The sequence below is a fragment of the Oreochromis aureus genome, linkage group 1 (genome assembly GCF_013358895.1).
Source record: "Oreochromis aureus strain Israel breed Guangdong linkage group 1, ZZ_aureus, whole genome shotgun sequence".
NCBI lineage: Eukaryota > Metazoa > Chordata > Actinopteri > Cichliformes > Cichlidae > Oreochromis > Oreochromis aureus.
The window spans coordinates 529738-600482 of record NC_052942.1 but is presented as its reverse complement, the minus strand read 5'-3'; the positions used below and the strand labels follow the sequence as shown (position 1 = coordinate 600482).

Genomic DNA, 70745 nt, shown 5'->3' with positions numbered 1-70745 from the left:
AGGGCCAGCAGACACTAGCAGCCTGAGGCGCATTATTTTATAATTACAGATGAAGGGAGCTCATAGCAGTCGTGTCTGCTTTTTGATTAGAAAATAATTGAAGGTTCAGCCTGAAGATGGAAGAAAATGTTGGCATTAGCCTGCGATGTGCTGAGAATGGCTAAAACGAAGCACTGCCATACTGATGCACTTTGAATGCATGGCCCAAACATCCCCTTTAAGCACACAAACATCTTATTCTAGTGTCATGCAGTGCAAACGTGTAATCCTGCTGCTCTGCTCTCACAGCAAATGGAGAACGCCGAGGCAGAGAGGGACATCTATGATGAGCTTCTTACCCAGGCAGAAATCCAAGGCAATGTCAATAAGGTCAACGGTAAGCTACATCAGCACACACACACACCTGAGTTATTTACCGGATTCTGTGGTGCACTCGTGGAAATGTCGACCTCTCTCCAACAGTGAACAATGCTTTGAGTGAAGCTGAACAGGCCTTGCTGAGTGGAGATGAGGATAAGTTGTATGAGGCGCTGAAGGCCATGGGCATTCAGAACCTGCAGCCCCAGAACAAAGCCTGGTACCTGAAACAGCTGCAGGGTGACCGAGAGAACAAAGAGCAGGTAGGGTCAACAGTCTAACAGCCACCACTGTAGCAAGCCGGCGCTCCTCTTTCCACATTGACCTGGTTTCTCCTTCTTAGACGTCTCCAGGAGAAGCCCTGACTAAGGACGAACTGCAGAGCGGCGTGGACGTGGCCAACGGGATAGCAGAGAGCTACCTAAAGAGTACGACTGTAACACCTGTGTTATAACAAAGTTATCTGTGTGTTTGTAACTCGGTTCCTGTCTCTGTGCAGTGCTGAAAGCAGTGGAACGGATCAATAATGCAATCAGAGAAGGTGTGCCAGAAAAGACGGTGGAGGAGCTCATGAACCCTGACGCACAGCTGCCTGAGGTCTACCCGAGCGCTGCAGACCTCTACCAGAGAGAGCTAGCCAGCCTGCAGCAGCAGAGCCAAGAGGTACCGGGAACCAAAGCTCAGTGAATAATGTGGAACGCTCACTGACACAGTTCTCAGCATAGAAACATGTTCATGTGGCTTTTAATGCCAAATTACACCAGCAGCTGACCGTCTTCCAGTTTATATCACAACAGACGCTCTATTGTAATCTAGCCTGCTCTGATGATAGCACAGTTTATTTTAGCTTTCACTGAGACGTACACAAAACAGAAAGGACACTAAAGTCTGCACAGACTGAGGTAGGAAGTACTCCTAACCCAAGTTCTCGTCTATGTTAGACTTTTTCTTTCCCCAAAAAAGTTTTTTCGTGTGTTTTCCACGACAGACATTGGCATAGAATAGCTCTTTTATAGCACAGCATGTGCTCACCGTGATGGCAGCCATTGGGTTGTGAACTTGTTTGTACCGTTGCCGTGTCTCCTTTGGCGCCAATAGTGACCTCATTGTGTGAGAGCATCAACCACTGACCTATTAGCTAGTGCTAGCGAGCTTGGTTAGCAAAGATAAAATGTGCAGGTGCAGTGTTGTTGTATGTTGGCTCAAACTCACCTTACCTGTTTCTATATCGCAAAAAGACATAACTAAGAAAGATTTTATTGATTTCCACATGGAATACTTTGGTCGTATTTTCCATGCTCCATGTTTGAATTCCCATATCCTACCAGAGCATAGAGCCATGCGTGGTGCATATTTATTATATACCGGACTGGAAGTGGTGAGTATTTTATGAGCTCCTTCATGATCGAGTAAACAGTGTAGTTGATTATTTTAGTGGGAATCATCGTGGAACAACAGTCATTTGACTTTTAATAATTTGCCTCTTGTGATTTTTTTTTTTTTTTTTAATGGCAGATTTACATATGAAGTGCTTTATGTTTCTGTCCCGCAGGGCAACCTTACCCACCCCGAGCTGCTCGTTGCCGTGGAGATGCTGTCATCGGTGGTGCTAATGAACGAGGCGCTGGACGTCGGAGACCGAGCTGCTCTCTGGAAGCAACTGTCCAGCACCGTAACTGGACTCAGCAACGTTGAGGATGAGTATGCTCAGAGGTGAGCGCCTACGTCTGGAGTCATCGACACGTCTTTTGTCAAGTCTTGAGTCTGTGAACCGAGGCAGACGTGTAAACTCTTTACTCGTGTGCTCCTTAGATACATGGATGAACTGATGCGTCTCAAAGCAGCAGCCAGAGAGGAAGGGTCCGACTATCTGACCTGGAATGACATTCAGGCCTGCATCGACCAGGTCAACCTGGCTGTGCAGGAGGAGCATGAACGTAAGAGGCCACACGATCGCATCCCTTTACGTCTTTGACAGAAACCTCTGGCTGCCCGCTTGTTCACAGGTGTCTCACCTGGTAGATCGGTGTGTTTGATGATCTCGTGTGTCCTCCCAGGATCAAACCAGGGTCAAACCACTACACTATGGAGCCATGATATTTCAGCAAAGTTTGAGATGATGTTTCTGATGCCATCCAAAAAATGCTGAACATCCTTGTTTTCTAAGGAGTTTCTGTCATTGATGACAGTCTTCCTAATTAAAAGTGTGATTGAGTGCCACGGTCTCAGACGTGCTCGTGTACTAGCAAACATAAACGCCTGGCGCTGCTAGGTCATCGATATGACACTTTGATATAAAGTTACACACTTTTAACCGATATCACCGTGGATGGCTCTGCTGAACTGCCAATTATTGCACTTCCTCAAATGGCAGTCTAACAAACCCAGCCACTCCCCACAAACTCGCTGGTTAAAATGCTGCAGACATAAACATGAAAAAGCTTTGTTCCAATTTCCTCATCCATGGTAACAACACGACATATGGAGCCAGATCGAGCCAGGTAGAGCGAGCTGGAAACTTGGCACTCGTGTCTCTCACCCGGTGTGATCACTACTGCTGCCTCCCCCTATTTATTAAAAAAATTGATGGCTATGGGCTCGTAGACACCAGTCCACAAACAAATGAACAGAGTTTCTGGGTAAAACACAAACATACTCATGAATAGAACAGTATTTATATAATAAATGCTTTCTTACTTGTTGGATGCAGATTCATAAGTTTAAAAACAAACCAGCACCTTTATCAGTCATATTCCTTAGCTTTAGTTTGGTTATAGTGCACCTGTTTGCCAAATACTGCCACATCTTGAGTGATATCAAAGGCCTTTTCCGTCGTGGTCCTATGAGAGTCACACGTTTACAGACAGCCCAATACTTTCTGTGTGTCTGCTTCTGTAATTTGTAGGAATTGCTGCCATTGGGTTGATCAATGAAGCCCTGGATGAGGGAGATCCTACGAAGACGCTGTCCATGCTCCAGAGTCCGTCAGCCAAGCTCACAGACGTGGACCCGTCGATTGCTCAGCACTACCATGACAAACTGCTGGAGGCCCGCAGAGAGAAGGCTCATGTAAGGACCTCGTGTTCCTGATTTCTGCTGTGCAAAACTGAATAATGTGTTAGGCTGCATCTGCTCACAAGTATGGGCTTTGGATGGCAATTACTGTGTCACTGAGCCTTTATTTGCTTTTTGTGTGTATCGTGTATTCCTGTGAACATTATGCAAACAGTGCATGCAAACAGGCTACAGTTACATTTTTTAACTGCAGCTTAGACAGTTAAAGCTTGGTTTTGGTTTTATTTGACGTGACATGTGACGCATGTAGAAGATTTTAGTCAATTGAGTCTTATTCAGGTGGGATGGACTTGCTACTCTTGGCTCGACTGATGACCCTGGGCTATACGAGGAGTGTTTGATCATTCATACATCGTATTGTGTCATTAAAACACAGCTGTTGCAAATATTGTGTGATTTAGGGTTCAGATTGAAATGTTGTGATGGTGTGTGTCAGGGACTCACCATGTGACTCTGTCCTCGGAGCGGTGCATGATTCCAGTGGACACTGATGCCATGGTATACCCCCCCCCCCCACACACACACACACACACACACACACACACACACACACACTTCCTGTCACACGTCTGTGTGGGACGTGTGTGCTTGTCTCCTCGCTCTCACTCTTTCCTGAGGCCTGAAACGTGGTTTCTGTTGCTCCTCTTTGGTTGATCATTGATGGAGAGGCACCCGTGCTCTCTTTCACTCATTTGCCTGTGTTATCGTTACTTGATGGATGATGAGTCTGTGGAGGTTCTTGTGTGTTTGTGCGCGCTTGTGGTGAGACAGTCGGTTTGCATATGATGTCACAAGCAGAACACTTGTGCTGTTTTCCTGTTGAAGCTGAAGCTCAGCTGCAGGGCAGAGTGCAGGAGCTGGGTATAGCTTTACTGCCGTGCACAAAGGAAGTCCGCACTGACCAAAGGTCCCCTCCAGATTTCTCAAGCGTGGACTCGTTGCATTGCTTTTAGAAAGAAGTCTATTTTTGGTCCAGTGTAAACGCTGATAAGGGAAATGTTCTTATCAAGTCACTGCCCACAATGTTTTCAAAGTCAACATCATCAGGTTCATTTTAAATCTTTAAAAACATCATATGGGAACTCACTTTGAGTACAGCCACCAAAAAAAGAGAGGTTGGGGAGGAAAAAACCTGGATAGGAAAAGCAGCCAGCTATTTTCCTGCTGATTTCACAGGCATAGGAAATAACAAGCCAGTCCCAGTCGTTTGCTTCCATAAAAGGGCAGAAAGTTGACCGCTGTATTACAGACCCGCGGGCACTCTGACCATGCTCGTCGTGCCAGCGGGCGAGTGCGGCTGATTGAAGTAACGAGCTGAAGACAGGAAGCGGTTAAAGCTTCCTGTTGGGTTTCAATGGGTCGAAGTCAATGAGGTATTTCCCCGCCGCTGATATCTCCAAGAGGCTGAGAATAGCGGGAATGTAAGGTGGCTGTTTCCAGGTAACGTGAGGTCAGGGCTTACTTTGTTTGGTTTCTGCTGGATGTTCAGTTTGCGACTAGCTTCTTAGTGTCGCTCCTTTAACTCTGCAGAACAGTTAGTGAGAAGATATTTGGGCAGAGGCTGGCGTCTGTTGTGGGCAGAGGGCTGTGCCTAGATAAACAGCAGGAAGTCCTGCCCAGACTCCACTGACTAACAAGCTAAATATTCTCTCCTCATCCTCTTCATGTGATTATGGCCTCACTTTGTAGCTGCAGTATTTACAGTGTGCAGACTGTACTGTAGTTCTGCATGTGTGTTTCTCACGCTAAGAGATTCATGTTTTCTAAGGAAGTACAGAAGAAAAGTCTAGATAGATGAATTATGACCCCCCCCTCCACACCACCCAGCTTTCACTTCCTCCCTTTCCACAGTGTGCCTGTATTGTGTGACGAACTTCATAAAGCTTTCACCCAAGTCCTCCTCCTCCTCCACCCACTGCCCACTCTGCCACCACACCCTGTCTAGCGCCTCCTGCTAACTGCAGTGACTCATCGCCTGCAAATACCAGTTACAGCGCCAAAATGCAAACATACAAACAGTAATCGGCACCATCCCAGCTACGACTTTATTTACTATAACGCCGGGGCTGGTTCGACTCCACACATGTGCGTGCTGCACAAGATGCGGGATCAGATTTTATCCGCCCTCTTCTTTCACACCTCCTTTTAATGCGTGGCACTAAATGTGAAGAGGCGGGGCGCACCAAGGAGGTGGGGGTGTTGTTGCCAAATGAGCTGCCTGCTTTTACTGGGCTCTGAAAAGCAGCGGGAACAAGCAGCAGCCAGCACCTGCACTCTTTATACAGAGGCAGAGAGCGCCATCTGGATGCTGCTGTGCGCCACTGCATCTCACAACATTGTAGAAGTCGAGGTCTTGGAGTGGTTTGGTGAACAAATGGCATGCTGAGTGCAGCTGGGCTACAGCTGTGAATGAATGCACTATGTAAATGTTCCATAAAGTAAAAATAAGCACGGCAGGATTTACATAAGATAAAAATATCACAGATAAACGACAGCGGCTTTCTGGGATTAACAAAGCATCTCTACAGAATCTTTCCTAAGACGTTACCAGGTGTTGTCCAGCTGTTATGAAAATAATCTGTTTTTCTGAAAATGTATCTTTTAAATACAATATTTAACCATTTTTGTGTCTCGTTTACCTCTGAACATGCTGATATATGAAGACAATTCTTTAATGGTTGAGCTCAACCTACAAAGGTACTTTATTTTTTGTCATGTATGCTGGATTAGAATATTTCTCATAATCAGGTCAGCATATGTAGAATAAATCCCTGTGAGCCAAAAGCTCAGGCTTTTTTTGTATTCTTGGCTCTTTGTGATGTCATAGATCGGGGATGTCCCTAATATGGCCGTCATCTCAGATCTAAGCATGCACTTCCTGCTGTTAGCACTCTTCATCCTTATGTTGTGAGCAGCTCAGAGAGAGGTGACGGGAGCTAAAAATAGCGTGTTTATGATTTGATTTGCTGTGTTTGTCTCAAAACATATTTTTCTGTGTTCATCCAGGAGACACAGGATCCTTCTGCTGTGCTGTGGCTGGATGAGATCCAGGATGCCATTCTGAAAGCCAACCAGGACACAAAAGAGGCTTTGCAGTGTAAGAATACATACATTTATGCCACACTTGTCTTCAGTAGTCTAAAGAGAGCTAAAGCCTGGCATTTGTATCTGCAGTCTCTCAGGCCATCCAGGCTGTTAACGAGGCGGTGGACAGCGGAGATGCAGCTCAGACGCTGGCTGCTCTGCGTAGTCCCGGAGCAGGACTGTATGGCGTCACGTCTGAGTGTGCGCAGACCTATCAGGACGACCTGGCCAAGATCAAACAGGAGAAAAAGAAAGAAGGTGAGGAGCCTGAGACGGATTAGTGATGTGGCGTTTTGATGAAACTCGCAACACTTGAAATAAGTAACACAGACTGTATATAAAAGATGGAGACACCGTGTTGTGCATAGTGAGGTTTTAGTGTTAGGAGGGTGGAGTACAAAGGTATCAGCTGTACAGGTGCATGGACTTACCTGCTGATTATTTCTAAGACACAAATATAGTGATAGAATTACTGATGGGTAGGTAGGTATTACTGTATCAGTGCCCTTAATATCTATTAAATATCTATTAAAAGGGGAACAGGGAGTTCGGGCTCAAGTGACTATTAGAGGACCTGCAGCTTTCTGCACGAGCATTTCGTGTGGCTTTTCACGAACTCTCTTTCTGTATGTGTCAGGATGTATTTGGATAGAAATGGTTTGTTCCAGTCAGGCAATTGAATTTATGCAAGGAAACACAAAAACCAAAAGAAATGACTTCAGTGTAACCTTTATGCTCGCAAAAGACACAAACCTGTTGGCCTTCATATAAAGTGCATACAGTTGAAGGCTCAGGCTGTGATAAGAACTGTGTTAGGGCTAGTAAATAAAGTGCTAGCACATTACTACACTTCGTAGCACAACTAAGTGAGGAAACTTGCTTTCATCTTGCTTCCGTCCCTCCTGTGTCCAGGTGATAATGGCAGTGAGTGGGTGAAACACTGGGTCAAGGGAGGACACAACTATTACTACAACCTGCAAACCAAGGAGGGCACCTGGGTGGAGCCAGAGAACTTCATTCAGAACAACACTCAGCTCAACAAGGAGGACATCCAGGTCGGTGTCTCTCCCAGGGAAGCTCTGCGGGTTCCCGGCTGTTTAACACACCTTTTAACTCTTTGTTTTCTTCTGCCTGTCAGGGCGTGGTCTCCGGGGTAACCACGGCCTACAATCGAGAGCAGCTGTGGCTGGCCAATGAAACTCTAATAACCAAGTTACAAGCCCGCTGCCGTGGCTATCTGGTCCGAAAAGGCCAAAAGGAGAGGATGGAGTTCCTGAAATCCCAAGACCCTGCTGTTACCTGTATACAGGTGATATAGCTATGTTTACTGCCATCACGTTTGTGTGTAGATGGAAACATGAGCCTGATGGAAGAAGTCATCATTTTTGGTCTCACTCGTTCTCAGGCTCACTGGAAAGGCTACAAACAGAGGAAGGCGTTCAAAGACCGTAAGGAGTACCTGAAAGACCACACTGCTGAGGCCGTCAAGGTAAACTTGGTCTGCAGTTCCATTCGTCTGTGTGAGATTAAATACGTGTGAAACTAACGCATTCCTTTTGTCTCTCTCAGATCCAGTCCATGGTTCGGATGCATCAAGCTCGTAAGAAGTATAAGGATCGTCTGAAGTACTTTGAAGATCACGTTAGTATTATTTGTTTCAGCCTCTGTCAAATGAGCTGCCGTGGGACGTTCCACAGAAGTCATTGTTCATTCTCTGCCACAATTTACATTGACATAAACAGATTACTTGTTATTTAATGAAAGCTTTTTTACTGGGACATAAATCTCCTCTGACATTTCCTCTGGCTCCTGTGGCGTTCCAGGCGTTTGGCTCATTTAGCACTTTGACACATGCGACCCTCTGCGGGTCCCTTTGGAGCTGTTTGTAATGATCAAGCGAGCGATTGCTGTTTTCACTTACAGATCGATGATGTGGTGAAGATTCAGGCTTTCATCAGAGCCAACAAGGCCAGGGACGACTACAAGACTTTGAGTAAGCAGGACCTGAGCTGTCACACCAACTTTTCACGATTTAGGGGGTCACCTGACATGTTCCTTATTTGTCTCCAGTCAGCGCTGACAATCCTCCGATGGGGGTGGTGAGGAAGTTCGTCCACCTGCTGGACCACAGTGACCAGGACTTCCAGGAGGAGTTGGAACTGATGCGGCTTCGTGAGGAGGTGGTCACCAACATCCGTTCCAACCAGCAGCTGGAGAACGACCTGAACCTGATGGACATCAAGATTGGCCTGCTGGTGAAGAACAAGATCACGTTGCAGGAGGTGGTGTCCCACAGTAAAAAGCTGACCAAGAAGAACAAGGGCCAGCTGTCGGACATGATGATGATGACCAAGCAGAAGGGAGGCCTGAAGGCTCTAAGCAAAGAAAAGCGGCTTAAACTGGAAGCCTACCAGTACCTCTTCTACCTGTTACAGGTAAGAACCCAGGACATCGCTGTGCTTTGATGTCTTTGCTACAGAGCAAATCCACCTATGTGCTTCACTTTTGGATCTGCTGACACTAATGCACAGAGGGAGCAGAAGTTTCCACCAGTTTGACTCTCAGAGTCGCGTCTTTAGATGAATGAGAGTAATGTGAACAGATCTGACATGCATATAGAAGTCTTGCTTTTTTCCTTCTCTTAGAGATGCTGTAATCATTGTCATACAAACCACTGAGCATCACAGTATCCTCACAGCGTGTTACCGTGGATACATACTGTAAGGTTGTTGAATTTTCTGCGTCCTTTCAGACCAACCCCACGTATCTCGCCAAGCTGATCTTCCAGATGCCACAGAATAAATCCACCAAGTTCATGGACTCTGTAATCTTCACTCTGTATAACTATGCATCAAACCAGAGAGAGGAGTACCTGCTACTCAAGCTCTTCAAGACTGCCCTGCAGGAGGAGATCAAGTGAGAAACCCGATGACCTTTCTAATTCACAAAGAAATGTCTTAAATTCAATAAAAGACTTGTCATCAACAACTGTGTGCAGGTCAAAAGTGGACCAGATGAAGGAGATCGTCACTGGAAATCCTACCGTAATCAAGATGGTAGTGAGCTTCCACAGAGGTGCAAGGGGGCAGAATGCACTGCGGCAGATCCTGGCGCCAGTTGTCAAGGAGATCATGGATGACAAAACGCTAAACATCAAGACCGACCCAGTGGACATCTACAAGGGTTGGGTGAACCAGATGGAGTCTCAGACTGGAGAGGCCAGGTGAGGTGGAGGTGTCCTCCAGCATCTTGTTCTCTGAAAACTCAGAGACACCACCTGCAGCTGCACAATAACAACATTTTAAAGAACACTACCTTACACATTTAACTACATTAACCTTATTCTATGCATCCTCCCTCATACTGCTGTTTACAGTAAGCTGCCTTATGACGTCACTCCGGAGCAGGCCATGAGCCACGAGGAGGTGAGGACCAGACTGGAAGCCTCCATCAAGAACATGAAGACAATCACTGACAAATTCCTGTCTGCCATAATCGTCTCTGTGGAAAAGATTCCGTACGTTGCTCCCAACGTCACTGTTTGGATCACATTTTTTAGTTTGTTTGTTTTTTCAGTGTCCACCCCTGGCTTGTGTCACAGCATCTGTGTGTTTTATTTCAGATACGGGATGCGGTTCATCTCCAAAGTGCTGAAGGACACTCTGCATGAAAAGTTCCCAGATGCTACGGAGGACGAGCTGCTCAAGGTTTGCATCTGTCATTTGCAAGCTTAATGCTCTTGTTTATCCGTGAGGGGCAGCCAATCAGGAGAACGTTATCTCACACGGTGGGAGGAGCAGCTTAAATGTGTTTCAGACAGGACGAAGCATGTTAGCATTATGCTAACACCCAGCAGGTGTTATTTTGAAGCGTGAATCATGCAGACTACTTTAGTCGTGTCTGTCTGTGCCTGTGCCGTCTGTGCCTGTGCCGTCTGTGCCCCTGCCGTCTGTTCCTGTGCCGGCTGTGCCTGTGCTGTGCCCGTGCTGTGCCGTCTGTGCCTGTGCTGTGCCGTCTGTGCCCGTGCCGTCTGTGCCCATGCCGTCTGTGCCAATGCTGTGCCGTCTGTGCCCGTGCCGTCTGTCCCTGTGCCGTCTGTCCCTGTGCCGTCTGTGCCTGTGCCGTCTGTGCCTGTGCTGTGCCCGTGCTGTGCCGTCTGTGCCTGTGCCGTCTGTGCCTGTGCCGTCTGTGCTAGTGCTGTGCCGTCTGTGCCTGTGCCGTCTGTGCCAATGCTGTGCCGTCTGTGCCCGTGCCGTCTGTGCCCGTGCCGTCTGTGCCCGTGCCGTCTGTGACCCTGCTGTCTGTGCCCCTGCCGTCTGTTCCTGTGCCGTCTGTTCCTGTGCCGTCTGTGCCTGTGCCTGTGCCCGTGCTGTGCCGTCTGTTCCTGTGCCGTCTGTGCCAGTGCTGTGCCCTGTGCCGTCTGTCCCTGTGCCGTCTGTGCCTGTGCCGTCTGTGCCTGTGCTGTGCCCGTGCTGTGCCGCCTGTTCCTGTGCCGTCTGTGCCCGTGCCGCCTCTGTCCCTGTGCCGCCTGTCCCTGTGCCGTCTGTCCCTGTGCCGTCTGTGCCTGTGCCGTCTGTGCCTGTGCTGTGCCCGTGCTGTGCCGTCTGTTCCTGTGCCGTCTGTGCCTGTGCCGTCTGTGCCAGTGCTGTGCCGTCTGTGCCTGTGCCGTCTGTGCCAATGCTGTGCCGTCTGTGCCCGTGCCGTCTGTGCCCCTGCCGTCTGTTCCTGTGCCGTCTGTTCCTGTGCCGTCTGTGCCTGTGCCGTCTGTTCCTGTGCCGTCTGTGCCAGTGCTGTGCGTTCCTGTGCCGTCTGTGCTAGTGCTGTGCCGTCTGTGCCCATGCCGTCTGTGCCAATGCTGTGCCGTCTGTGCCCGTGCCGTCTGTTCCTGTGCTGTCTGTCCCTGTGCTGTCTGTCCCTGTGCTGTCTGTCCCTGTGCCGTCTGTGCCAGTGCCGTCTGTCCCTGTGCCGTCTGTGCCTGTGCCGTCTGTGCCTGTGCTGTGCCCGTGCTGTGCCGTCTGTTCCTGTGCCGTCTGTTCCTGTGCCATCTGTGCCTGTGCCGTCTGTGCCAGTGCTGTGCCGTCTGTGCCCGTGCCGTCTGTTCCTGTGCCGTCTGTGCCCGTGCCGTCTGTGCCCGTGCCGTCTGTGCCAGTGCCGTCTGTGCCCATGCCGTCTGTTCCTGTGCTGTCTGTGCCCATGCTCTCAGTGTAAAACTGACAGTGCTGCTGACAGAGATGTGTGGCCCTAAGAACATTACATGTTCAACCATGCTACACAGAAAGCACTCTGCATAGAGCTCACTCTTTCACACTCTGACCTTTGACCTGGATCTTTCATAAGCTTCTCTTCTCCAGCCTTCTTCACCAATCATTTGCTTGGCTCTATTTTCACTGTTTGTTTTACTCTCTTTCCTTTTTTTTTCTCCGTACTCTGCTGTTGCTCTTCTCTCCCCGCCTCACCAACCAGCTCCATCCTTTCTTTCCACGTTACGGCCAACTGCTGACACGAAGGTGAGCCGTGCCACTCTTCTGGCTCTCCTTCTCTTACTGCTCCACTTGTTCCTTACACTTTTAAGCGCTCTTCTGCATGACACACTAGCACTTATCCTGGGAGTCTGTTCATTACCCTCATGACTAATGATCTTAAAGTGGAGGGGTTCCAACCACAACAGCATATACAGTCTTGGGTTAATGCCTCCTTTCTATGTAATTAACATTAAATCTGATGAAGTCATACCTGTTGATACCTGTTGTTGCTCAGTTAGTGTTTTCCAGTCTTTGAGGTTTTAGATCCCAAACTTTCTTTGTCTAATAGTTTTCTTCATAATTAAGACAAAGCTTTGAAATGCTGCTGATTTTCTGCTGGTGATCATCAAGTTTACTTTGAAACTTTCAGATTGTGGGCAACCTTTTGTATTACCGCTACATGAACCCGGCCATCGTGGCACCCGATGCCTTTGACATCATCGAGATGTCTGCTGGTGGTCAGCTGACCACCGAGCAGCGACGGAACCTGGGCTCTGTGGCCAAGATGCTGCAGCACGCCGCCTCCAACAAGATGTTCCTGGGAGATAACGCCCACCTCAATCCCATCAACGAATACCTTAGCACCTCCTACCAGAAGTTCAGGTCTGATACGATTATGAATGTGTGCACGTAGATCAGATAAATAACAACCAAAGCTGTTACTTTGTTGCCGTTTCTGTTCCTCGTGACGTTCTCCTTCTGTCTTCTGTCACAGGCGCTTCTTTCTGGCAGCGTGCGATGTCCCCTCACTTGAAGACAAGTTCAACGTGGATCAGTACTCAGACTTGGTCACAGTCACCAAACCTGTCATCTACATCTCCATTGGAGAGATTATTAACACTCACACAGTGAGTTTGAATCACCTCATTCATCCATTTATCTCTCAGGATTAAGTCACTGACTGAGACTGACGTGCCAAAGCGCTCGCTTTAAGGTGGTTTTGAAAAGTTTCGCCTGTACAGTACGAACACTGATTGGGTACTTGAATTTGTATCCTTAGCTGCTGCTGGACCATCAGGATGCCATCGCCCCAGAGCACAATGACTCCATCCACGAGCTGCTTGAGGACCTAGGCGAGGTTCCCACTGTGGAGTCCCTCATTGGTGAGCTTTGTCATTTTTTTGTAATATTAAGAATTAACAGTAATAAGAAAAACCAAAATGAACAAAACCACTGGAAGTGGCAAACTGCTGTATATGTATATATAATATAATATATATAACTGGTGAACAGCAAATATTTAAAAGAACAACAAAAAACTTCATTTTTTACCAAAAACAGCTGTTTTTACAGACTAAGGTTCATTAATGTTTGCTCATTTTTATTGTGGGTTGTAAGCTTGATGCCAAACACACCACATGCCTCTGTACACTAAGAAGACATACGGTATGTTTTTATTATTTAACATGAATTGCGTATGCTCACATTAACTAGCTATAGTGTGATAGTGTGAGGTGTGTATTCACACTCTGGGTGGCAGAGCAGACAGGCTGATTGAAGATCATGTTTTCAGTCTTGTTCCAAAGGACGATCACAGGGAGGGTGAAATCACAAGAGCGAGTATGTGAGGTTGGCTAGAAGGTTGTAGCACTTATCATTTCAAAACTACAAGAAACCCCTGGGTTGCAAAACCCAGTGAAACATATTTGTGACTAAGACCCTGTCAGGAAGCAAGCGTCTGTCTGGGTCAAGCTTTCAAGGCCAACTAAAGGTTTCAGTTTACGGGACCTTAGATTCCACTCTACCAACATTTATCTGTAAACGACTTCAAATGTGCCGCTGAGCGTGGCTCCACCTTAAAACGTAACCACAGAAGGTTTTCCTCCAACATGGCTCTTTGGTTTTCCATATCCCAGCTTTTGGACGTCCTCTGGCCTAAAATATGCTGGCAGGGAACATTTGTGTGGAAACAACAGTTCTGTCTGAAACGGTGGATGTCTAAACCCAGGACATCCACCGGTCTGGAACTCGTCGGTAGTTTACGATGCCTTGCTTTCTGTTGCACTCAGGTGAAAATCCTCTCCCCGCTGACGACCCCAACAAAGAGCTGATGGGCAAGACCGAAGTGTCGCTCACTCTCACGAATAAATTCGATGTCCCCGGTGAGGCCAATGCTGAGATGGACGCAAAGACGCTCCTGCTAAAGTGAGTTCAGACCGCAGAGTCCAAGTCAGCAGCTTGCTGTTTGTTGGATCTCTTCGATTTCTCACATCTCCGTCTTTGTGTTTCTCTCTCCAGCACCAAGAGGCTCATTGTGGATGTGATCCGGTTCCAGCCTGGGGAGACTCTGACCGAGATCCTGGACTCAACAGCCAGCCCAGAGCAGGTGGGGACGTTGTGTGTTTCTGCTCCAGCTCTCAGTTATCTGGATGGGTGATGACTGTAACCAAGTCAACATCTCAGCAGATGGCCCTGAGACATGTCTACTCAGCATGTTTTATCTGAGCGGAAAACTACTGAGCTGCCTTATGACCCAAAACAGGAACTGACTTTTACACGTGACTCTTTGTCCTGTAGTTGATGAATTACTAACACAAAACTGCAATAGCCACATATTTGGTAACATCCTCTTTCAATCTAAAGGAGTGAAGTTTATGGGAAATTAAAAGAAAAACTGACTACTAGTAGTGTGACAGTATTACTGCTGCCACTTTTGTTAGTCACAGTTTTAAAGACTCTGAACATAATGTGCAGGAGGCAGAGTACCAGCGGGCCATGCAGAGGAGAGCAATCAGAGATGCCAACACGCCAGAGAAGATGAAGCAGGTCAAACCGGTGGTGGACGACAGCCTGACCCTGCAGGGCAAGAAGGACAAGATCAAGAGTAACCTGCAGAGGCTGGCAGAGCTGGGGAAGGTCCACCCGGAGAACCGTTATCAGGACCTCATCAATGACATCGCCAAGGTAAAATAAACCGCTCGTCCCTTCAAGTGGACAAATAAAAGAGAGGCTGCCTCACGGGTTGTCGTTTCAATGTCTGCAGGACATCAGGAATCAGAGACGGTATCGGCAGCGGAGGAAAGCCGAGCTGGTGAAGCTTCAGCAGACCAACGCCGCCCTGAATTCAAAGACCAACTTTTACAACGTGCAAATTGACTCCTACAATCAGTACATCAAGACCTGCATGGACAACCTGGCCAGCAAGGGCAAGTGAGTGACCTCCACTGTCTGCTGTTTGTCACTGTGTGCACTGCTGCTGGGGATACGGTGCAGCTCAAGTTTGTCACCTACATATTGGTAAAGTTGTGCGTTTGTCAGTGCAAACCTCAGTGGGACGTCTGAAACATCCTGTCAGCTGCATTCAAATGTCCAGTGTAAATGAGCTTCAGACGTGACCTGAAAATGTCACATCCTGTATCCTTTCCCTCCACAGACGAGCTTACAGCTCACGTCTGATTTGTCTCAAAACCAGAAATAGGAGCCAGTGTCTCACACTGGTCCTTGGACTCCTTGTTTTTGTTTTTTAATCTCTAATCAGAGAGCGTTTTATAGCTGCCAGATGTGTTTTTAACGGACCATCGTTGCCTCTGAAGGTTTGAGGCAGGTTGAGCTTCATAATCTTTTCCTGGGGGATTAAAGATGAGTTCTTGGCCTGCCCAGCATCTCCTCTTACTGTTGGTGTGGCAGAAAGACCTCTGCAGGGGGAAAACAAAGAAACAGAAACTGAACATGCTCTTGAGCTGATGTGCAACCTTCAGGCTTGTTCTCATCATCAGCTCAGTGTGAGCGTTTGTTAACACAAGCTGATGTTTGAGGCTCATGGATAAAATCTATCCGCCCATAACAGAAACACAGGCAGTGGCGTGGGCTGCTCGGTCAAATTTACATCAAGATCCTGTCTGTTCGTCTCCTTAATGCGTCTTTTGGCTGTTTGAACTCTGTGAATGTGATGTTTTACAGCTTTATGCTGTCGTTACATACAGCATAAAGGCTTTGTTCTTTTCCTCCATTTAAATGCATGTAGGCGACTTGCGATGCGTAGTCTGCTGCATGGTGACCGTGCATCATTGGCTTCAGTGTTTTTAAAGTCTGAATGTCACAGCCCAGAATACAATAGTGAGCCTTGAAGTCTGTGCTGAGAGCTGCTTTTATTGTACACTTGTGTGTCTTTCTTCTCAGGTTGTCAAAGAAACCAGGCGACAACAAGGCTAAGAAGAGCAAACAGGTTTCTCAGAAATACACAGCCGCCCGCCTGCACGAAAAGGGCGTGCTGATCTCCATAGAGGACCTGCAGCCCAACCAGTGAGTTGTGCAGCTGATCACGTATACAGTTAGCTTAATGAACACCCCAAGGTTAGAAGTCTTCATGTCTGCCGTTCCTCTGCTTTCTGCTTTAAACAGCCATCTTCTGCTCTTTCCCATCGCAGGTTCAAGAATGCCATTTTCGAGATTTCCCCATCAGAGACGGTCGGAGTGTTTGACGTGAAGGCCAAGTTCATGGGCGTCCACTTGGAGACGCTACAGTTAGAATATCAGGTAGCGTTGCCTTTCTCAGCTTCGTTGGCTCTTCTCGCAGTAGCTTGACCAGCGACGTGTTCCTGCCAAGTGTTTTGGTTGAGCTCTTTGGGTTTTTGTTTCACAGGATCTGCTCCAGCTGCAGTATGAAGGCGTGGCAGTGATGAAGCTCTTCGACCGGGCCACCATTAATGTCAACCTGCTCATTTTCCTGCTCAACAAGAAATTTTATGGGAAATAGAGGAAAAAAAGAGGAGAAAAAAGGGCTAGAGACACTGAAACCACAAACCCGCCTCTGAGGGTTGCTTTAAAGCCCTGACTGGAACCATGCTGTCTTACCTACACATTTCCTCCAGCACGTCTCCACTGTGCCTATACAAGTTTATGCATTATGTTTTATTACATGAACATGTAATGTCCTTTATTCTTAATGGAAAACCTCCGTTACCCAAGTTTTTTCCTAGTGCCTCATCTCTCATTGAGGCTCGGTCAGAGGTTTAAGATTTGTAATTTCTTTTTTTGCTCTAAATATTCTGAATATGTTGTGCATGGGCTTAGATTTATTCTAAAAAGAAAAAAAGTGTATTTTTTTTATGTAAAGAGAGTTTTACGTCTGTTAGTTCATCCGCTCACCTGACTGAGAAAAGCCCGATGAACATCATCGATGTGCATGCGTACTTATCAGCAGGGTTGTAGTACACGGCACTTTGTCCAGGAAAAACTGAAAGAAAGAAAACGATGCGCTCCTTATCTTTGATCCTGTGTTTTATATGAAAACACTGCAGCGTCTCTCTGATCATCTTCTCCTGGCTTTACTGTGACATCAGACATCAGTCACCAAAATGTCCAATTCTAACATTGAGCTGCAGGAGTGTGACGGTTACCTCTGAAATGCAGGCTGCACTGGTGCTGATCTGGCTCTGAGGCCTTTCCTGTCTACAGACGGGTCAGTGGTTTTGAGTGGACTGAGCTGGCCATGACTGCAGCCCTGCTGCTTCTCAGAACTGACCCGCCATGCATTTGTGCTTCTGGCTCCCGCAAGAGAAGCAAGCGAAACGTGGAATCACACAAAACTGGGCAGACGTGCAGCTTTGCTGGCTTTCTCAGATGACTTACTGGAAATCATTCTTTTCTCTTTCATTTTCTCTTTATGGTGCAGAACGATTTATTGTTACGTTATAAAAAGGGTAAGCACAACATGATGCCTGATGAATTGTAAGACACAAGATAGGATTTGGACTTGTAAGCTAAGCAGATGTTAAATACTGAGAATTTTTCTAGCGTTGAAAATAACTGGTCGCCCTTATTTATATTTTATATGTTTTCAGTCTGCTGGAGCTGATGGTTGCACCATCACCCAGCGAGCTCCAGTGTGCGTGCAGTGTTACAGCACCTTGTGGGCCCACTAGATGTCACTCTGCGCTGTCACGTCGTGGCATTTGAGCGGTCCTTGAAGCGATTGTTTCAGCCAGGCTGAGAATCTGTGCAGACTTGGTGAAATCGATTTTCCTTCCCACGCAGAGGTGGCCACCTTGCGCTCTCTTCATTATTTGTTCTTCATTTGATGAAATGTGCTTGTTCCAGTTTCAGAATAAAGCTCTACCAATGCACTGCCTTTTTCCTAATCTTACAGTTTTCGTGCAGGAAGAGAAGGCGTTTTCCCAAATGAGCCTCTCCATTTTATGTTACAACCACCTGTAAACCCACCTCCACTACACACACACAACCAGAAGGAATGTTTAGTAAAATTACAACCCCACTTCCCATAAAGTTTGGATGTTGTGTAAAATGTTAATAAAATGGTGATTTTCAAATCTCTGAAAGCTAGATTTGATTGACAGTTAAGTAGAAAACAACAAACAGAGAAAATGTAACACTTTCAGAAAACTATCAGTCCATTCTGACTACGGCAGCAGCGACATGCCTCAACAAAGCCCTGGAAAAGTACCATGAATGAGTATAAAAGGAGCATCTTAGAGCGGCAGAGGTTCACCACTGCAGATCGCTGTTCCTCACTGTAGAACTGCAAAGACCGATGATTTCATCATCTGTCCTATGTAGTAATATCTACATATGTGTGCAAGGTACAGGGATGAAAGTCAGTGTTGGGCGTCTGTGATCTCTAGGCCCTCAGGCGGCACTTCATTAAAAACCGATATGAATCTGTGAGGGAAACTTCCAGCTATCATCGTGTCGTCCACTAATGCAGGTGCAAGCCCTGCGATGTGCAGACAAAGCCATAAGTAAACCAGAAACACTGCTGTCTTAACATGGACCGAGGAAAAGTGGAAAACTTCTGCGGCCAGACGAATAGAAAATGTGAAATTCGTTTTGGAATGCAAGGACGCTACATCCTCTGGAATAAAGAGGAGAGGGCCCTTCTGCTTATCTGCACTACGGGGCCTCATTAGTGTTTACACATGAGTGTTGAAAGGTAAAGGCAAGATTTGGAGCTCCCATACTGCATCTATTACAACAGCATGACGTCAAAATAGCAAAGTCCAGGTGCTAAACTTGCCCACCAGCATTCCAAAGCTTCCATCAGCTGAAAACATTTGACGCATCGTGGAAGGAAAGGCATGACAAAGACGAACCAGGACTGCTGTATCCTTTCCCAACATTTCAGCAGCTGGTCTCTCTGCCCAGAAGTTTACGGAGTGATTCTATTGTGCACAAGATCTGCACAACATGCATTCTGTTTTTATTTACCTGTTATACACAGTATTCCAACTTTTTGGGAATTGGATTTGTAAATGTGTCATACTACTGTGTCATACCCGCATTTTTCAGTAATTTGATGTATTGTAAATAAATGCTGAGTATTCTCAGTGTCTGCAGGCTCCAACAGCAGTGTGGAGTTTTCCTGCACAGATGTTTGTGTGTTTGAAAACTGGGTGCCGTGGATAAACCTGAGACACACACCAAACTTTGTTTTGTTTGACTGATTGGATTGTTCACATAACATTAAGATTCTGATTTACAGAACCTTTTGTTCCAACAGAACAACAGGACAGTCCAGCGCCTGAATTCTTTTACTTTCTATTATAATATATGCAAAATGTGGATTTCTAATAGGTGAATTGTAGAGCACAGTGTACTCATCATGTTTATGGTGCATTCATGCACGATGTATATTTTAAGGGTGTTTTTATGTATATTTCGGAACATGATTTGTACAGAGTTTATTCCAAGAAACACAGCGTTTTATTACATTTTGTAGAAACATGAACATTAATTTGATAAATGCAATATTTGCACATCTAAATAGAGCATTTAAGAAAATCTTGTAAGCACAGAAGTAGTTTTCTTGATCTATAGCTATAGCCAGTGATGTTCCCTGTTTTGTTTTTATTTTTTCTTGCGGCTGCGTAAGGTAAGGTAAGGTAAGGTAAGGTAAGACAGACAGGACGTGGTGACTTTGTCGCCCCCCTGTGGATACCACAGGTACACACCGCGTTTGACGAGGTAATGTTTTTCTCGCAGTAGTATGAGGATAACAAGCCAGCCGATCCGAGTTGCTGTTACTCGCTCCCTCAACCGAGGACGAATAAGCTAAAAACATTTTTTCCGAGGAGACTTCTGGTTTATCGGCGACAGGGAAACCACCGTTTTTTTTCCCCTTTCCTGTCGGCGCTGTTTGTTTATCTTCACGGAGTCGCTCGGCTGGAGTTTGTCTGCGGTCTCTCTGCTGTCCATGGATTAACACTAGAGTCGACTCCGAAGCGCTGTCATATCAGCTAAAGTGTCAAACTCTGGGTTGTGATCCTTACGTCACTTGCCAATATTCAGCGGCTGCTTTTCCCCCGGTTTGGTTGGAAACAAAGTGGAACTACAGCTAAGTCTATGCAAAACGAGCGGAAACTTGTTGAAATACAATTCGGCAAGTAAACCTTTGGCCAACTGCGGTCAGCTTTACTAGCGGTAGTGGAGAGATTTAGCTAACAAGGCTATCAACTTTCTCTGACCGCAGCTGTAAATATTTAGGTGGAAGTTTCCTTTAAAAGATACCGACAGCGGGCAGATGTCGACAAGCCGATAAAGTGCATTTGTCGGAATTAAAATGGCACTGACAGTAGCTTAGCCGACTAGCTGTCGCTGTTGCTCCCCGTTCACTTCCAACGCTATGTTAGCAGTGACAGCTAACGCCATGTTAACGTTAGATTCAAACAAGTGGTTCGCTGGAACAGTGTCAGCGTGAAGTTACAGCTTAACTTTAACCTGTTATCGCCTCGCAGTTTGCCTAGAAAGTCAGAGCAAATATATACTTTGCAAAGTCTTTATTTAGTCCGCTTTTTTGTCGCACTTAAACAACTTTTATTAAAGGGAGCTCTGACTGTTAGCCTAGCCGCGTTAGCTTGCCTGCTGCCTTGTAAAAACATTGAGACAGTGCAGCCAGCCGAGCTGCCTCTGAAGTGACTTTGGTTTAACCGATAACGCGAGGACTGCTTTTAAAATTCTCATGGGTTTGCTACAACGCTTGGTGAGAGACTTTGTAAAATAAGACCCCACCAGCACAGTCTTCCACTCCCCCCCCCCAACAATAGCTGAAGTTGTTGAACTGCGGCCCGCACCATGTCCAGCTCCCCGGGCACAGGTGGCTCGAACCCCAGGAAGTTCAGCGAAAAGATAGCGCTGCACAACCAGAAGCAAGCAGAGGAGACGCGGGCCTTTGAACAGCTGATGACGGACCTCAATGTCTCAAGGGTAAATGCGCTTCACTTTCAGCTTGTTGACATTTATTGCTCTCTTGTCTTCTACACGGATGTGGTCATGTACCTCATTCACATCGGAGCTGTCAGGCTTCGTCTGCCGGCGGAGATTTCTGGTATTCAACCAGTACTTCTCGTTTCTCTTGAGCAGCCGTAAATCACACCCGTCGATACTCGGCTTATGTAATTCTACTCAAGAGCAAAATATTAAGCAACTTGCGACTTGGGGTGCAGCGATTGACGTGCAGCCTTTTTAAACTGCAGTGGGCGGTGAGACAGGAATGGGGAAATTGGCTCCTTAATATTTGCACCAGCCGCTTAAAACCCGTCCTGTTTGTCATGGGCGTTTCCAGGAGTTTTCTTGAATGGGGTGGCACAGGGGAAGAGGGGGGGCCACAGGAAGTTCTTTTGTTTGTTTGTTTGTTTGTTTGTTTGTTTTTTTAACACAAATAAATAAAGTGTACACATTAGGCACAGAAAACATCGGCACAGTTTTCCAGCTTCTGTGTAACCCCTTGTCCTAATACAGATGCCGTTATATGAAAAGTTTTTCTTTTTAGACTTACTTTTTACTAAAGTCATAAACCTACTTTATTTTCTTATATATTGTTAATTTTAATATTATGTTATTTAAAAAACATATCTAACACAACCGTATAAAAGCTTGAGCATCAGAATAAAGTACCTAAACTAAAAGCACTCATTATGCAGAATCATATACATAATGATTTTGTCTCATAAGTATTTATGCATTTGTATATCAGGTGAGTTTGACTCCTTACTTAATGACTTTCATCTGTATTTATATAGCATCAGTCATTAGAGTTATATTTTTAAACATGCAAAATAAGACATAACTAAACGTTACAATATAAGGACAATATAAGTACAATATATTAATCTATATTATTGTGGAGTAGAAGTAGAGACATAGAAGTACTTAAAGTACCAGTGAAGTAAAAGTGGACTTCAGAAAAGTACACAAGTGTTTTTTTTCCCCAGACTGTGCTCTCGCCCGTTGGTGCCAGTGTTGTAAGAGTAACACTACCATATGCTGATGGTGTTGGCGGCCGGCCTTCCGAACACTGAAGGAGTTTCCTGTTCAGAAATGCAGAGTTTTTCTTGAAAATGCTTTCACAGGTTCAACCTGATGCTTACTGTCTCATGTAATACGAATGTGTAAAGACAAGTCCGACTGGGGCGAACTAAAGAGGCTCATGATGTCGTCACGTTAGTTACATAGTCTCAGTCTTTGTGTCAGTCAGTGCCTCACTTTACTTTCTTCATTTGTCACATTTGTATACTTGTGAACATGTGATGACCAGTGTTGGGTTACAATGTAACAATTAGAGTAACGCATTGCTGTAGTCGCATTACGTTTTTCAGTAACTCGGTAACACATTACTGTACTTAGTTCAGTAATTACATGCCTGTAACCATTATGTTGTTACTTGCATTACAGTGTTTTTTCAGTGTGCCGCCTTTTCCAGTGAACTGTCACTGATGACAGTACCTAATTCAACGTGTGAATCTAGTTTAACAAGTTGCGAGCAGCAGCAGGTTTGTAGTGGAATAGTAGTGACAAAGCAAAGTATCCAAAACATCCAGTGACATGGCACAAGTCAAAATATAAGCAGTCTGGGTCGTGTTTTCTCAGGAAATTTAAAGTAAAACTATCAAATAACTGTGTAACACGTTAGTATAACAATAACTAAAGTATCCTTGTAACTCTTCAGCAGCCTGCACAATATTTTCCACATAGTAACACTGAAAATAGACCTGGGCGATATAAGATTTTTTCATATCACGATATGTTTTTTTCATTTCAGGCGATAACGATATATATCACGATATAAGCCAAATAACTATATTTGTAAGATTTAAATGTGCCGTTGCTCACAAGTAAAATGTGAAATAATCAGCAGCTTGTTTTGATTTAAATATTTATTTCCCATAATAAGTTCAACAGGGTAGATGTACTTAAGGAACATGAGACTTCAGTTTCAGATAAATAAAGGCAAATATTGCAAACTACACAAAAGGCAGCCGCTAAAGCGTTTAAGTTTCAAAATAGAACAAACAACACAGATCACTAAATTGTCAGTTCCACTTAGAAACAAAATATTAATTCTAAAAATAAATCTTAGGTCGTTTTACAGGAGAACAGACAAAATTGACTAACTTTTGTCAATATCAAATAAACTGAGAACTAAAAGGAAATTCTCAATCTCTCCTTGTTGTATAGCTTAGCTATTACCTCAATTAGCTGCTTGAATCCTTCATTTTCGACCGTGTTTATTGGTAGCATGTCTTTAGCAAGACGGTAGGCTATGGCATTCGTTATGTCGCTATGTCTCTTAGCTTTTTTGTCATATGGTAAGACGCTGGAGAAAGCCGACTCAATTGACTGTTGCTGCTTCGCAGGGATTCTCCTGGTTGTTTTCGATGACGAATTAGCGCTTTCAGTCTACAGAACTTCTCTGGCCCTTCCTTTCGACAATCTCTCCGGCATTGGAACCGTCATCTGTGTTTTCTTCGGTAACCTGGTCACCCAAGCTCTCGGTTGATTTTTCTCTAGCGGGCAAACTCATTTTCTCCATTAACCAGCCGGCACGGCGGCTGGCTGCTTCCCAAACAAATACACATGTGCGGCTTGGCACTTGTGCTGTACGTAACAAGTCACGTGACGTGACGCTGCGGCTGTGATTGGTTCGGCTCTGCGCTACTTAATTTGGATTGGCTGTTCTTTTTTTTTTAAGACATGAAGAGAGAGAGATGAGGTCTATCGCAATAGTTTCATTTTTCTATCGAGAAAAAGTTATTTCGCAACACATATCGTTATCGTTCTATCGCCCAGCTCTAACTGAAAATGAAACAATTTTCTGCCTGGCACGTTGATGTTTGTTTGAGTGTTTTAACCTGTTGCTTACAGCTCCACTATGCAACTACGTCGGTAATTTCCATCTGTCGTTTGCGCTTCCTGTCATATGGACTGCAGCCATGGCTCCATATGACAGCCGATGCTCCAGCCATGCTCGGTTGAATCATTTGTTTACATTTGGGTTGCACATTACCTGCTGGTAGCATCTTTTCCTCCTTCGTGGTCTGGTGTGTTTTTTGTTTTGTTTTTTTGCTGCAAGTGGTGAAACATGCTTGTTATTTTGGCCCTTATTTTCCAAAGTGCTGTGCTTTGTTGGAGGTTGCTAAGTAGCGCTCTTTTAAGTTGTTGTCAGAGTCTGGCAAGCAGCTCTTGCTCTCAGACATTCCTGGGCTTGCCTTGTTATACACACTAGGGAACTCATTGTGTTGCTATAACAATGATGTTCTGATATTATACTATTTCAGTGTCACAACATTTGTCTTTAGGCCAACAGAAGTCAATAAGGCTGCTGTTGGCAGATGTCGCTGCACATCCCTAACATGACCACCTCATGTACTCTAGGAACTGTGCTCAATGACTGAAAAGATGATCAGAATGTAATTCTGAGTTGTAACTAGAGCTGGGCGATAAAACGATAACAATATGTATTGCGAAATAACTTTTTCTCGATAGAAAAATTAAACTATTGCGATAGGCCTCATCTCTCTTGTCCTCTTTAAAAAAAAAAAAGAACAGCCAATCCAAATTAAGTAGCGCAGAGCCGAACCAATCACAGCCACAGCGTCACGTCACATGACTTGTTACGTACAGCACAAGCGCCAAGGCGTACATGTGTATTTGTTTTTGCAGCCGTGCAGCCCGGGTAATGAAGGAAATGAGTTTGCCGACTACAGAAAAATCAACCGAGAGCGTGAGCGAAGGTTACCGGAGAAAAAACAGATGATGGTTCCAATGCTGGAGAGATTGTCAAACAGAAGGGCCACAGAAGTTCCGTAGTGTGAAGGTATTTCAGCTATTTCAAGTCTGACAAAAAACAGAGTAGCGCGCACTGTAAATTGTGCCGAAAGCAAGTCTGGAAATACAATAAAGCGGTGCATGCTCAATCTCTGACTGAAAGCGCTAATTCGTCATTCGGCTTTTGTCAGACTAAAGTCACTGTTAAAACTGTTTGAAAAGCTAAGCTATACAACAAGGAGAGATTGAGAATTTCCTTTTAGTTCTCAGTTTATTTGATATTGACAAAAGTTAGTCAATTTTGTCTGTTCTTCTGTAAAACAAACTAAGATTTATTTTTAGAATTAATATTTTGTTTCTAAGTGGAATTGACAATTTAGTCTGTTTGTTTGTTCTATTTTGAAACTTAAACACTTTAGCGGCTGCCTTTTGTGTAGTTTGCAATATTTGCCTTTATTTATCTGAAACTGAAGTCTCATGTTCCTTAAGTACATCTGCCCTGTTGAACTTATTATGGGAAATAAATATTTAAATCGAAACAAGCTGCTGATTATTTCACATTTTACTTGTGAGCAACGGCACATTTAAATCTTACAAATATAGTTATTTGGCTTATATCGTGATATATATCGTTATCGCCTGAAATGAAAAAAACATATCGTGATATGAAAAAGTCTTATATCGCCCAGCTCTAGATGTAACTCAAACAAAGACAGATTGATTCTCATGTGATGCCACAAAAAAAAGAAAATGATTAAAAAATAGATGAAAAAGTTTCTATTATTTCCGGACGGATGCCAAACGTCAACATTAGGAGCTGGTAATGGCTCCTGTTGTAGCTGCTCTGTTTGAGAAAAGACACACTTGTTGTTTAGTGGTTAAACATCTCTCCACACCAACACTAAAGCCTCATCCCAGCTGTGAAGCATTAGGGTTTGGAGGTGCTTTGCTACCTTAGTCCTGCATGTGTTGCAGGTACAATTACTTCAGAATTGAGATGGGAAGTTTTCTTAGTCACTGAAGACATTAAATGTACAATGTTTGTGTATTGTTTGCTAGATTTGTGACTAGGATGATATCAGACCACACATAAACCTGGAAAATTCGTTTTCCTGTGACTGTAAACCTTATGCATTCCAAGTCATAAAAATAATGTCTCCTGGGACGATATAAAGGCCTTTTCACATTATTCTCATTCCATCAAGTGACAATGGGCTCTTTCTGTGCGAGCGAGAGTCCTGAATGGCCAGTCTAAGAGGATGTGGTTTCGAGGCGACACTGAGTTAAGTTTGCCATAAGATGTGAACTGTAAGTGACCTCTGAGACAGAAAAGCCCAGTCAGCGAGGCTGAAGGTGGCCAGGCCACAGGGCCTGCTTGAAGCAAACAGCTGAAATTAGAAATAGCTGCTTCAGCATTTACACCAACCCTAAGGTCTTACTATCAACCCCCGAGAAGCTCTGCAGAACTCTGCATTGTAGCGAGTACACCAAGAGACTTAAGTCTGCATCCTTCACATCCATAAATATGTGAAGATGTTACATAAAGGCTGACACAGACACTCTAAGAGAGGGAATATTTTTTTTCCATGTGTCCTACATTAAAAATCAGTGTTACTGAAATTTGAGGCTAGAAACCGACTGACATTAAATCCCAGTTGTTGGCAGTAAAAATTTCTGAATTGGCTTGAGGAAGCACGTCTTTACCAACTTTTCAGTCGTGTATATCACAGACCCATTGGTTACTGACCAGCATCACCTCTAAACACCATACCACTGTCTGCTGTGCTGCGTGTGCTGAGTCAGAACAGTCTTTCGCCCACACTGCACAGAAACTGATACATTTTGTGCCAAAAGATAAGGTTTTTAGTCCAGTGGTCCTAGCTCGTCCCGAATTTCTTGCCAACTTCACAGTCTCTTTGTAAACTCTTATACAATACGATACAATCAAACAAGGCCAGTCTTTGAAATTAAAATTTTGTCCTTTTGGCGCTCTAAGGGAAGCTTGCCCCTCTGATTTGCCTATCCCCGATCACAGCTAAGGGCCAGCTCTATTTACCTTGGCAGAACAAGCTGCCTTCTGTTTTCTGCGAGGTAATCATTGTGGCATCTTTGCAGTAGGCTGCTAATGTGGAAGCCAAGCTGCCCATTTCCTAGAATGTGTCCCCAGTGTTCAGTGGATATGGCTGCTTTTTAATCAGAAAAACAGTTTTTTAATGCATTTATACTTTACGCCTGTCTCTCTGTTCACTTCCAAAATGCAGATGGTAAAATCAGATTGAGTAATAAGAGCACAGCTATGCTAAATCATCTGGAGTGGCTACTTGCACTATGATATTGCTTCAGAGTGATTGAAAACCATAAATCCATTTGATGACACATGCAAAGAAAAAAAATGCAATTTGAGGAGCAGTGATGGTGTATATAGTGGGCCCCAAGTGACATTTTAGACATTCACAGGATATTGCAGAATTTGAAGTACAATATAAGGTCGGGTTGCTCAAATTCATTTCTCATTCAGAACTTGTTCTCTGGACTTGTGAAGGCTACGTGCCCAGACGATCAACGCATGACTTTGTTTTTGTCGCAGGTCCAGTTTCAGAAGATCCAGCAGCTTCGCTTGTCTCAGTCAAGGGTGCAGTACTACGGAGGCTCTTTGCCCAACGTCAATCAAATCGGCAACACCAGCACTGAATTTCAGGTGGGAACTCGTCACCATCAAAATATACAGCACCCACACAGACTGCATTCAAAATGTAATAACACCTCTCTAAGACTTTAAGCAAAATGAAAAACCATTGACTTGATTAAGTCCCTATGAAATCTGTGTGGAAAAGAAGCCCAGAGATTTGACAGAAATACTCATTGTGCACTTGTGCCAATTCATGTGCAGGTATGCTGCAGTAAAGTTGAGCCAAATTCAACTCTTTCACTAGACGAGCCTTATTTCTTTCTGTCTTTCTTTATATATGTATGTTTGGTCTTGGTGGAGCTCTGCATTAGTGCTGCAGCTGCATCAGTGCAGCATTGTTGTTCAAACCTATTGAGGAGGCCTCACAGGGCTAATGTCAGTTTGAACATGGCCTCAGGACATACTGGTGCAGAAACACGGGAGGTTTTAGTCGGTTTGAAGTTAAGCTAAAGAAGATTTCTTATTAAAAGAAAAGAAAAAAGAAAAAGATGTGTGCTGCCCTCGACATTGCAGTCCATCATGTGTAAGATCTCGTTTTCATTGAGGGGTTTTTCAAGGTCAGCTGTGTTTGATGCCCACTTTTGATGTGCAGTTCAACTGCAAAAGCAGCAAAACTGTGTGCTGAATCTTTAGAAGTGCAAACAAGCTGCTCTCGAGAGCATTAAATAATTCACTCGAGTTTCTGCAGACTGGAAGAAAAACCAGAATAAAGCATCAATGCTGCAGTTCTAACACAGCTTTTCTGTCACACTGGGACGTGTATCAGTTCTCTGAGGAGTATCTGTCCTAAGATACACAAAGTCCAGGTAAAGGTGTCCCTGTTAGCTGAAAGAATAGCATTTTGAGGTGGAGCTTTCCCCTCACTGACAGATAAAGAGTCCCTCACTGATCGAGTGCATTCGTCTCTACTGGGAACAAAATGCCACAAACTAAATGGCTTCTAGCTCTCACTCGATTGTAATCATTTGTTAGCCCTAATTCAATTAAATGAGTGCAGAGTGCTTAATGTAATACTTGCTAAGGCTTTCTTAATCAGACAGAATTAACTCATTTAATCCCAACTTTTCCCAAACACCTCAATACTACGATCACGTGTTATTAATAAACCTTAACGAGAGGTGGAAATGTTCTCTGCTTGATCTCAGCTGACTGGGGTGATAATCTGTATACTGAACTGAGTTATTTCTCCACTAAAGTGAAACCTCTTAAACTCCGAAATTCCTTTTATAAGACCTGAATACTGTAAGCATACAAAACCTAACCAGTGCATTAATATAACATTACTATCGGTAGTGTGGAGAGGATGTCACACAGGCTTAGGACACCCAAACATATAGCGAGGGTCCAGGCTGAGGCCTCGGGCACTGAGGTCTTTAAATCCCACCCTCAATCAGAATGTCAGCAGTGTTCCAAGGGATCCTGGGTACAGTAAGGTCTATGTCAGGGTACTGGAGAGGGGAGTCTATCCATTAGCTGAAGTTTGGATTCTGGAAGAACGATTTGGTTTTCGTTCAGCTCTTTCTCAAGGATATTCAAGCATTTGTGGGAGTTTTCCCAGCCAATCTCCATATGTATTATGGACACACAAAACACAACTAGTAAACTTGGAGAAGGGATCCAGTTGCATTTCGGGATGTTTTGGGAAGTTGGGGAATCTGGTACACCTACCATGTCCCTGTACAGTGGGAGCTTGGTTCATGTTGCTAGCTATAAGTCAGACTTGTTCTCGGTAGGTTGGACTTTGCCAGGGCTGCCCTTCATCACTGACTCTGATGTAATCTTATAGACTCTCTAGGTGCTCTCTTTGTAGTGCAGGCATGGGATGGAAGGTGTTGAGTTCAGCTGTTTCAGGATCTCATCTCTGCTTTGGGTAAATAATGTGGTCTTGTTGACTTCATCGAGCAATGACTGCTAATTTGCACTGAGGCGGTTTGCAGCCAAGTGTGAAGCAGCTGGGATGAGAACCTCAGAGTCTGAGGCCCTGGTTCTCAGCCAGAGAAGGGTGGAGTGCCCAGTCTGAGCTGGGAACAAGTGTAGGAGTTTAGTCAAACACTGGGAACACCTGCAGCTTTTGGGTTTTGCCCTTTTATTATTAGCAGCGACGAAGGAGTGATGAGTGATGGGCATCATCATCATCGTCACTGATATTGTTGTATCTTGTTGCATTATTTCAGCTTGTTTAAAAGCCTGGATGGAAAACAAACTGTTTTCCCTTTATGCTCTATATCTGACCCATTGCTCTCACAAATCACTGAGGACAGTGGTTGTGGTTCTCTAGGTGCTCTGTTATCTGCTGCTCACTGTTAATGTCTGTAAGATGTTTAGTCATTCTATGACCACATACCTGTGGTCAGAGCTGCATATATAGACATAACTACCAGACACTTTAAAGATGACTTGTATGAAAACAGATGGTTCGATCTTTATGTTAACATAGTTGAGTAACATGTCCTTTCAGGGTTTCAGCCAGGGAATAAACAGCTCTAGACTGTTAAACATGTTTGTGTTAAACATGTGACATTACATATATTTCACTGTGGCACTTTATAATTTCAGTATGTGCTGAAAATGCATGGGTACATATTAGTCTCTGACAGTGTTTGTGGACTTTTAAAGGGGACCTATTCTGTGTTTGTCACATTTTTCAGGCTTGGCTACAGCTTTTAAATTACACACATGGCTAAAGTTTCAAATAATCAGACTGCAGACTGCTCCATATGCTTGCGGTCAGGTAGTTGTTTTTCTATGCACAGCAGCATGAGATGTCCTAGAGAAGGGATATCTTTAAGTTGGTCATCTAAGGCCCACAAACCCCATCGACCTGCTGTTTAAACCGCTGGTTTGCGAGGGGCATCCAATCAGAAGAGAGTCATCTTAACCAGAGGGGAAAGGGGAGGAGCTACTACTGAGGGCCAGTGCCTGTGGCATAACTGCTCTAATAGTGTACAAGAGTGAAAATATGGAGCACGGTGAGGTGTAAAAGGTGTTAGTGATCACATTAAGTCTGTTCTGTCTAGGTGTACAACCTTAATTAACATGATTACTAAACGGCTCATCTCAGTAATGCAGCACCTTTCATCAAGTGTCAGCAGCTCTCCCTACATTTCAGGAGACGGCTTTTTGATGTGTGTGATGTGAACAGTTCCTTTGTTGTGTCCTTTACAGGGTGGCTTCCCTTCAGGTTTGGACTCAGTGAGAGGGACCCGCCACCACGGGCTGGTCGAGAGGGTCCACAGGGACCGCAACCGTATCAACTCTCCCCATCGCCGACCCCTCGACAAGCACGGCCGGCAGATATCCTTTAAAGCCTGAACGAACGATAGTTTCTGTGCAATACGGGTGTTGTCATCATTATGAAAGGTTAATCGACGACGAGAAAGCGGGTGGTGTGGCTTCCAGGTGGTTTTTGTTTTGTTTTTTAATGGGTTTGTGTTCATAGTGTGCTTTAATGTGACGACACTTACTGGTGTAGGCAGATGTTTTGTAGCCTCAGGAGCAGAATTAGTCATTATGCTAATTTAAAGTGTGACGCAGAGACAATGTGCTTGCTTTTTCCTAATAGACACTGACAGTGGGAGATTCTCAGCATAGTCTGAGAGCACACTGAAGGTGTGTGCTTTGCATGCATGTGTCGCAGTAAATGAGACTTTCATGGTAAGGATGCAGGAGCAGAGCGGTGAGTGTTTGACTCGTAGCTGCGCCTTTCATCATGGAGTCTCATCACAGCTGGAGTGAACGAGAGAAGAGAAATCATTTAGTTTTATACGTTCTTGGAGATTTCACGGTCTGCAGTGAAATCATTCAGGATTTGTAAGATTTTACGATGCACAGTTAATTACTGTGATTGTTTTTAGCCGTCAGCAATTACATCCACGGTGTTTGTCAGGATGCATAACAGCTGCGTAGGCAGTTCACGTATGATAATTTAACTCAGGAATAATGAGCAACCATTATAAGAGATGTAACTTGGACAGACTGTCCTAAAAATGAATTTGCAGTGCAGGAGAGACGGGCCCCGATTCCTTTTTAGACTGAGCCTGTCGTGTGCTGTTATTATTATCCAAGATGCAATCGCACAAAAACAGTAGCTGCTTCTAACCGATGACTGAAACATCAGTTTCTTGATGTGGATTCATTCACACCCAGTTTTTTATATTTAAATTAAACATTTGTTCACACACGCCCTACTTTTTTCTTCTTTCCCTGCCTCTGCACAGATGTTGAAGAGAAGCTTTTTATATATAAAAGATGTATAGTTTATTTATCTTTTTTTTAAACAGTCAGAAAAGATGTAACTGACTTTAGTAAGATCAATAATATCAAAATCAATACTCAATACTATAATGAAACAAGTGTAACTTGTGGGGTGGCTGCATGCCAAATATCCTTGGGCAAGATCCCAACCAGTTGCTTTGTGATGTATCCACTGGAGTGTGAATGTTGGATAGAAAAGCACCTGCGTAGAAAACCCCCCCCAGAAAAAAGTGCTCGTATGGATGGGTGTGAAAAGGTAAATGAGACAAGTGTAGAAACTTACTTAGTTTATTAAATCTAAGTTTTAACTTGGCCCTGTGTCAGAGAGGTGACCTGTCCAGGGAGTACCCTGCCTCTCACCTGCCCCCTCTTCCCACAGCTCTGAGAACGATAAGCAGAAGACAATGCATGGTTGGACGTGTAGATGTGTCCACTGTTTCCCAGGCATCGTTTTTACTTGGACCCATTTATATTAACATCAGCTCAAGCATATTTGGTGAATTCTTTGTATCTGAGCTAGCAATGCTATCCGTAATTGATGCCCTCATTCTTCTTTGAACCTTTTAGTCAATGCTGACCAGCTCCAGTCCTTCACACCGTGTGCTTCTCTATTGGCTGACCAAGTTGCTGTTGTGGTGGTGCTTGACATCTTTTAGTGGCTTTTTCTAGAAGCTCCACAGTTATCTTCCTGCTGCTCTGGAGCAAGCTGGGCCCTCTAACCACAGCCTGCAGGCGGACTGGTTCCTGTGGGCCCAGTGAGCTCACTGAGTGCTAGCACTGCCAAAAGCAGTCCAAGAAGTTGTACTTGGACTCTGTGCACTAACTGGAGAGACAGTAAGTTTATTGTTATATTTATTGTCACTAAGTAAATATAACTACACACAATAACTCATTCAAGAAAGCATCCATGCTCTTCCTTTCACTCCCCCCCATGCACATGCAAGCTTGTAGCCTTTCCTACTGCCACAAATAGAATCTAATTCTGTGAGAAACACTGTGTGGTGTTACGTTACCCACACTGTGGGTTGCATCCACTCAACCCGATGCGTTCCGTTTTTCCCAAACCTTGCAGTAGTTGCTCACAAGTTGCTCCCATGAAGGGAAAGCCAGCTGAGGCATGGCTGTTTCTCTCTGTAGTGTTGCAGCACAGCACCGACACACAGCTATGACAGCGCAGCTCTTTCTGCTGCTGCTCTTATTGCTTTATGAGACCAGTGAGTGGCAAAAACATGTCATAAACAGGTGTTGCTAAAGACTGAAACACACCAGACCTCTTCCAAAGTTTACGACAGCGTCATTAACTGCTGTATGAACACTGCCTTCAAAATATATAGAATACATATACTCTTTATTTCAGTTAAGTTTTACACTTCCTTTTGATCACTTTTGTTTGAGATAAAACGATAAAGTTGAGCCCAGTTTGTAGACCTTTGTTCTGCTTAACAGTTAAAGAGCTGTGATTTTGGTTCACATCACCGAGCAGTAGAACAGGATGAGGGATTAGGATGGATAGCTGAACTGTATTTGTTTGTTTATTTGTTTTCTGATTTTAATGAAAGTTGAACTTTACAGTTTAATTTCATGCAGAATGCAGATCATATGTATGCTGTAATGTAACATGTAACCCGGGTGGGGCCCCCGTGTTGATGTTTGATCTCGTAGTATCAAAACAAAAGCAGTGGTGTCAGTTCTGTGCATTGGTGTGGCCTGCACAGGTCTAATGAGGTGCTCGTTGCTCAGAATGGGCCCTGTGGGACAGGAGGCCATGTATTTAAGCACATGTGGTTCATGGTCACATGGTGTCATGGCCTTCCTGTTTAATATCTGATTATTTCATTAGTAAAAATGTATATCGCAGTAGAGGAAATGAAACTTGAGTCAACAACACTGGTTAGAACTGCTGAGAGCCAAAAATACCATGGTGCAGATAAAATAAACGCTGGGGGGAGGAGACATGTCATCGTTGCCCTATTAGGGTCTAACAGTAATCTTTCTGTCAGCTAGGCTACTGATGATTGGTTGAACTTGAGCTGGAAACTCGACCTTCTACTTACTCTTTACTTATTATGTGGTGATTACAGGGGGGAGCACAGCACCTTCAAAATAAAAATGTGAAGTTCACAAATTTGATGTCAGTCTGATCCTGACTGTGAAAGTTGGAGATGCTGTTATCGGGACAATGGGACAAACTATGAGCCTGATCTGTCTGATTCAGTCATCAGCAGTGTAGCTCAGTTTGAAAGTATTCCAGCTGCTTTTGTCTTAGGCACAGTCAGGTCATGTGTGTTGATACTGCTGCACACTCTGTCTTATTCTGTTTCTTACATTAAGCAGCTTTCTCACCTTCATCGATACACACATATATACACTTCACCTTTCATGTCAGCTCAACTGTTCACATTGCATGCATGTGTTTGAGGAGGTGCACTCACACTGAGACTTGGAGCAGGGAAAGGAGAAACTAGCATGACTGTAAATGAAAGCTTAATGCAGTGGTTCCCAAACTTTTTTTGCCAGGCCCCCCTTTTTTACAAGAAAAATGTTGCCCCCCCCCACACACACACACACACACACACACACACACATCCTCCAAACACACACACCCATATTTTGCTCCATTGCAGTTTATTTCACACCTCAAACATTTAGTAAACAATTAAGCAAATACAAGTAAACGGCAATAAATTACAGGTAGTAATAAAATAAACTACTAACTCTTTTACACGTCCACACCTACACGGGTATTTTTGAAAACTCAGCTGTTTCTATGCGTTTGGGCCTTTTCGTCAACACGTAAACGGCGTTATGATTCACCGCGGAGATTATTTAAAACTCCTTTTTGCGCTTACGTGTGGACGAGGATTACAGAGTTCGTCACGCAACGACAAAGGTATGTGCCTCTTTTCACGTCACGCTGTGCGCCACGTTATTGTTTACATGAGATGAATTGCAGAATGACAGATAGAGACAAAATACTGTTAATCTGACTATCTGCAGGTTTTACACGCAGTTGCTGTCCCTGCATTTAGAAAGGCAGAGGCGTCACGGTGTGATTGTTTTACGTGTAGTTGTTTTTTCCTGTGTAATAATATTCAACATTGCTGTCAATACATTTTTCAAAAAATGTCTCTCTGTGCAAAATGGGTTTAAACACATAAACAGCTGTGGGATAATGTTTGTCCGTGATTTGAACCGGGGGAACAAATTACGGCAGGATCAGCCTGATATTATTTGTATCCCGCTGTAACTTTACTGCATAAAGAGCTAACATGTCCAAAATGTCAGGAGTAGTTAGTTATTACAAGAAGTGTTTGTGAACTAAAAATCAAGAATGTGGGATACTGTTTGTCCGTGATTTGGAGAGCCCAGCGCTGCTCCCGACGCAGGGAAACTAATTTTCCAGGGGAGACCTACCTCGGCACTTGTGCAGGTGAAGCCAAAGGGAAGATATGCTTCACCATATTTTCTAGTCTTTGGCTTGGAAGGAAGTTGGTTTGGAAACATATTTGGCGATGCTTCATCTCCTGCTTTGCGTTTATGTGGGAGCCCCGTCAAAAACCTGTCCACAGTGTCCAAGCGCTTTTTTTTTCTTTTCATACCGCGCCCCCCCTGCAATGGCTCTGCGCCCCCCCTAGGGGGCGGGCCCCACACTTTGGGAACCTCTGGCTTAATGAATGAAGACTCATTAGTTAAAAATCACAAAAACGTGTGATAAAGTGTGTTATTTATCCTATTGTCTGTATCAAAGGACACCTGAAGCCAAGACACTTGTATTGGATTGTTCTTCTGTTTTTAACAGTGGCATATCTTTAAAATGTGATGGTGGCTCCAATAGGCCAGAGAAATACAGGGTGGGGTGATTTTGAATGATTTTCCCATTTCAGGCTCACTGCTCTTACAGAAGAAGGTTGTTCTTTCATTTTTCCTCTTTGTGCACTCCGGGTTGACTCCTCCATTGTAGCTGTTGAAAGGTGTTAATCCAGTTTGACTGGATCATGACCTCTCATCTCTAGGGAAACTATAAAAGTGTGCTTTAGGGCCTGTCCTATGTTTTGTGTGAGAACCGATGAATGACACAAAGTATCTAGATTGTAAATCTGCCCCATACCAATAATAATCCATGTGATACAGATACTCCTGGTACAGCCGTCAGTCTCGCGTGGCTTTGCTTGAATTAGTTTAAACCCTCCCTCTAAGCAGCTACCCCGTATTTCCAAAACAAAAGACCTCAACTCGCTGAAAGAGTAACTGTTGGCAAGACGAAGCGCCACCCTGCCCTCTCGCAGACAAAGCCAGGAACTCTGCATCAGCATTCAGGAGTAAATCAAATAATGCTGCCATTGTTTCATGTTGTCCAGCAGTCAGGTTGTTAGACAGCATATTAGAGCAGGAGTCTCAGCTTTAAAACATCCAGGCGGGCATGGCCTCTCTACTTTACACCACAGTATGTGTCTAAAGGCACAAATGTCCTTCTTAAATGTTGTTTCATTGAGTTTTTTGGGACGGTCGGTTCTGTTGTTGCAGCTTTTCTCTGTTGTACATCACTTCAGCAGGGCTTTGTCTTGTCTTATAGACAGAACACATCTGTATATCTTTTATAATGAGGTTTAATTCTGACTGTTGTGTTATGGTATGTTATGTGTCACTCATTTCCTTGACCAAAGCCTACATAGAGAGCTCTCCGTATGGAGCGGTGTACCTGTCGCCACCTCCGGACAACAACTGGAGAAGGTGAGTAGTGCCTCCGAGCTGCTGACAGAATGCTTATCGTCTTTTCTTCTTCCTCGAACTAGATCATTTTACAACAGGAACCATTTCCTCCTGCCAGTGTATTTCCCATATCAAGTCTGTCTCTGTGCTTGCTGTTATTTTCTTTTAAAGTCCAGACCCCAGCTATCTCGATTGAACACAGATCAGTGAGTAATGGCTGAGGGAGGCGCTGGAGCAGGCTGCTGGGTGGAGTTGTTGGCCTCGACTGTTTCTGCACAAATGTTTCAAGTGTGAAAATGCTGCGTTGGCCCTGAGAAGCCTGCGCCTAGCTGAAGGTGTCTGACAGATAGCCTTTTGTTTTAAAGGTCATGCCCAGCAGCAGTCGTCCTACTGCTAAGGGATTTGTGTCGTCACCGCCCCGTGGTGCAGAATCACCAACTTAGCTGAAACTCAGTCTCGGCATCTGCTGGAAGACTGTGCTGGACTGGACGCCTGAGCGCTGATCGTGGCTGCGTAGAGCAGTCAGTGTGCTGGTAGACAGCTTTTCCTCAGTGTTTACAAGGCAGTGAATTATGGGCCTGTGATAAAAGAGCTGAGCCAAGCTCCTCCCTTCTCACTCTTTCAGTCTTGCTGTCTCCACACTTTGTGTTTTGTATGCCGTCTTGGCCGGTTGCCGGTCAGCCTGCCTCGTTTTCTTCCACAGCAGCGACGCAGACATTGGCTCTGCGTTGCAGTGTACTATAACAGCTTGCGCCGAAGAACTGAATAAGGCCCACGCCCTTGCGTCATTGTTGTTAGCACAAAACAGGTTGGCTGACAAACGTCCTCGCGGAGCAGCCAGACGTCAGCGCACTCGGAGTAGGCGTGTTTCTTACTGAGCCATGTGGCACAAAGAACTAAAAGCAGATTCGTGCATATAATTTCGGCACCGCTGCTTTTGTATCAGACCTGTTCTTGGTGAATGGTTGAGCTTGTGAATTTACAGTACGAGCAAACGTGACGATCATTTTGACGTGATTCAGTCACTGGACCTTCTGGCATGAAGGCGCACACACGTCTATGAACGATAATGTGAAGTGAACTTGTCAGTCGATTGAATGAATCTTCCCTGGGTTGTGACTTCATTTTTTTTCATAGTTTCTCTGTTTATAGGTGCAAAGTACTCAATCTAAAATCCAAATACTTTTATGTAAACTGCCAAAAAACCCTTTGTTATGCTTGTGGTCATTTTTCCTTTCGTTTTCTATTCCTGTTCCCTCTTCATGCCCCTCTGCAGCTCCGTCAAGTCTCTGCAGGCCAAATCGAGCCTCCTGCTCCAACCTGCAGCAGATTGCTGTCACAGTGTGTAACAGGGATAAGCTTCCCCCTCAGCAGTGGATTTTTGCCTACTTTACTGTCACGGGCAGAGGAACTACAAGTACCATAATGCTGGATATAAGGCGTACCAAAAGTGGAAGCACATTGGGCAAACTCTGCTGTCCAGTTTGTCTGAGCAGAGCTTGAAAGCTCAGAGAGCATCACAGTCCCCCTGCTTAATGTTCACATGTCCACCTGACAGAGGGCTTTACATGTGTTTTCATTTGCTTTTTAGTTCTAATGATGTAGTTCATTATTCTGAGATTTGTATATCTGGCTTGCTGAGCCAAGACAAACAACAACAACAAAATGCTAAGTAGCCTTCCTGAATTTTACTTATCACAGTTTCCAGATTGTGGGTTTTGAAAAGCTGATAAGAAGTGAACTATGAAGTATAGAGCGCTTTGAGTAGTCCAGGAGAGTAGAAAAGCGCTATATAAGAATCAGTCCATTTACCATTTACCAAGTCTAAACGTTGACCTAATCCATCAGTGTCCACTGTGGAATTTTACCTGAGGTACTAGCAGACATAAGAACACTTAATCCCAATGTGAAAACAAAAGGTTCAGAATATTGAATCTGGCATCGTAATAATACTCAGAAGATGCTCGTAACAGTCCATGAATAAGGTTAATACAAGAGCGTTTAACATTTACGCTACAAAGATCCAATTTCAAATCCCTTTGAGGATCAGGGGCACGATCGCTGCGGTCACATGACAGGGCCACTGCTGAAAATGAAAAACAGTAATGTAATCAGATATTTGCAATAAGTTGCTCTCAATGTTTCATATGATTCAAGATTGAAATAGATGAAGTAAAGCTGTTTCTGCTGCTTCTCTCTTTGATGAATATATGATGTTAGATCACAGTGAAGTGCTTGGGAGCCATAAATACGGACCCTAGGTGCATATTGCTCATATTTGCCCGTCCCCTCTTAGTTTTCTTTTTTCTTAATTAAAAACACATACGCACATTTGTACTTAAACAATGGAGAAATACTTCTCTTTCTTTGACTCTGCACTTCAACCACGTTTTCATAGTCATTTGTTTTCATTTGCACGTGTCTGCGTTTGAGACGCCTCGAGAAGCAACAGCGTTCATCTCCTGATGATAATGCAGCCATAGCTATTTTACAAATCAGGTCACGGTCCTTGGACCGGCTGCATTTGGCAAGTGTCCTCGTTCTGTAAGCTGTCTGTGTGGACAAAATGAATGAACACAACACAAGCTCCCCTCTGCACTGTCACTGTTATGCTTTTCCTCTCAGCCTGCTGACGGATCTTGTAGCTTGGATAAAGACATAACACGCGGTTGGAGGGGAAACAGGAAGTGTGTTTGGCCTGAACTTGTGTCACATTTGGGAAGCTCTTCTTCAACTGGTTGGCCAGGAGGTCCCATTGAAGAAATTTTGTGTGTTGCAATCCTTTGCAAGAGACTATTGTTAATTTATTTTCCATATTTAAACCCACTCACTCTCATCCAAAGACCCCATCTGTGGCTAAGGTTAATAACCATTCATGGAAATAGTCTCAGGCCCTCGTGTTGTTACAGTCAGAAGCAGATCCTCCAGCTCGACTGTCTCAGGGGAGAGTGGGGTGGTAAGTGTTTACAGCGCCAGCTACATCTGCACTACATTACTGTTAGTCAGTTGTGGAGAAGAGCCACAACACACTTTAACCGTTTCGTTGCATTACCTCAGCGGTGTGTTGGGTTTCAGTGCTTAAAATCAGACGCTCAGAAAGGACACACAGCAACCATCTGTATATTTACTCAGATCATTTCAGGAGAAATCTCATCATATTTTGCAGAGTTTTTGGTTTGGTGTCATATGCTGCACTGAGTAAAAGTTTGACAACAAGCCCAAACATGTTGGCAGAGTAATAAAGAGCAATGGTGAGGGCCACGAAGAGCAAAAAGCAAAATGATTCAGTTCACGATTCAGTCCTGAGCGTGTGATGGTAGAACATGTTCTACATGTAATGTATCTACATAGAACCTTGAGTTAGTATACGCTGTGGAGAGACCTCTGTTCGATTGTAACCCAGAACTAAGCTTCTATAAGCGTTTGAACCAAAAACAAAAGCAACAGTAAGAGGTGAGGTGCTATTACAGGGAAAAAGATCCTGCAGTTCTCCAAACACTCAGAATGATCACTGTTAAGTCAAATGTCCACATGTCAGTTTTGGGCCACTGTGTTTTTGTGATGGTATAAAACTAACACCTATAAAGCTGTGAATACTGTTGTGTTTGAAAGTGTCAGAGCTAGCTACAGTAGCTTTCTGACAGCTAACATGTAGGGCGCTAAAACAATCCTTAAGGTGTTTCAGAGCTTAGTTGCAAAGAATGGATCCAAATTTGGGAAACTTGATTTCCCGGGAATTGCGTGTACGGCACTGTCAGCCTCCGCAGAGCCCGATCTTAGAGTACTTGAAGAGACTGAAAACATCGTAAAATCTGCAGACGAACTGTGGCAGGTCTGGATAAAGTGTGTACACAGCACAGAGTACACAGTTTACCAGCTGCTGTTATAAAAAAGATGGTGTTTTAATAAAAGCTGCTTTTCACGAAGATGATTGAAAAATATATATTTGCATTCATTAGCACATCTGTCCTCTGGTAAACAGATGACTGAGGTTTACAGACTCTGTTACATAAGCTGAGGGATTGCTAGGCATGAGAGAAATGCAGGGGAACAGAGCTGTTCACATAGCCTTTAACCGCCCAGTGACCAGCAGTCTGGCCAAAGGAAAATTTTATCATCTCTCTGGATTTTCTTTTTCTCTGAGGGGAAAAAGGAGTTATATCCTAATGCGTCCATCTGTAGTGAGTCGAGCCAGGGTTTTTGATATCCACCATCTGTCCTTCCTACACACCGACACCTTTCTGAACGGTCCACTGTTAGAAAGGTGCGTTGTTTTATAATTTAAGACTGCTCTTAAAGAGGGTTAGTTCCTAAAGATGCTTGAGGCGTAAAACCCGAGTACAGCTCTGGGTCCCTTTGGAGACCATCTGCTTCAGGGTCAGAGCATCAATGCAGTCCCACGCTCTGCTTCTCTTCCATGCACCCATCTTTGGCCTGCTGTTCCTGTACCAGCCTCTCTTGGGATGAAATCTCAGCCCAGGCTCCCAGGAGACTGCAGTGCAGAGAAGAGGACTTGCATTCTTCCACCGCAGTCTCCGTTGGAGATGTTTTGTGACGATTTCTAAGGCATTGTGCCCTCTGTCTGATTGCCCTGGTTGCTGCTGCTTTTTCTATGCATTTGTTGAATGAGCTGTGGGTTTTTTGTGTATTTGTTTCAACAAAACAACTGCTGTCTCACCTGAAAACTGCGTCGTGAATTTGATGCACCTGTGCTCCGGGCTGCTGCTGATACTTAGCACAAACGCCGGTTGGCATTCACATGTACAACATGGCATAAACGTAACCAGTCTTGGATAAATTTAGACCGGTCTGCCCTTTTTAACAATCACACGTATTTGTGCAAGTTAAATATTTGTTGTGGGATGGGTGGGATGCCACAGCTAATCTGCATTCCTCTGCCTACGTCATGTCTAAATATAGCTATAGGTTGTACACCCTGCAGTAACACGTAGTGTTGTAGTTTTTTGTTGTTGTTTTTACAGTTGCATGAATGCAGTAAGTTGTCAGATAAGTCTGGAGGTTTGCAGACCTTTAGACTCACAAAGCTTAATAGTAACACTAATCGTGTTTCCAGCATGGCACTCCTGATTGTGGGTGTTGGTTTCCTGAGAGGCTTCTGTCACAGACTGTTGGAGGTCAGAGGTTTGGAGGTTTGTCTTAAAGTCTCAGCGTTGCTAACATGAGTATCTGATTTGAGAAAACATGATTCCAGCCTACATCATTGTAGAGACATCCTACGATACGATATTGTCACAATACTTCACTCACGGTGCAATATTGTTGCGATTTTTAATGTTTTGCAATATACCAAGAATTGCAATAACCACAAAACTGTGAAGTCAGTCTGCTTATCAGTCTATTAGATGAGGTCAAGTTGGCAATTACATACAATCTATGTGTGATTAAATAATTGACAATCACACATGTGTTCCTGTCTACATAGACAGAAATTCTCATTTTACTGTCACGTTTATGCTCAGTTACCTTCCTGCTCAACGGCAGCCCGTTGGCAACATGCTGGCAATCTGTGTGCGTTTATAAATGAGAAGTTATTTGCATCAACAAGCTCTGAGTGAGCGTAGTCAGTCAGACTGCAACTGTTTGCCTCGTGTCAGGTGTGATGAGCCTCTTGTTTATACAGGGAGTGCAGAATTATTAGGCAAATGAGTATTTTGTCCACATCATCCTCTTCATGCATGTTGTCTTACTCCAAGCTGTATAGGCTCGAAAGCCTACTACCAATTAAGCATATTAGGTGATGTGCATCTCTGTAATGAGAAGGGGTGTGGTCTAATGACATCAACACCCTATATCAGGTGTGTATAATTATTAGGCAACTTCCTTTCCTTTGGCAAAATGGGTCAAAAGAAGGACTTGACAGGCTCAGAAAAGTCAAAAATAGTGAGATATCTTGCAGAGGGATGCAGCAGTCTTAAAATTGCAAAGCTTCTGAAGCGTGATCATCGAACAATCAAGCGTTTCATTCAAAATAGTCAACAGGGTCGCAAGAAGCGTGTGGAAAAACCAAGGCGCAAAATAACTGCCCATGAACTGAGAAAAGTCAAGCGTGCAGCTGCCAAGATGCCACTTGCCACCAGTTTGGCCATATTTCAGAGCTGCAACATCACTGGAGTGCCCAAAAGCACAAGGTGTGCAATACTCAGAGACATGGCCAAGGTAAGAAAGGCTGAAAGACGACCACCACTGAACAAGACACACAAGCTGAAACGTCAAGACTGGCCCAAGAAATGGTAAATGGCCTGTATTTATATAGCGCCTTCTAGTCCCTAAGGACCCCAAAGCGCTTTACATATCCAGTCATTCACCCATTCACACACACATTCACACACTGGTGATGGCAAGCTACGTTGTAGCCACAGCCACCCTGGGGCGCACTGACAGAGGCGAGGCTGCCGGACACTGGCGCCACCGGGCCCTCTGACCACCACCAGTAGGCAACGGGTGAAGTGTCTTGCCCAAGGACACAACGACCGAGACTGTCCGAGCCGGGGCTCGAACCGGTAACCTTCCGATTACAAGGCAAACTCCCAACTCTTGAGCCACGATCGCCCCATCTCAATATGGGGAAATATCTCAAGACTGATTTTTCTAAGGTTTTATGGACTGATGAAATGAGAGTGAGTCTTGATGGGCCAGATGGATGGGCCCGTGGCTGGATTGGTAAAGGGCAGAGAGCTCCAGTCCCACTCAGACGCCAGCAAGGTGGAGGTGGAGTACTGGTTTGGGCTGGTATCATCAAAGATGAGCTTGTGGGGCCTTTTCGGGTTGAGGATGGAGTCAAGCTCAACTCCCAGTCCTACTGCCAGTTTCTGGAAGACACCTTCTTCAAGCAGTGGTACAGGAAGAAGTCTGCATCCTTCAAGAAAAACAGGATTTTCATGCAGGACAATGCTCCATCACACGCGTCCAAGTACTCCACAGCGTGGCTGGCAAGAAAGGGTATAAAAGAAGAAAAACTAATGACATGGCCTCCTTGTTCACCTGATCTGAACCCCATTGAGAACCTGTGGTCCATCATCAAATGTGAGATTTACAAGGAGGGAAAACAGTACACCTCTGAACAGTGTCTGGGAGGCTGTGGTTGCTGCTGCACACAATGTTGATGGTGAAGAGATCAAAACACTGACAGAATCCATGGATGGCAGGCTTTTGAGTGTCCTTGCAAAGAAAGGTGGCTATATTGGTCGCTGATTTGTTTTTGTTTTGTTTTTGAATGTCAGAAATGTATATTTGTGAATGTGGAGATGTTATATTGGTTTCACTGGTAATAATAAATCATTGAAATGGGTATATATTTGTTTTTGTTAAGTTGCCTAATAATTATGCACAGTAATAGTCACCTGCACACACAGATATCCCCTAAAATAGCTAAAACTAAAACAAACTAAAAACTACTTCCAAAAACATTCAGCTTTGATATTAATGAGTTTTTTGGGTTCATTGAGAACATGGTTGTTGTTCAATAATAACATTATTCCTCAAAAATACAACTTGCCTAATAATTCTGCACTCCCTGTAGTGTTCCCAAAGTATTTTCATGTATTTGATAAAATCGATCTTTGATGTCCCTGCATTGACATACCACTGCCACCAAAAGGTCTCACTGAACATATTGTAATGTTCACTTTGGGAGTTATTGCCCACATTAAAGTTAGAAAGAGGATGGGCAGCTTGCTAGCCAAGGAGCATGCAGTGTACTCCACTGGTTTCCAGTCAGATCCACCCTGGATTATTTTAATGTCCACTTCTAAAACACCAAGACAGTCAGATTGAGACGTCACGTAGGGAACCCAGTCAGTGTTGTCACAGGTCTGCACTGGTGCCCTTTGAGAACCAGCCCACATTTTGTCAATTCTGAGAACTGATTATTATGTAGCCACACTACCAGAGGTTGGGGGAATTCCTCAGAGAATAAAGTCACAGTGGGCTCTCAGCTATATCTGCCGACTTTCCAGCTTTGGTCCTAAAAATGTCGGCTCTGGGTTGGTCACTGGCACTGTGCAGTGGGAAAAAGACTAGTAGAGAGCCGGGCATGCTCACACGATTTAAAGTCGTCAGTAATCCTAACTTGGACAGTGAGAGGAAACGTTAGCCTTCAGAGAAAACTCAAAGTTAGAACATACGAAGTCCACTCAGAGATTAGCTGCCCAGCAGGTTCAAACCCAGGCTCACACCTCGGGCAGTTAAATTCTGTCTCCCTGTACTGAAAGTGAAGATGTGGCTAAACAGCTTGTTCACAAAGTGCCTGATGTCGTTGTGTTTCTGGTTGCTTTGATTTTTGGTTTTCCAACTATTTCTTTGATGGCAGCTGAAAAACAGGAGCATTTTGTTAATATATATAACGCTAAGAAAGCATTCCACAAACATCCCAGCCGGCATGACTGGAGAGAGGCGGTCTAGTTTATTATTTATTTATTTTTAGTTTTTAGTTCTTTCCATCACAATTTAGTATTTTTAGAAGAATAGCTGTGCCAGCTGGAGAAAAACAAACTGTAACTACGTCCTTTTAGTCCAGGGAAAAGTCAGGACCCTTTTTTGATGAGCGCTTTAGAACAAAATCCACTCGGTCAGTGTTCCCACTCCATCGTTTCAGGCTTTGACTCTCCACGTCAAGTTGTGTCCTCTGTTTCTCGTCGTTTCCTCAGAGTGCTGGTTGCACGTGTGAGAGGAGAGCTTCATAACTCAGCTGCAGGTTTATAAACCTAGCTTGCTTCTTGTTAACTCTCTTTTTGTCTTCATTTTTTCCTTCCCATCAGTCTTCACCCTGTTTTGAATTTATCCCCTCTTTCCATTTTCCTCCGAAATAAAACACTATTGTGCTGGGTCTAGAGTATTTTCCGAGGTCTTTCTTCTTTCCACACGTATGCCAATGCAAATATGTCATATTTTTTACAGGGATATTTTCTCCTCTTCCAGAACTTTAAGGCTGGAGCCAGGGGTCTCTGCTTTTACCCATTAAATGTGTCTGTCATGCTTTTCCTCTGTCTGTCTTCGAAGGGAACAGCAGCCATGGACTGAGGAAAAACGGCCGGGGTTTAGATTAATATCACAACTCAACAGGTGACCCCTTGACCCCATCCCTCTCCTTCTCAGTCTTTTTTTTCCCTCTTTCGCTCGGCCTGCTTTATCCCTCGCTTACAGTGACAAACAATTCTGTTCTTTGTCTTTTTGCAATCTCTCTTGGCTACATCACGTCCTGGTTTCTATCTGTTGTAAATCTCTGCCTGATTTGTAACATCTCAATAATCCCCTTCTTCTTTCTTCCTTTGAAGCACTGGAATAGAGGACCCGAGTCTCAGCTCCAGAGTCTTATCACTCATTTCTTTGTTTTTCTTTGTAGCTTTTCACTCCTGTTTTCAGTCTGTAACATTAATCGGTACTGACTAACCCAGCTTTAGGACTCGTGGCTTCTTTGCAGTCTAACATCAAGGTCCCTTACTCACACTTTCTGACTCTCAGCCTTTTTACATCATCCCTGAAATGTTGTATTGTCTTTGGGTTCTCTGATTTTTCTGGAGTCAGTTTGTGTTGGCGACAGTTGCAGGAAAAGGTTGAGAACATGTTGGAGTTCTGCATTGATTACTCATAAAATGTGGTCTGATCTTAATCTCTTTCACAACTCTGGACCAACACAATGTGACCAAAGAATAACAAACAGCTGCACTTTACTCGATTATTACGGGCAGCAGCGGTTTCCTTAGCACCATTCTTCTTCGCTGTTTGTCTGACTGTATTTCTTATTATAAGAGAACAGGATTAAAAACCACACAAGTGGAATATGTAGAAAAGAACAAAATGGCACACGTTGCAAAGTGCTTGAGTGCTTTCTACCAGCATTACCTCGCTGTGACCGTCGGCTTCTGTGAAACACTGAGTTGGGATATATGAAATATCTGCGCTCATACACTCGTAAAATGGAACCAGATCAATTTTATACCAACTCCAACTGTGGCGTTCTCATTTTCATTCAGCATGATTTTTTTTCCATAACTGACTTTGAGTGTCAGCCTCCAGGTCATCACCACGGAGAACAGTTTGTGTCTAAAATACACATTTTTTAAGTTTGCACCAGCGGATTATCAGAAAACAGTGTTTCTGTTACTATGGCAACAACATTAAATTGGATCAATCAGTCAATCAACTTGTTTTTCTTTGTTGTTTTTTTTGGGGGGGGCAGATTGATCACAACGTGTTGGCAATCCGTCTGCATTTGTAAATGAGAATGTAGTGCAGTTTTTTTTTGCACACCTTCACCAGTCTGAGAATAACTGTAACCAGCTGAAGCTGGATCACGATTGTTTGGAGACAGGTTGCCTCCCATTATGAGATTTGTGCGATTGCCTTGTGAATAAAAATGGTTGTCCAGACTGTGACGCACTCTCGATCTATGGGTGAACACTTGGTTGCAGTAAGTAACTGCAGTTGGCCGCCGAATGTGGACAAAATTGCAAGTATCACAATCACAGTAGCAAGAGGTTGCTGTTTGTTTTTTAATGTATAAAAAAAGGGACACTTACTCAATACTTTGATTTTATTTTAGTTTTGTAAGTAAAAGCCAGCTTCAATGAGTTAATTAACTGTAATAACGTCAGCTGTGAAAGGGTTTAAATCTGACTTCAAGACTGAACACACGACCACATTTGATGAGTACTGAGTGCAGAAGTCTGGATAGTGACAAACTCCTGCAACAGGGGAAAAATGTAAATGACATATCTGAATTTTAAATGCTTTGAAGATAATTCAATGTTTTATATTTTTTTCTAAATTTGCAGTCAAAATGTTTGTAAATGCACCTGTTTGCTATCCCAGGTGTGTGAATGGGGGCAGACGATTATATCCAATCACAGAGTCTCCTCCCTGTGCTTGTTTAACTGTTGTTTAAAGGATATTTCCTAATTTAGAATGTATTACTGCGTGTAATGTGAAATAATATTAAAAGTCATGGATCATTAGAGCTGGGCGATATGACCCAAAATTCATATCTCGATATTCTTTAGCTGGATGGCGATATAAGATATATATCTCGATATTTTCTTAAAGCCATAAAGTAAGAACAAAAAGATTTCTTAGTCACACTGTGTCCCAGATGTCACACAGGCACTTTTATTAACATACAGTGCAGATGTACATGAAGAAATTACTCAGAAATAAATTATCAGCATTTAATAATATCCATCCATCCATCCTCATCCGCTTTATCCGAAGTCGGGTCGCGGGGGCAGCAGCCTAAGCAGAGAAGCCCAGACCTCCCTCTCTCCAGCCACCTCCTCCAGCTCATCCGGGGGAACACCAAGGCGTTCCCAGGCCAGCCGAGAGATGTAATCTCTCCAGCGCATCCTGGGTCTGCCCTGGGCCTCCTCCCGTGGGACATGCCCGAACACCTCGCCCAGGAGGCGCCCAGGAGGCATCCTTGTCAGATGCCCGAACCACCTCAACTGGCTCCTTTCGATGTGGAGGAGCAGCGGCTCTACTCTGAACCCCTCCCGGATGGCCGAACCTCTCACCCTATCTCTAAGGGAGAGGCCAGCCACCCTTCGGAGGAAGCTCATTTCTGTCGCTTGTATCCGCGATCTCGTTCTTTCGGTCACTACCCACAGCTCGTGGCCATAGGTGAGGGTAGGGACGTAGATCGACCGGTAAATTGAGAGCTTCGCTTTTACACTCAGCTCCCTCTTCACCACGACGGACCGGTGCAGCGTCCGCATCACTGCAGCCGCAGCACCAATCCGCCTGTCGATCTCCGCTCCCTTCTCCCATCACTCGCGAACAAGACCCCGAGATACTTAAACTCCTCCACTTGGGGCAGGAACTCATCCCGACCCGGAGTGGGCACTCCACCCTTTTCCGGCTGAGAACCATGGCCTCAGATTTGGAGGTGCTGATCCTCATTCCCGCTGCTTCACACTCGGCTGCGAACTGCTTCCAGTGCGAGCTGGAGGCCATCACCCGATGAAGCCAACAGAACCACATCATCCGCAAAAAGCAGAGATGAGATTCTGAGGCCACCAAGTGAAAGCCCTCCGCCACTTGGCTGCGCCTAGAAATCCTGTCCATAAAAATCATGAACAGAATCGGTGATAAAGGGCAGCCCTGGCGGAGCCCATCACCCACCGGAAACGAGTCCGACTTATTGCCGGCAATGCGAACCAAGCTCTTACAACGGTTGTATAGGGATCGAATGGCCCGTAGCAATGGGCCAGACACCCCATACTCCCGCAACACCTCCCACAGGACACCCCGAGGGACACGGTCGAATGCCTTCTCCAAGTCCACAAAACATTTAATAATAAGCATTTAATAATAATGTTCCATAAATAAAATAAAACAATGTTGTTTTTGTGCATAACAAAGAGCTCACAATTGTGCAGTCAAAATGTAAACTAACAGACGCTGAGCATAATAACAAAGACAGATTTCACAGCTGCTCTGTTCCCAACTTCTACTGCGTGACTGACAGCCTGGAGTTTGAAATCCGCTTCGTAACCATGTCTCTGAACAGGAGCCATTTATGGTCCTTATACACACACAATATGGTAATATTACGTTGAAGCACAGTACGTATCACTCCGCGAGGCTCCTCGGTAGCCGTAATGCTCCGACAATCCATCAAGCGGTGCAGCTCCGTAGCTTAGCAAAGTCGAACTAAAACATTTTTGACAGATTCCTGAGCGCTGTGTAATCACATAAAATCGGTTCGCGGTCAGTAAGCACAACCGGAATTCATACATAAGGCACACTGTCGATTTTTGAGAAAATGAAAGGATTTTAGGCCGTGCAGCCCCCGTGCGTGGGGCTGCATGGCATCAACGCGTTAGCACGGTTAGCTCGTTGACACCGTCCAGCCCCACGCACGGAGCGATCCGCGGTAACTTCTTAACGGAGATTTGCAGCGTTAATGCCGTTATGGCGTTAACATCATTTTAACGAGATTACCGCTACCAGCACTAATATAGTAATCTCCAAATGTTTTGTTTTTACCGACCAGCTCCTCTTTGATAGCTGCCGTGTTGCCTGCAGCTGAAGCGATGGGGGAGGGGTATGGCGTTATTTTCGTGCCACTATTCTGAGCGCATGTAAAAAAAATTTGAGCGCATGTAAAAAAAAAAAAAAATTGCAGGTGCAAGTTTTACATTTTGAGGAGAAATGTATTTTGAGTGAAAAAAAGCTAAATTTGAGTGAACAAAATTCATTGCTGCATGCAAAAAATGTATTTCAGTGTTTGCTATTATCCATACACACACACACACTAGCAGCCCCTCTCGCTCAGTTTTTGCATTTGCGCTCGCTCTCAACATTTCTGCCGAGAACGTTAGAGCATTTATGCAAATATGTGATGACTTGATAAATCGAGCAGACATTTGAAGTTTACACAGCAACATTCTCGCATGAAAATATCTTAAAAGTTTATTTTGTGACCCAGTAAGAGTAATATTTCAAACTCCGCCACTCTGTGTTCCTCCGCCACTGCCTCGTGTGAGTTTTGGACGAAATGGATTCTGGGATATTGCATTTCGTCATTTCGAGCTGATTGGAGACCAAAACAGCCAATCAGATTTTTTTGCATCCAAGTCTGTGATTGGCTGGTTTTGTGGCACAAATATAACGGTGTACAGAAAGAGTTGAGCGCGCACGGGCAGAAATGTTGAGAGCAAGCAACACATTGTGAGCAAGCGCAAATACAAAAACTGAGCGAGAGCGGCTGCTATTGTGTGTGTGTGTGTGTGTGTGTGTGTGTGTGTGTGTGGATAATAGCAAACACTGAAATACATTTTTTGCACGCAGCAATGAATTTTGTTCACTCAAATTTAGCTTTTTTTCGCTCAAAATAAATATTTCCTCAAAATGCGACATTTGCACCTGCAAACTTTTTTTACATGCGCTCAGAATAGTGGCACAAAAATAACGCCATAGAGGGGGAGGCAGAGCAATGTTGCGTAGAGAGAAAAGTGGACGAAAGAGAGGCAAACTTGCAGCTCCACAAGTATAATTATAATGTAACATAGACTATATCGATATAAACGATATTGTCACATCTCGTTTATATCTCGTATAAAAATATATCGATATATTTAAAACTCGATGTATCGCCCAGTCCTAGTGATCATTGTAATTGGCACAGTGAAGAAAATGGTTATTTTGGTGTGTCTCTGTTATTTCATTTCAAACCACAGCACAGATTTATATTTACAGCCAAAGTGTGTAGATGCATTAGCTTCATTTAGATGTGCTCAATAATCAAACGTACTTTCCCCTCGCCTGCCTCAGCTTACAGTAATGGATGGTACAAAGCAGACTTGGAATAAAATATGGCAGCTTTAAAAGCTTCAAACTGGATCAAGCATAAGTGTGATTACAACACTTTTCTACATCGCACTTGTGATGCACAAAAGCAGCTATTTAGGCTTAATGGAGCACACTAAAGAAAGCTCTCAGCTGAAGCGCTACAAGACGAAGATGCTGTGTGTGTGGGCTGGCTCATGTGTGTATATTCTGAGAGCTTGCTTCAAGTGAAAGGTGAACATGTGTGTAAAATGTTGGATTGGGCATCTACCGCCAAGAAAAGCGCAGATTCAAATCAAATAATCAGATGAAATTGGATTGTTATCACATTCTTGTTAATCTTAACCATTGCATGGAGTTCCCTGTGTCTCATGTTCAGGGTTTAAGGTGATTATGTTATGATATCCTGCTAAAGATTGAGCCGAGTGCTGTGAGGGTGTTTATGTGTAAGGTCAGCGGGAGCCTGCAGATGAATGTGGCCCATGTGCAGCCAGAGCAGGAATGATTCACTGACCTTACAGCCCTCAGAAACCTTCTGCCTCTGTCCAGGGTGCTGGAATACACACCATAATTTCTTCCTCCTCCTCTTCCTCCTACACAGAACCAACTCAGACTCTGCTCTTCATACAAGTGCTATGAACCCAAACCCTCAGGACCCATTTGGCATGAACCAGCAGATGGGTAGAGGACCCCCACAGCGCAATGGTGAGAGTATCATACGCACACTCATTCAGAGAGGATTTTCTATGCGTCCCTTTTGACAGTGTTTAGTGTTGTAAGTTAGAGTTTGACTTAAGAAGACCTGCAATTCAGTTCCATCATTTAGACATGCCTTTAAGTTGCAAAATTAAAAAGACATTTGGAGTTTAAAGTAGGCTTATTCCTGTAAATATTACCTATGTTCACAGCGGTTTCAGTTACTCACTTTGCTCTTATTGGCCATCAAAGAACCTGACATCATCAGGCCTCAGTTTGCCTGAAGAGAGACGCAAACAAACCAGAAAATGTCTCCTCTTCACTCCGTGGGTTCTGTGCATCACCGTGAGTTTGTAACCTCTGTGCAGAGTGAGTCACCCGATTCACTTTAAGCTACATGCAAACAAGATGGTGTTGCATTTGGTTGCACGGGTGTGATATGGAAGTACAGTGCTTAACGAATTTATGAGACCGTCTGTGGTAAAAATAAGAAAACACACTTTTGGAAAATGTGTTTAAAACAAAATGATTTACTTAACTCAATACACGTGTTTAACAACGTTATATTCTTGTATTAAAAATATCATTTTGATTAAACAACTTGCACATGCAGATGGATTAACCATTACACAAACATAAAAATGGTTTTGTTAATTAGCAGTACTGTTAAATTCGGGTACCTGTGGTGTAAACCTTACACTGGGTGCTGGACTAATACATTTGTTAAACTCTCTGTTTGAACATCTTTAAACTTCCCGGCTTTGTGTCTTAAAACACCTATTCAGGCTCATTTGAAGCCACGGTCTGCCCCACCAGATAATTTTAGTTCAAGCAGAATTTGTGAATTAACTTCTAACACAGCGCTGCTAAGAAGGCCAGATTAGCATAATCCCACAACAGCTGAAAAGTGCCACAGGAAGTGGAAGGTTTTGCAGGTGATCTACAAGCAAATCACCAATTTATGAGCAAAGACGTGACCGAGTCATTTCAGTAATGATCAACACGAGCTACCACGAGCTGTGCATAACGGGGACGAAAGCAAATGACCAGGGAGAGGGGGCAGAAGGAGAGTCGCTGTGTTTTGGGGTAAAATCTTCTGTCAGCCACTGAGAAATGCTGTTCTCCAAATCCTGACAGCTGAGATGGAGTGCAGGATTCATCCAGAGTGAGGCTGCTTTATATTCCCAACCAGAGGGCGGGATGTAAACCTGGAATCTGTCTTTAACAGCTGACCTGTCGGACGTGTAGAAAACACAGAGCATTAGTCAGATTCTGACCGACTGTGTTTAAATGACTTCAGGAGAAGTACACACTGTTGACTAAACACACAGACGGAGGCTTTGGTGTGGTCTGCAGACTTAACTCTGTGCAGAAATATGGTTCAAACATGCAGCACTGAAAACCACTCTAAAAGGCAGCTTTGCCTGCCTGTATGCGTCCCCTCTCTCTGACCTTTCAAATCAGCTCGGATGCATTAAAACGGCAGTGTTGAGGAGCAGAAATATGCAGGGCTTGGTTCAGAGTGAGCACTCGTTAAAGACTGAAGGAATGGATCCTACAGCCTTGTGCTTGTTCTAACAATGATTGCTGCAGTGACGGAAACGGGGCTAAATGGTGCCACAAACAGCAGCAGTGATCTCGTCCTCCTGCAAGTCTGAGCAAGTCAGAAAGTCCAAGCTGAATTAATCAGCAGGTTCCATTGCTAACTTGTTTGGTGCCAACAGAGGTTTTTATTCTGCCCTGAGCCACTTAATCAGGTCCTAAATCTAACAGGAACCATCAGATGAAAGAATCAGAGGGAATAACAGTGTGAAACACCCCACCAACAGGCCAGGAAACAGTCCAGCGAGACTAATTACAACCCACTCGTGTATTTAGCCTCAAAAACTTAGCCAGTGTGTTACACTTGAGAGTAGAAAGCTGGATCACTGCAATACAGAGCTGATGTGTTTTAGTCATATAGAGTAAGCAGGCCGCTCCTATACTGGGCTCATTTCATTGTAATCATGCTAGTTTATGATGTTTGTGTTTCTGTTCCCCTGGTCATTTATTAACAGAGAACACAGTCCAGCCAGCCAGCTGCATTTCAGGCCAGTAAGCCACTCTAGGCTCAGTTACACAACTCACCATCAGCCCTTTGTTGGTTTAAAACGGTCTGTTTATACGTCTGTAGCTGAGCCAAAGAGAGAGATTTGACTCAAAGAGCTGATCGTCCTCCTCTCTGCACTCGTTATTCCTTCACTTTGTGCTTCTTTGTTATCTCAGTGCTGATGAAGTGTGGAACACAAGTGCTCCTGCAGTAGGTTCCTGCTCCTCCTGTTTAGACAACACATTCAAACAGGATATTGCCTCAAGATCTAACCCAAGAAAGAGCTTCATTTATGCACACAGGGTTGCTTTTGCCTCTATGTTAATTACGGCACACGTGCACTGATGGGAGCGGCTACCCGTGGATTCTAGATGGATGTAGCCACTGTGACCCATTAGTTTTTGTGTTTATAGCATATTACCCATTGATCAGTGGGTGGAGTACTGAGTTACCAACTGTTGTTAGCAAACTGCATCCATGAAGTGGACACACAGCACACTGAGTAAAATGTTGCAGCCTTATGCACCAAACCTGAAGCACAGACTTCTTGGATGGTCTGTGCTGCATCTAAGCTGTAACATTTGCCAGCTCGTCTGTTAACATGCTCCAAAATGCACAAACAGCACCCACCTTCAAGAGGTCCAGTTCAGTGACTCCAGTTAATGGAGGTGAGGCCCAGCATGCAGCTATAGGACTACAGCTGTCAGCACACCTGACAGAGCAGTCGCACCCTAAACTCTAAGGCTTAACAAAATCCAAGCAGGTGTGCTATGAAGGGAGAAATTACCTAAGAAGACCATAATAACTAAAAAAAAAAAAAAGTGGTATTTTAAAATGAAACCTTAACATTAAAGCCTCATTTGGCCATTAGAGGAGCTGCAGCTTGAGATTCCATTAGTCAGAATCCGTAAGGTTTCTTTAGTCTCCCATCATTGGAATTATTAAGATGCTCAAACCATTGAAGTAATTGTGTCTATAAACGAATGTGTAATTAGGATAATGTCGTGTCTGTTGTCAATAGTTTAAGTAGTTAAACTTTATTCGGTGCATTTATGCCAAACTGATAAATCATTAACTGTATATGCAAAGAGTTCATTCTGTTTCTCCAACATGAACTAAGAAGCCTGTGGGGGAGTATGCACAGTGCAGTCTGCGCTCACAGCCTGTTGTAAATGCAAAATACATGCTGCACATGACCCCACAGGCTCTGTGTCATTTCCTCTGAAAGAGGCCTTGAGATGGAGCAGCCTGGTGTCACGGCCTCGTGCACGAGCGCGCAGAGCTGTGAGGCTCCAGGGCCTCGTTGACACCTCTCAAGGCTACGGCGGGCTTTAAGTGGTGTTAAGCCCTGGCTGATTAAAGAAGCATCTAACTAGACATTACAGCTATGAGTCACACTGGAGGAATAGGTGGAAACACTTTGGACAGATCAGTTCAGCTGCAGTCTCTAATCGTGAGATTTTGTTTCTGTTGTTGTCAGTAGAAAAGGAGCAGTCTGTGCAGCTGATGGGGCTCTGATTGCTGCTCTGCTGTGGCAGTAGACAGTAGTATTTTTTTCTTAATCCTGAGCATTTACAACACCCATACTGAGAGCATTGCACGGCCTGATCCTAGCCAGGGAGACCAGCCAACCATTTTCCATGCCAGTTGTCCTGTTTCCGTCCTAGTTGCAGCATTGAGCTACAGGGACTCGACAACCTTTAAAGGGGAAATGTAACGATGCCAGACGGTTGTCTTGTCTCATTGCCCCATCTGAATGCTGTCTGTTATGTCTCGATTTGAATGGGCCTCAGAGAGAATGAGAGCATGGAAGGAGGCGGGCTGCATTTGTGGAGATCCTGAAAAGTCTTTGAAAACATCTGAAATGTCCTCAAAGCAAATTGCAATTATACTTTAAAGGTTTTATTGGATTTATGCTTCACACCACATACACTGATATACTCTAGATCCAATGAAACCAAAACACTTCTGACAGGTTGATTCTGGACGTTTTCAGTGGGAGAAACGTTTCGTCATCATCAGGTGACGTCTTCAGTCTCAGCTGACTGCAGGTTTCCCCAACATTATAAACAGCACATTTGCACAATGACTGAAACCAGCCCACTGAGTGAACAATGGAGGTCAGTTCCTTGATCATTAATATGCAGATTGCCACAAACACTGGTCAACAACCACAGATCAATGGCCATGAGTACCATTCACAGAGAGCTGGGCTGCAATCACAGCATTATAAGACGATGAAAGATGAGTGACAAACACTTCTCCCACTCCCACTATGTCCAGATGAACAGAATCAACCTTTAAGGATTTACTTACCTGGATGATTGAGCATGCATCAAAACACTTCTAACCTGTGGTCACAGGTTTGTGGAGCCTTTGTGTTCTGTGGATTTCAGATGCTGCCTCCATGTATTAGGCCAGTGCATCCCATTGGAACCTGGTGCAGTTTGGAGGCAAAATCAGTGCCTTGGGCTCTTGATTGTGATGCTTGAGCTCTTCCTGAGCAGTTGCTCTGGTGTAGTCGGGGGCATAAGCCTGCCGGGGCGAGCCGGCTTCAATTTGGGAAGTGTCTGTGCCAAAGTAGCGTTGACATAAATTCCAGATTTTCAGGTACAGACATTTTAGTCTCTTCCTGCCCTTAAACTTCTATAAAAGCAGTCGTTAAAAAAAAATGACCTAAACTCAAGTTTAATCAATGATGAGCTCTGAAGGAGAAAATGAGAGAAACAAAAACTATTTTCCTAATAAGCAACAGAAGTGTTTCACAGGAAGTGGTGTTGCCCACACAAGGACTTGGGCAGAGAATAGAGAAAAGCTGGGTGGAAGAGACGCAGGCATGTGGATCTGCTGCCCGGAGGAGGAGGAGAAAGCATCTTTGAGGCATGAGAAAACAGCAGTCCTCTCACAACTTTTCTTCGCCCTCTCTGATTAATAACACGATGCCAGATGCCCAGCTGTTGTTGTTGAAACTGCACAGTAATTGCAGAATGCCAGAGGGCCTGTTACTGTCAGAGAGGCGAATGAGTGCATCAGGCGTGCTGGGATTATTCAAACAGCTGGTTAATATAGAATATCCTCTAACGTTCCTCCGCCTTTGTTTTCTGTGTCTTTCTGCGTTTCTTCGTCGATCACGCCACTCGCACTCTGCTTCCTGTTTGTTTGCTTCTGATGGAGGCTGGCGTGCAGCGAGTGTAAATGAGGCCGAGGTGGACGGCTCAGGAGACGGTGAGTTACACCTTCCTTCAGTGATTATACTTGACATTAGGAAACATGTCTGAATGAACGTGCGCCTTTCTCTCTGCAGTCTTCTCCTTCCCCACCATCCCTAACGAGGAGAACCTCATGGGTGTCAGTAAGCCTCTACCCAAGCAGCTGTGGCAGGCCAAGAAGGTGAGAAGTTTGCTCTCTTTTTACATCACTGACCACAGGCTGGCTTCATCTCTGCACGTGTGGTTGCATTCTTTCTATGCTGATAATAAAAAACTTGAAAATGAGACCAACAGCATTTGTCTGTGGCAGTGTAGGTGATCGTGACACCGTGGATTCCTGCCATGGCTCGGGAGAGACTGCAGGTCAAACCAGTCCTTCCTGTCTGATCGTTAGCAGCCAGAAATGTCGAGAGGCAAATATATGGAATCGGGAATGTTGAAATTCTCAAAGGACAAACAAGGAACAAGAAATGATTTAAATACACAGAGAGTATGGTGGTCTTTCTAGGCCCTCGAGACACCAGCAGCACATTTGCACATAACGCAGTTGCATGCGTGGCATTTACTTTTGTACACTGTGTGTTTTAAACCTGGAGCTTCAGTCAGAACACTGGCTGTCTGATCACAGCATTCTGAAATGTTATGACCACCCATTGCTCAGTGATTAATGTCCCCATTCTTTTTGCTCAATTCTCGGAATTCAGGGGGATTTCTGCTCATTACTAGATGAATCCGCTGTGCTGATGCAAAGAGCCACTCTCAGCGCAGATGCTCACCATCTTAGGCTTCCGTGCTCTGAGCGGTCATTATTTTACTAATAATATGTGCACGAACAATAAGCGGTAGTAGAAAAGTGAAATAATGGTGAGCTTTTTCTGCTGCCTGGCGGTAGTGTTCATGTTTTTAACTTGTGCACATGGATGCATGTTTAAGTGGTCATCGTTTCCAAGGTGCAGTTTCTAAACAAAGTTCTTCATCGCTGCTCGTGAAGTGCAGCCTATAAATGGTTTGACGCTCCCTTTGGTTGTGCACAGTCCACAGAGTGGCTGGGAGGTAAAGAAGCCACAGTTTAGCACATCTTGACACACCTGCAGAACTTTTTCTCCTCTTCCTCTCTCTCATGGCAGTTCTGTTTCAACCTGTAATTGAAGTTGTAAATGCTGTGAACATGCTCTGACATGAATGGGAGGCTCCAACATCTCCATGTTGTGTTAACATTTTAAATGTTGCCTAATTGCTGATCTTTCATGCTCAGTCAAACGCACCACGTGCCCTAGCCCTGCCGACGGTCACTGGTTGCTGTTGCGTTGCCTTTTTTTTTAGCACACTAGGTTGTCTTTGATGCAACCTTGAAATAATTTTAGCATAAAATCAAAATGCAGAATTGTTGTTTCAAGAAGTGAAATGCATGTTCAGGGTTTTCGTTGCTTTATGTCTCAGTTATGTTTTGCGTATGTCATAGTTTTCCTGTTTCTGTTTCAGGTGCAGTCTCTGGCCTCAAGGCCTAAATCCTGTGAAGTGCCTGGAATCAAGTGAGTCTGAGCAGGGTCACTGTGTGTGCGTTTTCTGCTGTTTCCCTGTGGTTATAACTGACCTGCCCGTGTCATATCATCGCCCCGGTCCATCATTTAAAATAAGCTGCGGGTGTTTTCCATGGGCAGTAACAACTGCAGCTGATCTAAAGAAACAAAGGAATGCGAGAAATGAAATGCCACACATTCCCAGTGCTTCAAACAGGACGTCCTTTACACCTTTAACCTTTAGAAATAAGAGGAAGAGTGTTGTTACGACAATCACATGCCATTGGTATTGTTTAACCGTGTTTTGCTGACACTATTTTCCTTCCACCACGAACCACCTCCGGTGTCATGAATGGACATCTCCATTTTTGCCAGAAATGTATTAGCAGCAGCCTCGTGGTACCATGCGAGACAGATCAGACCTATAGCTTCTATTTTCATGATACAGAATGCAGTAACAGCTTCTGCAGAGCCTTCATAGACTTGCCCCAGTTGAACATGGAAATAAGAAAGGCAGAACACTGAGTACCAGGTGCCGAGCTGCTCTGTTTATGGAGGCGAGCATTTGCTTTATAGTCTGGGGACAGACGAGGCACAGTTGCTGCCCATATGCTATTATTTGGAAATAATTGAAGAAGCAGAGAGTGGGTGGGGAACAGAAGAGATGGGAACATGTAGTGAGTCAAGCTGGAATGGCAGTGCTTCTCAATTAGTCGCGTTGGTTTTGGTTTGTGGTCAGTGGCGTGGCGTTGAATCGGTGTTCTGTCTGCCTTTCCTGCAGCATATTCCCATCTCCAGAGCAGAACCCCGGGCTGTCCCACTACCAGGGCTCGTTGAGTACCGGGGGCTCCCTGCCCGACCTCAGCAACCTGCAGTTTCCCTCCCCGCTCTCCACGCCGCTGGACCCTGACGACAACAGCGGGTACCCCAACATCAGCGGGGGCAGCAGCACTGGAAACCTGCCAGCTGCAATGATGCACCTGGGCATCAGCAACACACAAGGTGTGTGTGTGTGTGTGTGTGTGTGAGACATTGAGTCTGTACTCAGTTTGAATTTTATTCCTGTTGATAATTGTTGCTGATAAAATCCAGCTCAAAGATAGAGTTCGTGTTGAATAAGGATTGTATGTTTTTAGCAAAGAACCAGAGCTTAGCTGGACGTCAGTGGTGACGTTTACTTTTGCTGTCTTCTTTAAAGCAAATTATCTGTCATTAACAGAATCACTACATACAAATCAAATATCACAATAAATTGCTTTATTTCTATTAGGCCTAAAGAATTTTTAGACATAAATCTTAAAACTCACATATTTTACCTGGTGACTACACTCAACGTGCACCAGTTGTGGAGTGGGTCACTGTGGAGCAGACGTGCCACTCTTACATCATAGCCATAGTGCTGAATCAACAGTCCACATGTGATAAAGACTCATTTTAACCACGTGGAAATGAGTAAATTACAAACAAATACTTGTTTACACACAAACACAGGACACACACACATCAGTGGAAGCCTCACAGATACCTGGGTGCCTGCCTGCCCTTCTGTTGCACTTCGAGTTTGCCTGATAGCCGAACTCAAAGTGCCCCCAAATCATCACATGACATCACCAATGTCTGGCCCAGACAACTCAAACATGTCTGGCTGTTTCAATAATATTGAGCTGCGACCGATCCAAGACCAAAGATTTGAGTCTGACTTAATTATTCATAAAACACATCATAGCAGTGATTCTGTGGGAGCTCAGTTTAACACAGCACTGCTGCAGGCGCTTGTCCTTGCAACATTTAATTGTGGCATACTTGGAGTGAGTAACAGGTGCTTTTGATGGATTTTTCTTTGACTTTTAGGACTTTACGCTGAAACAGTCTGGATAGGTGAATAACAGTGCTGATGGGAAAATACATGAATTTGGGGCTCGAACTGTCCCTTTAATTTAGGAAGCCCAGCTCCAGCGCTTTGAGCGCGCTCCAGCTCGATGGCTCTGCCAGCCATACGTTGTTAGTAACTCATTAAAGGCTCTCTCTGTCTCAGAGCTCCCACTGTGAACTCTGCTGCCTGGTCACGCCCACTGCTGCTCTCGCCCATAAATGTCTGTGTATGTTGCGTGTGTGCACGCGCACGTGTGGGTTTGGGCTCCCACGTCGGATACAGTTCAGCTTGGCAGAACACCAAAGTGACAGAGAAACTCAAACCCTCTTTCTGTTCGCTACAATCAGCCCTTTTCTTTCCCCTCAGTTTCCCTCTGTCCTCTCATTTTCCTTTCCTCTGCCCGCCATCTTTCTCTCCCACACAATAAAGTCTAGTGTTGCGAGTCGGGGCCTGGAGAGCATTCTGGAAAAAAGTGCACACACATCAGCAGTACCACATACTCTCCTCGTTTACACCGTGCTGGGTTTGAAGCTCGTGTGAATGAGTCCCTGTGTTGCTGTGTTTTCTCTCCCTGCAGGTCTCTCCTCCTCTTTGAGTAATCCGTCAATCCAGGCTTCCCTCAACAACTGTCAGCTGCAGTCTTCGCTCAGCAATCCCTCCATCAACTCGTCCCTGCGCCTGTCCAGCAACTCCCCCCGGCGAAGGCCAGCTCCCATCAGCCCCCTCACCCTGTCTCCTGGGGCCGAGCAGCGCAGGGGTCTGGCCAAGCAGCTGTCTCCGACCATGTCGCCCTCGCTGTCCCCCATCACACAGGTACACTCACCTCACACACAGGTTTCCCCTGACGAGAGGGAAGCCACCAGAAAAATGTTTAAACTGAACCGACATTCCCAGAGTTATTTCACTGTGTGAACGACTGCTGTCACAAAGAAGGATCCAAAATTCAACGTACAGCAAAGCATTTCCTCCAGGTTACTCATTTACATCGCAGCAAACACGCTGGTGTCATTGTTCTTCTCCTTGTTAAGAGTAATGAAGTAATGACACTACAGTCTGACTGAATGAGCTTCAGGTCTTTATTGGACTTTAGTGACTCCTGCTGGGTTTCTCTGTTCTGGATAGGGAGTCGCTTTGGATACCAGCAATATGCCAAGGGAGCCTCCTCCACCCTATCCGCTCTACCAACAACCCCAGCATGTAGTGGACCAGGGCCGCCAACGCCAGCAGCAGCAGCAGCAGCAGCAGCCCGTCTCTCCACTTCAGAGCATTCCACTAGACTTCAACACGAGCCAAGTGAGTGAAGAGCGTCTTTGTCTGTGTGCACACACACAGACACGGGGACACACACACACACACGGGGACACACACACACACACGGGGACACACACACACACACGGGGACACACACACAGACACGGGGACACACACACACACACGGGGACACACACAGACACGGGGACACACACAGACACGGGGACACACACACACACACGGGACACACACACACACACGGGACACACACACACACACGGGACACACACACACACAGGGGACACACACACACACACACGGGACACACACACACACACACACACAGGGGACACACACACACACACGGGACACACACACAGACACGGGACACACACAGACACGGGACACACACAGACACAGGGACACACACACAGACACGGGGACACACACAGACACGGGACACACACACACACACGGGACATACACACAGACACGGGACACACACAGACACGGGACACACACACAGACACACACACACACACACGGGACACACACACAGACACGGGACACACACACAGACACGGGACACACACAGACACGGGACACACACACAGACATACACACACACACGGGACACACACAGACACGGGACACACACACACACGGGACACACACACAGACACACATACACACACGGGACATACACACACACACAGACACACAGACACGGGGACACACACACACGGGGACACACACACACGGACACACGGACACACAGACACGGGGACACACACACAGACACACACACACAGACACAGGGACACACACACAGACACGGGGACACACAGACACAGGGACACACACAGACACACACACAGACACAGGGACACACACAGTCATGTCACAAAACAACAGTGTTTGCAGCGTATTATTGATTTTCATACGTTTTTGAGCAGAAATTGCTTTTGAACAGCTTCAGCGTTTGAGTTGTAACAGACGCGGCTGAGCCTTTATATTTATTATGGAGTCTGAACATCAAACAAGCCAGTGCAACACTGAGGCTGTAGTTGGATTTGTCAGTCAACACTTAATATGCAATCATTTTTTATGCAGATGTGTTCAGAAGCAGAAACACAAGTTTCATTTAGTTTCATTCTGTTTGAGCTTTTTGTCCTTTCCTGTGGTTACGGTTAAAGTGACTAAAGCAACATTATATATAATAATAATAAAGTCTGATATGTTGTAGCAGCACATGTCATCATGAATGAAATGAACTGATTTCCTTCTCATTGTAATGTTTTCTCCCTAATAGCCCAACAATTTGGCAGCTCTCTTCAGCGACCCCTTCATGGAGCCGCAGTTCTCTAATCGCCAGAACAAGATGGTCCCCTATCAGGTGACGACTGTTAAACCTGTAGATGTGCTATGAGAACCTCGAGTGTTTGGTTATTGGCACACAGATTCCAGTGTCTGTAATTGTTAAAAGATTGAAATATCTTCTGGGAACATTTTTCCTAAACAAAATCCTGCAGACTGCACGTGTGAAATCTCAAACAAAGATCAAACCAAATGTAAAGTGAGTGCAGTGTTGACAGGACAGATCAGGAGGATGTGACGTTTTTCTCGTTGTACATGAAACAGTCTGCCAGGGTGAACGTGACCCATCTCAGCTCCTTGATTCTTTCTGTTTTTCTCTCCAATGCCTTTTTTCTCTCCACCATCTGCCGGCTAGTTGGATCAGTTCGGTCTGTTGGAAAACACAATGAGCTCCACAGCAGGGGGGTCCTGCTTCGATCCGTCGTCCGCCTCCCTCTATTACTCGCAGGCTGCTCAGTCAGGGATGGGTGGCAGCCACGGCAGCCTGCAGGACCAGATGCACATGAGGTCCAATATGTTGTACTCAAACTGCAGCGGAGGACTGCCCAACATCATACTGACTGGTGAGTCTGACGGGGAGAGAGCCGCTGTCATGTCTGGATTAAAAAAATAAACACACACGGGTACGTAAAACAAACCGAACAGTCCGTGTTTTCCTGACACGCTGGACTGTTTGGATGTCCTGGTGCAGGAATCTGAACCAAAATTTTAAAAAACGTTTTTATCACTTGAAGTGATGACCGAGCCAGTTACACAGCCCTGTTTTTGTCACCCTTACTGTTTGCTATGACCAATATGTCACATTGTTATTAGTCTTACTTTTGTGGTTGTTGCTGTTAGTTTGAGTTAACAGCAGTCAGTGAGTTTGGCACAGGGAGTCCTCACCAGGCTGCCTGCTCTCCTTTTCGATTGGATGCTGTGCCACATTTTGGTGCTACTGTTTTCAAACAAAGTCAACATTTGGCTCATTCACGTTAGCAGAGCTAACGTCCTCTGTCAGGACGGTCCAGCATATCGTGACCAGAGCTGAGAGCTCTTCTGTTGGTCACAAGTTATTTTACTGCACCTCCCATTTTCCATCTGTCTTTACTGCTTTCGGTGGATCACGGAGCCCCTCCCATCTGTTAACCTGTCTCTTGTTATATGGCTTGCTAACATGAGCCACTGGCCTGTGCAGTTATGGGTGTTAGAAATCACCTGTTTGACAGGATGTTGTGTGTCATGATGTTTGCCGTGTTGCAGAGAGCTAATACAGCGCAGCCTCAGAAAGCTGCAGTGATTGTGCTGAACTGCAGTGACATTAGTAAATGTCACACAGCTGCGACCTTGAATTTTCAGTGTTCATTGAAAGCAAAGAATAGGAGAGCGTTATGCTGACGTTTCTCACTGAAGGGAGATGAACTCACTTTCATGTATGTGACTTTTACCTGTGCTGCTCTTGTGCTTGTTTTATTTCTTTTTGTCTAAGAAGCAAAGAGATGATTGGGCGTTATCTGCTTCTCTCTCTCAGACGACTCCAACCCCAGTCTGTCCAAGGACATCAGCAGTGCGCTCTCCACGGTGCCCGAATGTTTTGACTCAGAGGTAGGCTTCCCGTTGGAGGACGAGCTGCGCATCGAGCCCCTCAGCCTGGACGGACTGAGCATGCTCAGTGATCCTGACATGGTGCTGCCGGACCCATCTGTGGAGGATACTTTCCGCAGTGACAGACTCTGAATGTGAAGAGCACCACATGTCTAAAGAAAACACACACTCACACTCACTCACACACACACACACACACACACACACACACACACACACAAACACAGATTTGCAGTGTATAGTGTACAAATCTGAATCTGCATGCAAACAATCCATGTAGGGCCACTGTGCATGCATCCACTGCCACTAAGAAATGTGAAAGACGCCCACATGGTCATGCCCACTTTTGAAGAAGGAGACTTGTGAACAAACACTGTTTACGCCTGCTCTGAGCAAAGTTCCCCTCATGCACGCTTGAGCCTCCCCCGCCCCAACACACACACACAGACACACACACACACACATAGCCCCTCCCGGCCCGTCTCCACACTCAAAACCTCGAGGAAGTCCGACAGGAGCTCGAGTGCTCCCGCTCCTTTCACTCATCACCAGCTCACAACGCCCTACACCCACCCCGCTCCGAGCCATGGCAACGTCATCACCATGGTTACGCACCATAGCGACTCCGCCGCTGCTCCAAAAGGCGACGCGAACGCCAGCACGCGATTTACGTTTCTTCAAACGTACGAGTGGAGCTGCGATGAAGTCCGTTCAAACACCTGCACGACTTTGTTCTGCAGGAAAGTCAGATCCAGCTGTGCCGTGGCTGCAGAAGAAGTGAAGCTCACCGGGCTTTGAGCTTTGCAAATGTGTTTTGCATTTGGCGTCAGATGATTTTTGAGATGTTTGCCACAGATTTGTGAATACACGCTTACACACTCGTATACAAGCCTCAGCGTCAGTGTGACTAGAATGTATTTACCCACTCGACAAAAAGGGCAAACTGTTTACAAAGAGGACATTTTGATATTACTACTAAAGAGTTTAGATTTGTGAATTTTCTTACGGAGAAGTCTGATTCTGAGACGTTTTGTTTATTTGCATTTTTGATGGATCTCCACTTTCCTGCGTCACACGTGAGTGGGCTGTGACACTGGGACGAATCTGCTTCAAAGGAACCACACATTTGGAAGTCATGTGTACGTTCACTGCGTGTGATTTTATTTTACATTTTGTACCGACTTCTAATGACGCTTAAAAAAAAAAAGACAAGAAAAAAGGGGGCGGGGCATGCGCTGTGCTACTTGGGTTAATTATGTGTTTGTCTTCTGTAGCAGTACATAGCTCCCCTCCCTCCACCAGCACTCTGTGGCTGAAGCTGCTGAGTTGTTCAGGGGGCGCTCGATCACGTGGACTCCGGACTTCGTGTAACGTTGCACTTAACCTCTTTTGCACTAATTGATTCTCATTGTGTAAATTCTTTGTTTAAACCTACAAACCCAAAGAAACAGAATGAAGCCATCACTGAAGACTTTCTATGACTAAGTCTGTGTGTTCAGCACACATGCAGTTGTTGCAAAAGAGCAGCACGAGTTTAATTTTGATGCGAGATGAGTTTTTGTTTTCTGATTGAAAAGTTTTTTGCTCATATTTGCAGACGATTATGTAATGAATAAAAGTCATTCGGCTCCCTCTATTGTTTGTTTTAGTCCAAACAAAGGCTGTTGTTTGCTGCCTGCTCTTTTACCTATGCAACTTTTCAAAGAGTTTCAAAAACCTGTAGAACAGGTGCAACTTGTACTTTATGCAGTGTAACAAGGCTCGCCGGTTGACTCGATGGGCGGGCTCGAGTTTCCTACAAATTGCGATATTACATCTGTCCGGCGTCCACGGTGCGTGCCGACTCTCGTGAGAGTTTGCAGTGATTGATGCAAAGGAACCTGGAGGTGTCCTGCACTGTGTGGACTGTGGCTTCTGTCTGTGTGTCAGAGAGATTCAGTGTCATTATATTTGTCAAAATGAAAATGAAGGGGGGTGCTGGGGTTACACTGAGGTTGTTTTCTAAAGAGTTTATATTCAGTTACTTGCTCTCTCTTGTTAACTCTGTAAAGACGGTGAGTGAAGGAACCACACAGCAGTTTCTCCTCTCTTCGCTCTGATCCTCCCCCCGTCCCAGCCTGTTTCCTGCTGCCTTACTTCCTTCCTTTCTTGCATCTCATATTCCAGCAGGAGCCCGCGTCAGCTGATTTTAGCTTTAGCTCTGTTTGGTACTGACTGCCTGTGGTTCTTTTCCATCACTTAGTCTCACTATTTAATTTGTTTCTTTTTGGTGTCTTACTTTTTTCTGTTTTTCTTTTTTTTTTTTTTTGTTGCGTATGAAAATGTACAGTTCTGTTATTTAAAGAATGTTTTTGTCCACTAGTGTTACTACTATGTTTTTTTTTTTTTGTAATGTCATTTGAGTTTTTGTTTTTCCCTAAGATATAAAATTTTATTGGTTTGTATCATATGTCATAGTGCTTATCTTTCTGATTTAATATAAACAATAAAACTCTATACTGTGCATTAAGTTTAAATGTTGTCCTGGCGTTTCTGCTCCTGCCACCAGATGGCAGCAGTGTGGTGTACTTCACACTTACAGTCCCGCAAACCACACATGCTCGCTAGAAACCAACATAACTGTACTCTGTAAAGCGTTTAAGTCCCTTAAAGAGACGTCTGATTTTATTGGTTCCCTTTGTTTGTACCGAGGTGCTCCGTAAGGCTGCACAAACTAACACACCATCACTGCAGGAAGCCTCTTTAAGCCACAGCTAATTCAGCTGATTAGCTCAACACGTGCAGTTTCCTTTCCCCTCATGTTTTCTGTAAGTGGTCTGCAAACAACATTTGTTAGTGTCTGTCAGGATTCAAATGCAGATTATTTATTTACAAGTTTCCTCTATGCATTAATGTACACATCCCCACACACCATGATGTCAGAGGTCAGTGGAAAACCGTTTCACACTGATGGGAAGGGTTACTTGGTAGCTCTGAGTGCACAACATGTCAACCCTTAGAGCAGATGTGCTACGTTAGGAAACGACTGCACTGTTTCTATCAGAACAGGTAGCTGAGGCTGCAATTTGCATGGGATCGCCAAACACTGGAAGATAAAAGGTTGGAAAAATGGTCATCCACCTGATGTGTCTCAATTTGTGCTGCAACATCTGGATGATGAGGTCAGAATTTGGTGTAAACAAATGAAAGCATGACTCCATCTTGCCTGGTATCACTTGATCAGGTGCTGTAACAGTGTGGAGGACGTTGTCTTTACACACTTTGGGCTCCTTTTTACCAATTAAATCAATTAAACACCACAGCCTACATAAATACTATTGTCTCCTTTCATAGCCATCCCTTCTGATAGCTGCTTCCTGCAGGATATTGTGCCATGCCACAAAAATCTAAATGTATCAAACTAGTTTATTGAACTAGTTTCTTGTCCTTTTAGTTACATTTTAATCCAGTCGAATACATATCGTGGATGTGCAAAAATCTGCAGCAACTGTGTGATGCTGTCGTGTCAGTGGTGATCCAAATCTCTGATGAATGTTTCCAGCAACTTGCTGAAACTATGCCACAAAGACTTGAAGCAGTTCTGAATGCAAAAGGGGATCCAACCTAGTACTAGCGAGGTGTAACTAATGATGTGGATGCTGGTATCAAATAAAACATGGCCAAAGTTGCATTTAAGGAGATCTGTCATCTATGGTTCTGAGGGATTTTTTTCTTTTAGCTCCACATGACATCAACAATATCCTCACATTGAAAACTCAGTGCAGGCTCAGTTGTCTTTATGTTGTGAAGGTCGGCCACTCGAAAGAGCTCTAGATAAAAGGAAGGAGGACTGCTTGTTTAAATGATGGTGAATTGAGCGACTGCACAAAGGCCTGGTATAAGATTTTTAAAAAGGAGGATTTTGAACCCTGAATCATGCAAAGAATAAAAACATGAAGCTGTGAATGAGCACAATAGCGTAACGTTACTCTCGAGTGTCTGATGACTACAGTACTCGACCGAGTGCCGGCAGATAGACCTGTTCAAGTGTATTTAATAGCACTGTTGCTCTGTGTTTATACGTCCAAGCTGAAGTCAGATGGTAACAATTTGAACTCTAAATTTCAGCTGAAGCTGTTTTAGTCATCTCAGTGTGTTCGCCTTCTTTGTGCTCATCCTCACAGCTGCCGTAAGAAGATGGTAATACTAATTGTCGACTCTGCAGTAAACACTATTTCAGATAAAATGTGACTTTGTTGCCCCGCGGGGGATAATTACAGTGCCTGGAGCCACACACGCAAACAATATACACTTTACATAGCAGTGTGTAAGGACAGTGTGGGCCATGGAAACCAGCCAGGCCTCATATATCAGATGCAGTCTGGGAGTGAGTTCCCAAAACAACTACACACATACACACACACACACGCACACACACGCACGCACGCACGCACAGAGTAAGGGAGCTGAACAGATAATCAGTCCTCAGTCAGAGAGCTGGAGTAGCTCCACAGAGTGAGTCTGGGCAGGTCAGGATGCCAGCCTGAAATTCCTCTGAGGATGATGTTTGTGTTTGTGTGTGTGTGTGTGTGTGTGTGTGTCCAGCTGGTGGGAACCTGGAGGAGTACTGAACTGAGCTGCTGCCGAAAAGTAATTAATGAACTGGTTTAAGCTGCTGGCAGTCCAGCAGTGTAGCAGCTGATTTCTGTTTAAACCAGTTAAGAACAAAGTCGGACCTGGAGTCGTTAGCTGTTCACAAAAAGCCATATATTTATTATTTAATGCTACTTTGATACTTTTATCTCACACCAAAACTCGATCAGGGCTTTCTGGGTCTTTCAGCTGCATCTTTGTGTAAGGATGAGGTTTGTTGTGTACACAGAATAATCCTTAAAGGATTCATGTTTTCCGATGCAGTCAAAAGTTTGCAGCAGTTTGTTTTATATAACTTTGTGTCTGCAGTGAGTTTGGGTGAGATTTTTGAAGGCAAGCTAAAAAGAGGAGACAGGGGACCCATGGCCTACATCAGGATGTCATTACTCTGAAATGGAAAGAGTCACAACTAAAAGGTGAGCTTAGTATAGGATGCAATCGTAGAAGTCATGGCTCTCCATGTCCAGTTTGTGTCACACTCTCCACGGTTGTAACTCCCCATGGCGAGTCGTTTGTGTGTCTGCAGACAAATCAGCTTCTTCCATTAAAACTACTGGCAACCTGCTAGTGATTAAAGCACTGTGTATAGCAGTGTTTGGCAATCAGCTGCATCCAGGAACCACTAAATGGGATACACACCTTCCCCTCATTGCTGGTGGCTGACCAGTCTGTGTGTGGCTGCAGTGTAAGCTGATTTACTATCAGGTAATATTATAGTTTGAATCTCACGATGCTCGTCAGTCATCTCAAACATTTGCTGAACTATTTAAGACCTTTTTTGCTTTGAGGTTCTGATAAGGTCAGACAGATTTAATGCTGTCGGAGGTTTGTCTTTTCTAGGTTTGTGCACACGATGATGTTGATTTGCATGATGGTTGTCAACAACCAATGACCTCTGTTCCCTGTCTACGGCTCTTGTGTCGCCTGCTTTTTCTCAGAAACACACAAAAGCAGCTGTGCTTCTGCTCCATTATTCATTTCCACCCAGAGCATGATGGGAAATTCATCAAAATCAATCTAGTTCTATCTTCCCCCAGAAAAATTACACGTTGACTTTCTTCAGTGCGTGTTCAGAATTTCATGTTTGCAGTGGATTATTTCATCACGTGAAGCATTTCTCTCCATTATTGTGCCGTTTTGTTTTATGTTCCATATTATGACCCAGAGGAAACCAGAGGTGCTGCACTTAAAGTTAACTCGATCACTGAACCACAAAGCGTCCTGTGATATATAAAGAAGCTCCACTCTGTTCTGTCTGTTGCATTTAAATTCACTCTGGCTGTTTGTTTTCAGCACTCTTCTTTTTCCCCTCTGGCTTCAGTCTAACAGTTGCTCCTTTTACTGCTAACAGTCAGAAAGCATTCGTGACTTCCACCGGCCTGACTTTGTGCTACGACCACATGTTAGGCCATGTTTGTGTGGCTCAGTGAGCCCGGCTCGTCCCCAGCATTAATTCCAGCACAGAGAAAATGTTAAGATGTCCCCCAAATGTCTCTGGAATGAAGGACATCATAAAAATCTCT

General features: G+C 44.6%; 2 protein-coding genes across 3 annotated transcripts in view; both read left to right on the top strand.

The window, feature by feature from the left end:
* Positions 1–18108, top strand: part of iqgap1 (IQ motif containing GTPase activating protein 1) — a 43708-nt gene extending 25600 nt beyond the window's left edge. The window contains exons 9-37 of the mRNA XM_031756141.2: positions 289–376; positions 463–620; positions 701–785; positions 857–1020; positions 1910–2070; positions 2170–2294; positions 3263–3426; positions 6439–6529; positions 6607–6774; positions 7429–7571; positions 7655–7825; positions 7922–8005; positions 8086–8157; positions 8440–8509; positions 8587–8951; positions 9269–9432; positions 9515–9739; positions 9893–10033; positions 10139–10223; positions 12409–12641; positions 12754–12886; positions 13039–13141; positions 14048–14183; positions 14277–14364; positions 14733–14942; positions 15022–15188; positions 16158–16280; positions 16406–16514; positions 16621–18108. Of these exons, the coding sequence (XP_031612001.1) occupies positions 289–376; positions 463–620; positions 701–785; positions 857–1020; positions 1910–2070; positions 2170–2294; positions 3263–3426; positions 6439–6529; positions 6607–6774; positions 7429–7571; positions 7655–7825; positions 7922–8005; positions 8086–8157; positions 8440–8509; positions 8587–8951; positions 9269–9432; positions 9515–9739; positions 9893–10033; positions 10139–10223; positions 12409–12641; positions 12754–12886; positions 13039–13141; positions 14048–14183; positions 14277–14364; positions 14733–14942; positions 15022–15188; positions 16158–16280; positions 16406–16514; positions 16621–16734 (4140 nt within the window). The 3' untranslated portion in view covers positions 16735–18108. The remainder of the gene's footprint in view (positions 1–288; positions 377–462; positions 621–700; positions 786–856; positions 1021–1909; positions 2071–2169; positions 2295–3262; positions 3427–6438; positions 6530–6606; positions 6775–7428; positions 7572–7654; positions 7826–7921; positions 8006–8085; positions 8158–8439; positions 8510–8586; positions 8952–9268; positions 9433–9514; positions 9740–9892; positions 10034–10138; positions 10224–12408; positions 12642–12753; positions 12887–13038; positions 13142–14047; positions 14184–14276; positions 14365–14732; positions 14943–15021; positions 15189–16157; positions 16281–16405; positions 16515–16620) is intronic.
* A 1554-nt stretch (positions 18109–19662) lies between these two features.
* Positions 19663–67106, top strand: crtc3 (CREB regulated transcription coactivator 3). 2 transcript variants are annotated; one of them, XM_031756132.2, is made up of 15 exons: positions 19663–21197; positions 27625–27735; positions 30892–31020; positions 36650–36711; positions 45709–45771; positions 51593–51696; positions 56963–57001; positions 57081–57166; positions 58468–58517; positions 59287–59507; positions 60956–61191; positions 61501–61671; positions 62942–63025; positions 63362–63569; positions 64517–67106. In XM_031756132.2, the coding sequence occupies exons 1-15, from the start codon at positions 21066–21068 to the stop codon at positions 64720–64722; spliced, it is 1902 nt and encodes a 633-aa protein (XP_031611992.1). In that variant the 5' UTR covers positions 19663–21065; the 3' UTR covers positions 64723–67106. The 2 variants fall into 2 exon arrangements, with proteins under 2 accessions (XP_031611992.1, XP_031611993.1); XM_031756133.2 differs by lacking the exon at positions 45709–45771.
* Positions 67107–70745: the final 3639 nt, after the last annotated feature.

Coding starts and splice junctions, on each gene's coding strand:
- crtc3 (XM_031756132.2), top strand. CDS start 21,066: ATGTCCAGCTCCCCGGGCACAGGTGGCTCGAACCCCAGGAAGTTCAGC. Junction 61,192..61,500: donor CGCTGTCCCCCATCACACAG/GTACACTCACCT, acceptor TGTTCTGGATAG/GGAGTCGCTTTGGATACCAG. Junction 63,570..64,516: donor GCCCAACATCATACTGACTG/GTGAGTCTGACG, acceptor TCTCTCTCTCAG/ACGACTCCAACCCCAGTCTG.